Here is a 71,664-nt window from a genome sequence, read left to right on the forward strand (position 1 = left end):
CTACTTTCGACGTACGTACGCATACCCAATAAATGTGCTGCACTTCCGCATTTCTCGGCTTCGACACGGTCCACCAGAAATCCACGGGGGATCGATGTTTTGGCCACCCCTGCCGTAGACCAATCAAGTGGTTGCTTTTTTGGTATTGCTATCAATAAATGTACATGAATATATTAAGGGTCAGTAACTGTTTGTTGATCCTGGGTATTTGGAACAATATTTGGAGTTGTTTGGTTGTATAAAGATGAACCCTACCAATAGTGTTACGTGGTACTTCTGGTGGAAGGTTTTTTAGGCATTTTATGCATCTGGTTAACTACCAAATCAGCAGTGTTTAAGGAAGCAAAGAAGACAATCTGTGTACTGGTTATGTGAGTTACGCAACTCATCTACACATTGTTCCAAAGAGACCACCCTGAGTCCTACATTTTGTACATCCATACGCACTAATTGTATAGCCTCATTGATATCTGGATGCAGAGAGTCTTTAATTTAGGCAAAGGTCACACTGTTATTGGTGTTTCTGCTCGTAGGGGTTCCTCCATTTTGGAACTGCTACCCAGAGGCGAGTGCGTGATAACAACTGTGACCAGCTCCATCTTGATTTTTAGCTGGCGGATGCTGGGACTTATCTAATAAAGGTCAAGTCGGACTGTGGTGACTTCTTGTTCCCTTGGATGGCATCTCTGGGTGGTGATTTAGAGGACTTTTTGGGGTATTGGGTGTGGCTGGTAAGGTTTTTGTATTAGAAAGCAGAGCTTTCTCCTACATGTCCAGACTCATCAACGTCTTGGCCTCGCCCCCTCGACACACATGTATAATGTAAAAGCTGAGATAACCCAATGCTCCCCACTCATATGAAGTTGGTTTTTGTTAAAATAATCCTTCTGTCTTTATAAAATAATATTCCTTAATCCAAAGCTGAATCATTACTTTATTAATGTCCATTTTTATATATTAGTATATTTGCATAGTTTTTTTAATTTAATGTTAAGGGCTTCTTTGATATCTTTATTTCTCAAGCTGTAAATGAGGGGGTTACCCACGGGAATCACTGTTGTGTACAGCAGAGACAGAACTTTGCTACTGGCCGGAGAATGTTGTATCGAGGGAAACAAGTAAATAGCAATTATTGTCCCATAAAGCATGGAGACAACGGCCAAGTGAGAGCTGCAGGTGGAGAAGGCTTTTTGCCTCCCGGTATGGGACACTATCTTTAGGATTGCATGGGCAATACACATATATGATACAGAGATGAGTATAAAGGGTAGAAAAACCAAAGGGACTGATAGAAAATAAATATCAATTTGCAGTAAGAAAGTGTCCGAGCAGGAAAGTTCTAGCAGAGGAGATAAATCACAGAAGAAATGATTAATGATAGTTTGGTCACAAAACTGTAGGGTCCCTACTAGATACGCTGTAATCACTGTAATGCCAAAGCAAAGGAGCCATGATATTAGAATTAATATCTCACAAACCCTGTGGGACATTATACAAGTGTATCTCAGGGGGATGCAGATGGCCACGTATCTGTCATAGGCCATTACTGCTAGGAGCAAACACTCAAAGGCTTCTGAAACACCAAAAAAATACAATTGTGTTATACAGTTAACAAGAGGAATTGTCTTTCCTTCATTCATTACAGTTTGGAGCAGGGTGGGGACAATATTTGTGGATCCCAGTAGGTCAGATAGAGCCAACTGCTGGAGAAAGAAGTACATGGGGGAGTGGAGGTTCCGGCTGAAGGACACCAACACTATGATGAGGACATTCTCCCAAACTGTCAGAATGTAAATCAGAAGAAACAGAGAGAACAAAGGAAGCTTGAAGTTGTGGAGATTCTGAAACCCCAAGAGAACAATCTCACTGACCCACGTCTGGTTCTTCTCATTCATTGTCTGGGGACGAGAAATAAACGCACGGCACAATATAATAATAACAGTAGCAGCACTTGTGCCATTGTGTTTGCTGTGATTCCTGCTGTGATTGGTCTGTTTATAAACTGCTTTTGTATGAAAGAAAAGTGCTGGACAAATCTTTACTCATGATGAGATGTGGGTGAGAAGATGAGGATGAGGAGATGAGGATGAGGAGATGTGGATGAGATGTGGAAGAAATGAGGAGATGTGGATGAGATGAGGATGAGGAGATGTGGATGTGGGGATGTGGATGAGATGAGGATGAGGAGATGTGGATGAGATGAGGAGATGTGGATGAGAAGATGTGGATGAGATGAGGAGATGTGGATGAGATGAGGATGAGGAGATGTGGATGAGATGTGGAAGAGATGAGGATAAGGAGATGTGGATGAGATGAGGATGAGGAGATGTGGATGAGATGAGGATGAGGAGATGTGGATGAGATGAGGATGAGGAGATGTGGATGAGATGAGGATGAGGATATGTGGATAAGATGAGGATGAGGAGATGTGGATGAGATGTGGAAGAGATGAGGATAAGGAGATGTGGATGAGATGTGGAAGAGATGAGGATAAGGAGATGTGGATGAGATGTGGAAGAGATGAGGATAAGGAGATGTGGATGAGATGAGGATGAGGAGATGTGGATGAGATGAGGATGAGGAGATGTGGATGAGATGAGGATGAGGAGATGTGGATGAGATGAGGATGAGGAGATGTGGATGAGGAGATGAAGATGAGATGAGGATGAGGAGATGTGGAAGACATACATTTGGAGATACTGGATTAAACATAGAAGATACTAAACTACAAATGTATTTTCATTAAATGACATGTCATTTAAAATAAACCTTTACATACCATCAGCCCATGGGAGGTCGTCTTTATTAAAACTTGCTAATAATGAATGTGTATTCAGTATACGTTGCGGCACGGCCCTTCCTCTGGGTGAACCCCAAATACTTGTTGAATATGGAGGAACCACAAAGGAACAGAACAAGGGGACTGAAGGGTATATATCACAAGCAAATATGGTTAATATTAATGATTAACGAAAATACATTTGAAATTTAGTATCTTCTATGTTTAATCCGGTATTTCCGAATGTATGTCATCTGCATCTCCTCATCCTCATTTTGTCCACATCTCCTCATCTCATCTTCATGTCCTCATCCTCATCTTATCCACATCTCCTCATCCTCATCTCATCCGCATCTCCTCATCCTCATCTTATCCACATCTCCTCATCCTCATCTCATCTTCATCTCCTCATCCACATCTCCTCATCCTCATCTTATCCACATCTCCTCATCCTCATCTCATCCGCATCTCCTCATCCTCATCTTATCCACATCTCCTCATCCTCATCTCATCTTCATCTCCTCATCCGCATCTCCTCATCCTCATCTCATCCACATCTCATCCACATCTCCTCATCCTCATCTCATCCACATCTCCTCATCCTCATCTCATCCACATCTCCTCATCCTCATCTCATCCACATCTCCTCATCCTCATCTCATCTACATCTCCTCATCCACATCTCCTCATCCTCATCTCATCCACATCTCCTCATCCTGATCTCATCCACATCTCCTCATCTCATCCACATCCCCTCATCCTCATCTCATCCACATCTCCTCATCCTCATCTCATCCATAATGGGACAGGAGAGTTTCTTGGCAGGTACTGACATCTGTTAGAATTATTCAGACCCACCAAGCAGGAGAGAAAAGAGGACATTGCCTACAGAAGAAGACTGAATAACAAGTTGCCAGGAGAGAAGGAAGCCTGACACAGGAATAGAACCTTAACTGAGACCAGAACCTATGGCAGAAGAACACACAGGCCGTTAGATCCTCTAAAGTCTATGGGGCCGAATTAAGAAAGCTCAAGCCTTCAGCTTCTAAACTGCTTGTGAGTTCCTAAACTCTCACCTGGTTTCTTATTATCAAAATCCTCGGATTCCTGCTGATCTGGGTTTTTCTTTCTCCAAATGAATTTTTCAAATAAATAAAAATCTCAGTTTGTATGTTTTCTACATCTACATTTCACTTTATTTCTTTCCTAATTTGTGGAAATATTTTTCAGTCAGAATATAAATTAAATTTTACTACAATTTGTTTTATTGATCTCCTTGCCAGACCGTACTGTGTGTCATTATCTTACACACAAAATCCCACTACTCACCTGATTTGCACCTACCGGAACGGCCCCAGATACTGTGGAACCCTAGGAAGATGCCCCCATGAGCTTCTCCCAATGTGTAACCTGCTCTGCATTTCTCCTGCCATTTTGCTAACACAATCCCAACCATTTCTTTCCAATCAAATCACTTTACAGGAAAGATGTTCTTGGGGGAATATTCTACTGATTTGCCCCTACCAGAACCGCCCCAGATACTGTGGAACCATAGGAAGATGCCCCCATGAGCTTCTCCCAATGTGTAACCTGCTCTGCATTTCTCCTGCCATTTTGCTAACACAATCCCAACCATTTCTTTCCAATCAAATCACTTTACAGGAAAGATGTTCTTGGGGGAATATTCTACTGATTTGCCCCTACCAGAACCGCCCCAGATACTGTGGAACCATAGGAAGATGCCACCATGAGCTTCTCCCAATGTGTAACCTGCTCTGCATTTCTCCTGCCATTTTGCTAACACAATCCCAACCATTTCTTTCCAATCAAATCACTTTACAGGAAAGATGTTCTTGGGGGAATATTCTACTGATTTGCACCTACCAGAACCACCCCAGATACTGACTGGGCAGGGAAGAACAGATCTCCTTTTATTACCCGGTGCCAGTAACACCCACAGCTGGGAAACCTACTGGGGAATCTCCGGGAGACTCGGGGGGTTGGAATAATTACCAATCATTGGGGGAATCTGATAATTTATATTTATAATAATTCATTATATTTTACATTTGTTTTATTTATTTATTTTTTTCTTTTTCACCCTCTAACAGATCTGTAGGTTCCATCATAAGAAGACCAGTTCCATACTGACCAGGAGATTCAGAACCATAATGAATCCCCATGATTAGTGCTACAAAGAATCCATTGGCCTGTTGTGAGGAACACTAACTGTATATTGGCACTTGCTGGTCTGGTAGTCACATGATTTTTCTTAAATGGGGGTGGCTCCACTAGTCCAGTCAATCAGGTGCCGGAGCAGCAAACTGTAATAGTGGAGGTCCGTTCCGCACTGTGCTCCCCCTATTAGCAGAGTGTCAGGTACTCACAGTTCATTGGAACCACAATGAGGATTTGCCTCTCCTGCCCCCCCCCCCAGTGGGAAGGGCACCCAAGAGTGAGGCAGGAGCGGCCTTATGGAGGCAGAAATACTGGAACAGCAAATACTTCCAAGGGAGGCACAAAAAAGTCAGGCAAATCGTAGTCAATTGGGCCAGAGGTTCCACATGGATATTGATCAGCCTCCCATACAGATATTGATCAGCCTCCCATACGGATATTGATCAGCCACCCATACAGATATTGATCAGCCTCCCATACGGATATTGATCAGCCTCCCATACGGATATTGATCAGCCTCCCATACGGATATTGATCAGCCTCCCATACAGATATTGATCAGCCTCCCATACGGATATTGATCAGCCAACCATACGGATATTGATCAGCCTCCCATATGGATATTGATCAGCCTCCCATACGGATATTGATCAGCCTCCTATACGGATATTGATCAGCCTCCCATACAGATATTGATCAGCCTCCCATACAGATATTGATCAGCCTCCCATACGGATATTGATCAGCCTCCCATACGGATAATGATCAGCCTCCCATACGGATATTGATCAGCCTCCCATACTGATTTTGATCAGCCTCCCATACGGATATTGATCAGCCTCCCGTACAGATATTGATCAGCCTCTCATACAGATAAGGATCAACCTCCCTCAGTCAGGATCCTCTGTATAGGTTTTTATAATTAACACCTAGTTGTGAGGTGATGGAAGTCTTGCCATTAAGCTTCTGTCCCTGTTGAGTCCTTGTTAAAGGGAATTTTTGCATGAACTTCATTTCTCACTCCTTTTGTTCCCGTTGTGCTTTACAGTTGCCCATTAGTACAGTGACTCTCAGCTCATTGATACTGGTCTCACTGCTACAAACGTGCCTTGCTACTGGGAGATCCATTGAGATTGTGTTGGAGGACCATTCACCATTGTAGGTTTTTGCCCAGTTTCCCCCACATATAACCCTGTAGTTGGGGGTTTGACACACATAGAGGATAAGGGAGACCATATGCAGGAGAATGATCCCCTTATTAAATGTTCCTGACAGCAATGTGCTATAGGTGCCCGGCCTGTGGGGTAAATGTGGGGGCAGGTTTTACACCTCACTTGCTCTAAGGCTGATTGGGCCGCCCAATACATAAACTTGGAAGTTGAAAATTTTTTTCACTGGGTAGAACAGAAAGAGCGTTCACCCCACCCGTTGGTTATACGAGATGTTCAATATCAGATACTGAAATATTGTCTCCAGAAAACACAGAGGCCACACAGTATAGGGAAACTGCAGGGACTGGGGATACAGTAGAGAAGATACATGGCGATATTCACTTATTTACATTAATGGGTTTAATCAATATAAGGGCAGCATGTATGTCTTTATTTCTCAGGCTGTAAATTAGTGGGTTACTCAAAGGGATCACTATGGTGTATAACAGAGAGAGAACTTTGCTTATTGTCTGGGATTCTTTTCTGGGGGGAACCACATAAATAGAAATTATAGTCCCATAAAACATGGAGACAACGGCCAAGTGGGAGCTGCAGGTGGAGAAGGCTTTTTGCCTCCCGGTATGGGACACTATCTTTAGGATTGCATGGGCAATACACATATATGATACACTGATAACTAAAAAAGGTATAAAGATTACAGGGACTGAGACAATAAATGCTTCTAATTGCAGTAAGAACGTATCTGAGCAGGAAAGTTCTATAAGAGGAAAGAAGTCACAGAAGAAATGGTCAATGATATTTTGGTCACAGAACTCTAGGATCCCTATTAGATTCACTGTAATCACTGCAAGGCCAAAGCCAACAGCCCATGACATGAGAATGAATGTAACACAAACCCTGTGGGACATTATAGAAGTGTATCTCAGGGGGATGCAGATGGCCACGTATCTGTCATAGGCCATTACTGCTAGGAGCAAACACTGAAACGCATCAGAGCTGGAAAAAAAATACCATTGAGAGATGCAGCCAACAAGGGAGACTCTGGTGCCTCCCTTCATTACAGTTTGGAGCAGGGTGGGGACAATAATTGTGGAGCCCTGTAGGTCAGAGAGGGCCAACTGCTGGAGAAAGAAGTACATGGGGGAGTGGAGGTTCCGGCTGAAGGCCACCAACACTATGATGAGGATGTTCTCCCAAACTGTCAGAATGTAAATCAGAAGGAACAGAGAGAACAGGGGAACCTTGAAGTTGAGGAGATTCTGAAACCCCAAGAGAACAATCTCACTGACCCACGTCTGGTTCTTCTCATTCATTATCTAGAAAAAACTGCCACAAGAGTTAATCACGTAACAGGTTAACAAAGAACAATCAAATACTGGGCTGATATCAACACTGTATGTATCACAAAACATGTGGTTCCCCAGGCAGCGACTGCCCCAAACCATCAAGGGTCTCCTAGTTCCTCTGTGGGGGAGCAAGTTCTGCTGCCCAGTGACAATACATTGCTGGGTAATGTATCACACACACTGCTAATACAAGTTGCACAATGTTGGTACAAATACCCAGGATGGCACATCTGTAAGTGCTGTACAAACTCCCAAAAACACTTTCCTTGCTCAATACCAGGTTTCCACTGCTCTGGGGAAGGGAACTCCTTACAATAAGAAAGCAATGAATGCAAAGCAGTAATATCCCAGTGGCCATCTTGGATCTCTGAAGAACATGGCTGCTAAAAAGGAAGAGAATGTTATTGGCCGCCATATTGGAGGTGGCAAAGAGTAGCGATAGCTTCATGGCAGACATGTCATGTGGTAGCCGCAAATTTTTCTGTAGTTTTGCAAAATGGAACAGATTCGTTCATCACTAAACTCCTACGCAATGACCCATCAGTGCAGACTGACCTCTCAAATAAATCTGATCAGTAGGCAAAAATCTTGGAAAAAGTTATTGAGGAACACAATGAACTTCAAAAATGGCAAGGGAGGAGGCGAGAGGGGGAAGGGGCTGAACAGGATAATGTTCCTTTGGAAGCTGCCCTAAACAGTCTGTTGTTCAAACTTTTCCTTTTGATAGAGGGGTGGGAGGGGGATTCTGAGAGCAAGAGATGAAATGGAACCCAGAGCAGGAGAATGCAAGGTATGAAAGGCCTTCAGAACTGCAAGGAGCTTTTGGATTGGGTGGTGGCCATCTTGCTACTCCTGATTTGGGTGGTGGCTATCTTAGGGGTAGGAGGTGGACATGTTGGAGTTCCCAGCTTGAATGGTAGAGTGCACAGAACCCATGACAATGCATTAGTGGGACGGGCTGTCTTAGACTAACAGTGACTGACTGATTCAGTTAATCAAACTGATGGAGGGACTAGAGACAAAAAGGAAACCACTGAATGTTGAGCTAAAGCCGGCCTTCAGCCTCTACTCTCTCACAAAGATGGAGGATCAGCAATTCTATTTATCCAAAGTGAATGATCTGAATGCTGAAATGTACTCACTGAGCAGCGTAAGGGGCCAAATGTTACCACAGACAGAGGTGCACATCACCAGGAGGGGCTTTGAAACATCTACAAAAAACCCTGAAAGAACCAGTGCCATCAGCCTCCTCTTCAGCCATGGAAGCTGCACCAGAAAAAGACCATTGTTACCCTTATAAATGCTCACAATTTTATATTTGCCCAGTAGGAATTTGCTATGGCGGAATGGAAGGGAAAGAAGGGCGACCTGCCTTATAGGGAGGAAGTGACTTTCGTATTCTAACAGGAGAACTTTCCATCCTTCCTTTCATCAAAATAGTGCCCCCACAGGGCTAAACCTGGCCACAAAAAGTGCTACAGATGCTTCTCCTCGTGGTCACGTCAAATAAGTTGTGGTGATAAGTTGTGTCAAAAAAAGTTGCATACGTCAAGCCGCAAATTTTTCTGCTGTTTTGTAAATTTTTCGGAAATTCAAAATGAAACAGATTCGTTCATCACTAAACACCAAAGCAAAGACCCATCAGTGCAGACTGACCTATCAAATAAATCTGATCAGTAATGAACTTCAAAAAATGGCAAGGGAGGAGGAGAGAGGGAGAAGGGGCTGAACAGGAAAGTATTCCTTTGGAAGCTGCCCTAAACTGTCTGTTGTTTGCTTTTGATAGAGGGGTGGGAGGGGGATTTGGAGAGCAAGAGTTGCAATGGACCCAGGGCAGGAGAATGCAAGCTATGAAAGGCCTTCAGAACTGCAAGGGAGTAAAACCCGGGTAAAGAAAATATTGGTGGAGATGATCTACCTGATACTGATGAAATTGTTGAGATCCTGCCCGGTCACCAAACAGGTGTGCCCTGGCCAATCAGATGTTGGGCCGAATTGGTCTGATCAGAACTGTGGCTTTGGGGCCTATGGAGAGATGTTGGACTGCATAAAGGCACCAATGGGGTCCCCATCACATGGGATTCCCAAACAATAGCTGGAGGCTATCTGCCAGACATTTCTCCTGACAGTTTGTGCAAAACAAATGAATTTACAGTAATTACATAGATATGAAGAGGGTATATACATTTTGGAAATATATTTTTTGCATGTAGTTATATGAAGGGTAAAATGTTTTTAATTGCACATCATCGACATCTAGATCTCCGGGTAGCATTAGAATTAAAGAGACAGAAGCTTCAGATGCAGCAGGTCTGGGAATGGAAAACTTTCCAACATGAAGGTGACTTTATATTGGAAATATAAAAAATCATCTGTAATCATTCCTCGGGTTTATTTGATGCCTAAATCCTTCCCACCAATTGGTACCAATACAAAGAGGCTTTTCTATACTGATAACTGCAGGGGCTTTAATCTCCCTAAAGATCCAATATCAGGCAAATCTGCCCCTTGTATAAATGAGCCTTTCCCACCTCTACAAATAGATTGTCTCTAACCCAATCTCCCTAAATAGCGAGATCAGAACCAAAATACTGGGTGTTGTGTCTATTGTCTCCATTGGTTCTTAGTGTCCCCCCCAGAATGTTACAGATGGTGCAACCCATGGATATTCCCCCCAATATCCTGCAACTTCAGCAGAACAGTTTGGCCCTGTAATGTAGAACATCAATAAGGCGACTGTAATTACTGTATTTCTCTAATCTGTAATCTGCTCCTGTTACTCTGCCCCTGAAGGGAACCTACCGGAATGGCCTCACATAATAAATGGCCAAGGGAGGATTGAACAGACCCTTCCTCAGGAGGGAATAAGGGAGCTTGTTACACACCATCATAGACAAAACTTTGAATTAATATTAAATGTATAGATCCAATTAATAAAGATTTATCTAGGAAAATGTCAACATACAATGACTTAATTGCCTTCCCAGCATTCTCAGTGCTTGAAGTAACAGGATTGGCCCCCACCGGAATGGTCTCACCCACTGACTCACCAATGAGCTCTAAGGGCACATCTTTGTATGATCAATTCATTTTCTAACCACCATTTCTCTCAGGTAATCACTATACACTCTGTTTGTAATAAACAGATCTCTAACCCAATCCAAATATGTTATACAAATTCTCAGCCCTCATTGGCTCTCAGGCCAGAACTTCTCCTGCCATTTTGCTAACACAATCCCAACCATTTCTTTCCAATCAAATCACTTTACAGGAAAGATGTTCTTGGGGGAATATCCTACTCACCGGATCTGGAGACAGTTGGAAGAGATCCTTGGGAAGGCCCAGCAGATGTTCTCTTGTTCCTTCAACCCAAGATAGAAGAAATGTTTCCTGAAAGATAAATATAAGTAATAAACCCCCTGTTACCAAATGAAATGTCTATATTACAGGAGGGGTAATTGTGATATAACCAACAGGCACATAATGAATAAACTGTTCTTCTAACATTACACTGACCTGAGCGGCACCAGGTACTGACTGGGCAGGGAACAGCGGAACAGATCTCCTTTTATCAACCAGTAACCCCCACAGCTGGGAAACCTACTGGGGAATCTCCCAGAGACTCGGGGGTTTGGATTAATTACCAATCATTGGGGAATCTGCTAATTTGTACTTTGTAATTTTTTTTAACTCAAACTTGTTACTCTGCTAATTCTGACATTAAATAAACAGTAAATGAACGCACACACATATACGTTTAGGACCGGTGACATTATCATAAACTGTCAGTTTATCTTTTGTGTCATTTTTTGGTGCTTTTCTTTAGTGATTCACTTTTCTCCACTGGAATTAAATTTTATCATTTGATGGACAGGGAAGAACAGATCTACTTCTAGTAACCAATGGCAGTTACCCCCACGGCTGTACAACCTACTGAGAAACCTTCAGGAGACTGTGGGGTTTGGGGTAATTACCAGCCCGTTGGATACATCTCATATTTTTTTCCATTTTAATATTATTTTGGTTATTGATTTGTTGTTTTTTATTATATATTTATTATTGTAGGGACCCATTGTGTAAATATCACCTGTGACTTGGAAATCCCAAACTACTAATGTAAACCATTGTCACAGGGATATGTGTCACTGCTTCCTATTGGCTGTAATTTAGCAACTGGAAAACACATGCTTCTTCCTTTGTTAGTCGAGCAGGGTGGTTGTATCTGGGGAGCTGGGACCCCAGAAAGAGTTTGCACCAAGGAACGTGAGCCCTAAGTGCATGTTATGAACAATGTTATGGCGGTGGGAACAATGGCGGTGGGCAAACGTTGGGATTTTATATAAGGACTTCTGAGCTTTTGGGTCAACATCGAGCCAAGCACATGTCTCTTTTACTTTGGTTTAGACAATTCACTGCTAATAATGACCGTGGATGTTTTTTTCTATCCAAGGATGGTCTGAGTGTTGGGTTTGGGCACTGGGTCTATCTTTTTTTTTTGGTTGGGTTTAATTTAAGTTAACTCTGTAGCACCATCAACCTCATGTAATTATGGCTAAATGTGGCCATTTATTGAGGAAAATGTGACTATGGCCACTGCTATACAATGTACAATGTATGTTGGGCCAGGGTGGGGTCGGACTGGGCCTAGAGGCACCGGGGAAAAAACCCAGTGGGCCCGCAGCCCTGGTGGGCCCCACTGGGCCAGATCTGATCCCCGTTGGCACTTCTACTGGGAGAAGACATCCCTCCCCTCCCCTGCCACGCCTAAGGTAGGAATATTGCACATGTGCTTGGGGGGGAAGAGTGGGGTGGGAGCCCTGGTGGGCCCTGCACCCCCCAGTCTGACCCTGTGTTGGGCCACAGTGATTTGATTATTGATTTACTGAGAAGTATTTGTAATAATAATATTAATAATATTAAAAGTGACTTTAGCTTTATTGGGAAAACATGGTGGCGACCATAGTAGCACATTGTTATATGCGCAGTCGTAAGTAGTGATGAGCGAAAAATTTGCGAAATGGCGAAAATGTTGTGCGTCAAAAAAAATTGTCGCGTGGCTATTCTTTTGTTGCGCAACTATTCTTTTGTCGCGCGACTATTCTTTTGTTGCCCGAGGCCATTCTTTTGACGCGCTGCTATTCTTTTGTCGCGCAACTATTCTTTTGTCGCGTGGCTATTCTTTTGTGGTCCCCGGCTATTCTTTTGTCGCGCGGATATTCTTTTGTTGCCCGCGGCTATCCTTTTGTTGTCCGAGGCTATTCTTTTGTCATGCTGCTATTCTTTTATCGCGCAGCTATTCTTTTGTCACCTGCGGCTATTCTTTAGTCACGCGCAGCTATTCTTTTGTCACGCGCTATCTTTTGTCACCTGCGGCTATTCTTTTGTCGCATGGCTATTCTTTTGTCACCCGCGGCTATTCTTTTGTCACGCGCGGCTATTCTTTTGTCACCTGCGGCTATTCTTTTGTCGCACGGCTATTCTTTTGTCACCCGCGTCTATTCTTTTGTCGCCCACGGCTATTCTTTTGTTACGTGGCTATTCTTTTGTAGCCCGCAAATTTTTTCATTCGTTTTGTGAAACAATCTGCCAATGGCGAAACGCAGAAATTTGCTTCGAATCCATGCCTGGCAAAACATTTTGCCCATCACTGGTCGTAAGGAGATTCCTGTAAGATTTCTGTGCACTTAATAGTTTCTACCTGTACTAGTGCTCAGCTCTTAGCTGTCAGGAGGCCAAGGCCTTGTCTGATATCGCTACTTCTTAGGCTGTAAATAAGTGGGTTCATCAATGGAGTCGCTATAGTGTACAGAATAGACAAACATTTGTTTGTGGTCTGTGATTCTTTACTGGGGGAAACCATATAGATACTAATTATAGTCCCATAAAACATGGAGACCACGGCCAAGTGGGAGCTGCAGGTGGAGAAGGCTTTTTGCCTCCCGGTATGGGACACTATCTTTAGGATTGCATGGGCAATACACATATATGATACACTGATGAGGATAAAGGGAAGGGAAACCACAGGGATAGACTCTAAGATCATAATTATATGTACTAAGAAAGTATCTGAGCAGGAAAACTGTAGAAGAGGGAAAAAATCACAGAAGAAATGGTCAATAGTAATTTGGTCACAGAATTGCAGGGTAGCCATGATATTGGCAAGGGGCAGGGCAGACATGAGGCCAAGCACCCAAGATAGAACAATGAATGTAACACAAACCCTGTGGGACATTATAGAAGTGTATCTCAGGGGGATGCAGATGGCCACATATCTGTCATAGGCCATTACTGCTAGGAGCAAACACTCAAAGCCTTCTGTAGCAGAAAAAAAATAAAATTGCGTCATACAGCCAGCGAAGGGCAATGTGATTCCATCTTGCATCACAGTTAGGAGCAGAGTGGGGGCAATATTTGAGGACTCCAGTAGATCAGAGAGGGCCAGTTGCTGGAGAAAGAAGTACATGGGGGAGTGGAGGTTCCGGCTGAAGGCCACCAACACTATGATAAGGACGTTCTCCCAAACTGTCAGAATGTAAATCAGAAGGAACAGAGAGAACAGGGGAACCTTGAAGTTGTGGAGATTCTGAAATCCCAAGAGAACAATCTCACTGACCCACGTCTGGTTCTTCATGGACATTTTCTGGAGAAGAAACACACTGTGAAGAAATACTCAGACGTCAAACAGCATTTTAACTAAACTCACTTAGCAAGTGAATCATGCAAGGAATCTTTATAGCTCTCTCTTTGCTAAATGTACATAGTGAACATTTTTCTTTTTGACTTTTTGCATTATATTGATAGCTATTACCCATGCCAAATCTAACTGGTTCAATGGTAGTAAAAGCTTTATTGTGCCCTCTTATGTAGGTGACTGATAAAGTAGCTACCCTTTTATTCAGACAGCTAAATGGATCCTTCATGTAGAAGGGCCATAGTCTCCCTTTCCTGTGGTAAAATAATCTCTTCAAAGTTCAGGAACTCTTCTAAAGCATCCTGGGCTTTTTCATTTGTGAATTCCATCTGGAAAGACAGGGGGAACCAGGTAGAAGACTAGGCCTGATAGGAAAGCCAGTAGGGTAGTAAGTGAGCAACCTGAGTTCCACCAAGGAGATTACTGAGGACTAGAGTCCTGGGCCAAAGAGTAGGGATGAAGTGTAGAGACCCAGGGACTGCTGCAGCTTACCTAGCTTGCACTTGAGAGGCCAATTATTGAAAACAGTCATTTAGCAACACCCTCTCCAACATATGCAAGGGCCCCCTTCTGATGAGTCACGTGAATACATTTCTGGTGAAGTCCCCGGAGAAGTAAATACCTCCATTTAACTATCGCCTTACACTTATAAAGAAGTTTGGTGTCCAGATCTTCACACACGTTATATTGACCATTAGGCCTAGTCACATACCTACATCTGTATATTGACGTTAACATGTATCCAATGAGTTGTCCAAAATGGTAATTTGCAACTGAAATGGTATAAATATATATTAAAGATGGGGATCAGCAATCCCTTTGTATTGTGTATAATTACTCCCCTCTGGCAGACTTTTCTGGGTTTTCTTTTAAACCAACATAACTGACCAAGACCTGGTCAACTTTATACCCAGGAAATCATACAGATGGATCCACTTGTCATTGTGTGTTAAATGCGTCATGACTAGTGATGAGCGAATCTGTCCCGTTTAGCTTTGTGGAAAAATTTGCAAAAATCTGTGTAATGTGGCTACTTTTTTTACTACAATTTTTGTGTCCAAAAAAATGTCGAAATGCGAAATTTTGTAACAAATCCCTGCCTGGTGAAAAATGTTACTCATTACTAGTCATGACAGAAACTGTTATCTTATGTAAAAACTCTAGTGATTAGCGAATCTGTCCTGTTTAGCTTTGCGGAAAAATTTGTGAAATTTACTCATCATTATTAACTCATTTAATGCAATTAAACCTTTCCGAGAGCACCATTGGTCCCATGAGGCAACTCCTTAATTAGATGGACTGCTGTGATCCAAAATCCTTCACCATCTCCTTACTGAAGTGCCATAACCCTTTGAGGGACTTGCAGGACATTCAGGGATGGTGTCTTGACTTCAATTGGGACAATATCTGTCTGAGAAATAATCTGAAACTGAAATACTGTAGAACAGAATGTGAACGGAGAAACATCCCATAGATCTATCACTATTGCATTATTAGAAATTGAACCAACCAACCTTCCCTGGATACGTTCAAAAACAGCCCTTGTGCAGAATGATATGGAATGGGGGTAGATAAGGGCACGACTGGGGTGAGAGGCATAGATCTCATTCTCACACTTTTGCACTTGGAAGCTAAATAGACCCCCTTACCCAAAGTGCTACTGGCTGAATAGTGACGTTGGTATCAGCTGCATTTATTCATAATAACACTGAGACTTGCATTAATGGAAATAGTTGTAAAGTTGGAATTTTCATGAATATATAGTCAGTTGTAGTGAGGAAAAAGTTGCAAATTGTGGCTGCATCAAAAAAGTCGAAAACATTTTCACTGTGTCGTGAATTTTTTCGGCGAGGCAAAATGGGAAAGATTCACTCATCACTAATCAGTTGCCCTTAACATGGAGTCTTCTGTTTCCTGTTCTGGTGGGAATTTATTTCATAGGAGGCTTCTCCATTACTTTTTTCTTCATTTAAAAAATATATTTTTCTTTAGTTAATAAAATAAAATCTTTTTTTCCATAAACCAATTATAGTTATTATCATTATTATTACTACTACTGCTGCTACTAATTGTAATATTTTGTTTTAGTTAATAAAATAAAATCAAAATGAACCAATGATTATTATTATTATAGTTTGTCTCAGTTCATACAATTGGCTAAAATATTGTTTAATCATAACAATTATTATTATTACTATTATTCAGTATTAAACTTAACTCACTTTAAAAATGACCATGCAATACATTGCTCATATGAACAGAGGTTTGTTGGGGCCCAGGCCGCCCTGAGGTTGCCTTCCCAGTGCCACCCCCATGCTCTGGTTGAGGGGGGCAGCATTGTGCTCCAGTTTAAAGGAACAGTAACAGTAAAAAATATTATTAAAAAAATAAAAACTACACCCTCTAACTAACACCCATGTCCAGCTGAATTGTAGTTATTTACCTTGTATTTAGCAAAACAATCCCTAGTAAAACTCCTCTCCATAGTATTTGAAAAAAGGCGATATGGCGACTACCCCATAGTGTGTGCGCGTCCCCGACATATCTCCTCTTCACAAGACATCCGGCTGTAACCAGGAAGTGCAGGGATCGCTGTGCTGAAGACACGCTGGTGGGAGGAGAGGCACACCTGATAGAACGGCACGGCTTAGACGCTGAAAGGAGAGCTGGTGGGAGGAGAGGCACATTCATGGAACAGCACAGCTTGTAGGGGAGAGCGACACTGAAAGGAGAGCTGGTGGGAGGAGAGGCACATTCATGGAACGGCTGCTGAAGGGAAACGCTGCAGAGTAGCTTCCCTGGTTGCTAAGCGACGTGACGTCACGGAGGCGGGATTTTTGAAACGAAAAGCAGGAAGAAGCTGTCGGCAGCGCGCACATAGGGGAGAAGAAGCTTTCAGGCCCTGCAAGATGGCGAACACCCTATTTACTCCACAGGAAAGCGTCGGTTTGGATTTTTTACTGATGTATTATAGCAAAGCAGCATGCAGCAGAGCATTTGAAGTAAAAACTGTAAGTTGATTGATTTGGACTGGGAGGTCTAAATGGTGTTACTGGTCCTTTAATAACCAGACATTCGGCTGATTGATGCCCCTGATGATATTGTTTCATGGTACCACTCCAGACTCCATTGTTCCATTGCCTTGTGATTGGGATCTTTCTCCTAATGAGAGATCAGTTTCTCCCAAGATGCACTTTTTAGCAGTCTGACCCAAGTTCCCTTGCAGGGTCTCCCTGTACTTTTCTATTACTGCTTTTATAGTAAGAATATGCCCAACCCCTGATGAAGAGCAGCCCAAGAACATCACGCCACCATATGCCACTGTAGATGTGAGGTAGCCTTCCCAGTGCCACCCCCATGCTCTGGTTGAGGGGGGCAGCATTGTGCTCCAGTTTAATAACTAGACATTCGGCTGATTGACACCCCTGATGATATTGTTTCATGGTACCACTCCAGACTCCATTGTTCCATTGCCTTGTGATTGGGATCTTTCTCCTAATGAAAGATCAGTTTCTCCCAAGATGCACTTTTTGGCAGTCTGACCCAAGTTCCCTTGTGGGGTCTCCCTGGACTTTTCTATTACTGCTTTTATAATAAGAAGATGCCCAACCCCTGATGAAGAGCAGCCCAAGAACATCACGCCACCCTAAGCCACTGTAGATGTGAGGTGTGCACCACTGTTGGATTAGCCCCACACTACTTTGGCCACAAAGTACTATCTGTGTGTCATTTGATCACAAAACATTATTTCCATACCTCTAGGCCAATATCCTGGCACACTTATGCCTCTATGGAGTAATAAATAGTTTACAGACCAGTGTTTTACAGGACCAAGCTGACTTATATCAAAGTATGGAGGTGGTAAAATCATATTGTGGGGCTGCTTTTCACCAGCAGGGAATGGGCATCTAACCACAATAGGAGGAAGAATGGATGGGGCAATGATCCTACAGGACAATGATCCTAAACACAAGGTACAATAAAGTAACATGAGAGGCTCAAGAACATGAAGGAGAATATCTCTGCCCTGATCTCAATCCAACTGAGGATCTGTGTCCCTATTTGAGCTCCGAGTACTCCAAGGGTCCAACCAACTTGGCCAATGTGGGGAAAAATCCTTTCAAACAGTGTGCAAAACTGGTACCTACTTACCCCAAAAGCACAAAAACAGTTATTGTTGCCAAAGGCACAACTACACAATGTTAAAATGTGAGAGCTGAATACTTTTACAAAAATAATATTTCCATTTTTCCTAAATTCCAATCATTGGGGAATCGGCTAATTTGTACTTTGTAATTTCTTTTTAAATCCAAATAAACTTGTTATTGAGTTCCTTATAACACTGAATGAATGAGGAGACACATTTGCCCTTAGGACAGTCGGAAAGGACCGGTCACATAAACACAAACTGTCATTATGAAGCTGACAGTGGGAGGGTAATGCTCTTATCTTTTCTCTGTTTTTGTTTCTTTCTTTAGTTATTTTTTTTTAGTTATTTTCACTTTTAATCTGTTTGGGCAGAAAAACAGTTAATGGAGTCCATCCTGCCGGCCAATCATGTGATGGGGAAGGGTTGTTAGGGCCACTTTTATATCCACATGATTCCTGAGCAAAATGAGGGAGTAGAACGTCAATATTCCTGGTTCCTGATACCAACTAGTTACTATGGATTCTGCTTCATCCTTCTGCTTAACCCTTTCCATACTAAACCCTTTCCATTCTGAAAACCATACCATTTCTATTCTTTTAAGCAAGACCTGGGAAAGAGTTTGGTTAATATGCTTGGTTGCAATATCCTTCCTGTTTGTTACCTGTGTGTGCCATACTCTGCCTGCCCTATGCTGCCTGTGTGTGCCATACTCTGCCTTCCCTACCCTGCCTGTGTGTGCCATACTCTGCCTGCCCTATGCTGCCTGTGTGTGCCATACTCTGCCTGCCCTATGCTGCCTGTGTGTGCCATACTCTGCCTGCCCTACCCTGCCTGTGTGTGCCATACTCTGCCTTCCCTACCCTGCCTGTGTGTGCCATACTCTGCCTGCCCTATGCTGCCTGTGTGTGCCATACTCTGCCTGCCCTATGCTGCCTGTGTGTGCCATACTCTGCCTGCCCTACCCTGCCTGTGTGTGCCATACTCTGCCTGCCCTATGCTGCCTGTGTGTGCCATACTCTGCCTTCCCTACCCTGCCTGTGTGTGCCATACTCTGCTTGCCCTACCCTGCCTGTGTGTGCCATACTCTGCCTTCCCTACCCTGCCTGTGTGTGCCATACTCTGCCTGCCCTACCCTGCCTGTGTGTGCCATACTCTGCCTGCCCTACCCTGCCTGTGTGTGCCATACTCTGCCTGCCCTATGCTGCCTGTGTGTGCCATACTCTGCCTGCCCTACCCTGCCTGTGTGTGCCATACTCTGCCTGCCCTATGCTGCCTGTGTGTGCCATACTCTGCCTGCCCTATGCTGCCTGTGTGTGCCATACTCTGCCTGCCCTATGCTGCCTGTGTGTGCCATACTCTGCCTGCCCTATGCTGCCTGTGTGTGCCATACTCTGCCTTTCCTATGCTGCCTGTGTGTGCCATACTCTGCCTGCCCTATGCTGCCTGTGTGTGCCATACTCTGCCTGCCCTATGCTGCCTGTGTGTGCCATACTCTACCTGCCCTATGCTGCCTGTGTGTACCATACTCTACCTGCCCTATGCTGGCTGTGTGTGCCATACTCTACCTGCCCTATGCTGCCTGTGTGTGCCATACTCTGCCTTCCCTATGCTGCCTGTGTGTGCCATACTCTGCCTGCCCTATGCTGCCTGTGGGAGGTGAACCTGGTAGGGGTTTGTTCTGGCAGTTTGTTAGCAGTTGGAAATAGCCATTGAATGGTCCCTAAGGTGTGTAATTAAGTGCTGGGGGTTGCTGTGCTATCCACAGGGGAGGAGCCATATGGATTTAAGGGTGTGTCTTAATATAATTCTTTCACATATGAATGATGGTTGATATCCCTGCAGTGAGCACCAAACATTTGGGTTTTTGGTGCTCTACCACCATTAATGTGGGCATGGTCTTAAAAGTTCTTGTGATAAAATGAGTGTGGTTTGAAGTGGGTGCAGCTTAAAAAAGGGGAGTGGTCAAACCTGGCTTCCATTAGCGGCCCTCCACCATGTATGCTAGAGAAATTCCGGCCCTCGGCACCGTAGAAGTTATATATTAAATATATAAAAATAAAATTTGAAAACATTTTTTAAAAATAACTGTTTTTTTTAATGTTTGTGTAACACTGATCAAATTGTGAAATTACAGAACCGATCCCAATTCCTGACGTGTGTTTATCCAATGAGCATCTCTACATTCAGCCATTGATAAAAACCCCAAGATATTGCTGGAAATTTACATTGATGAACTCTAATTAAACACTAATAAATCTGCCCCTCAGCAAATCCACACAACAATTCTTTCTTTTTGTGCAGTTGTTGCCCTGACCGCACTATAATGATGTGCTTGTTGTGTATCTGAGGGGTCAGTATTATTATCATTAGCAGCCTCATCTGCCCGATCAGAAATACAGGATAACCAGTTATATTGTATGGGCACTGTCTGGCCCTTTGGCTTTAGCTTGAGCCTCAACTTTCATTCTTACACTTTGCCAAAGTATTTCAAACACAGTTCAAGGCAGTTAGGGTTGGGCCCCCGTACCAGTACCACTCTAGGGGTGTAAGGCAGTTAGGGTTGGGCCCCTGTACCAGTACCACTCTAGGGGTGTAAGGCAGTTAGGGTTGGGCCCCTGTACCAGTACCACTCTAGGGGTGTAAGGCAGTTAGGGTTGGGCCCCCGTACCAGTACCACTCTAGGGGTGTAAGGCAGTTAGGGTTGGGCCCCCGTACCAGTACCACTCTAGGGATGTAAGGCAGTTAGGGTTGGGCCCCCGTACCAGTACCACTCTAGGGGTGTAAGGCAGTTAGGGTTGGGCCCCCGTACCAGTACCACTCTAGGGGTGTAAGGCAGTTAGGGTTGGGCCCCCGTACCAGTACCACTCTAGGGGTGTAAGGCAGTTAGGGTTGGGCCCCGTACCAGTACCACTCTAGGGGTGTAAGGCAGTTAGGGTTGGGCCCCCGTACCAGTACCACTCTAGGGGTGTAAGGCAGTTAGGGTTGGGCCCCCGTACCAGTACCACTCTAGGGGTGTAAGGCAGTTAGGGTTGGGCCCCTGTACCAGTACCACTCTAGGGGTGTAAGGCAGTTAGGGTTGGGCCCCCGTACCAGTACCACTCTAGGGGTGTAAGGCAGTTAGGGTTGGGCCCCCATACCAGTACCACTCTAGGGGTGTAAGGCAGTTAGGGTTGGGCCCCTGTACCAGTACAACTCTAGGGGTGTAAGGCAGTTAGGGTTGGGCCCCTGTACCAGTACCACTCTAGGGGTGTAAGGCAGTTAGGGTTGGGCCCCTGTACCAGTACCACTCTAGGGGTGTAAGGCAGTTAGGGTTGGGCCCCCGTACCAGTACCACTCTAGGGGTGTAAGGCAGTTAGGGTTGGGCCCCTGTACCAGTACCACTCTAGGGGTGTAAGGCAGTTAGGGTTGGGCCCCCGTACCAGTACCACTCTAGGGGTGTAAGGCAGTTAGGGTTGGGCCCCCGTACCAGTACCGCTCTAGGGGTGTAAGGCAGTTAGGGTTGGGCCCCCGTACCAGTACCGATCTAGGGGTGTAAGGCAGTTAGGGTTGGGCCCCCGTACCAGTACCACTCTAGGGGTGTAAGGCAGTTAGGGTTGGGCCCCCATACCAGTACCACTCTAGGGATGTAAGGCAGTTAGGGTTGGGCCCCGTACCAGTACCACTCTAGGGGTGTAAGGCAGTTAGGGTTGGGCCCCCGTACCAGTACCACTCTAGGGGTGTAAGGCAGTTAGGGTTGGGCCCCTGTACCAGTACCACTCTAGGGGTGTAAGGCAGTTAGGGTTGGGCCCCCGTACCAGTACCACTCTAGGGGTGTAAGGCAGTTAGGGTTGGGCCCCTGTACCAGTACCACTCTAGGGGTGTAAGGCAGTTAGGGTTGGGCCCCTGTACCAGTACCACTCTAGGGGTGTAAGGCAGTTAGGGTTGGGCCCCTGTACCAGTACCACTCTAGGGATGTAAGGCAGTTAGGGTTGGGCCCCCGTACCAGTACCACTCTAGGGGTGTAAGGCAGTTAGGGTTGGGCCCCCGTACCAGTACCACTCTAGGGGTGTAAGGCAGTTAGGGTTGGGCCCCCGTACCAGTACCACTCTAGGGGTGTAAGGCAGTTAGCGTTCGGCCCCCGTACCAGTACCACTCTAGGGGTGTAAGGCAGTTAGGGTTCGGCCCCCGTACCAGTACCACTCTAGGGGTGTAAGGCAGTTAGGGTTGAGCTAGAAAGAGCAGTTCTGAGCTCCTACATAGGACTGGCAGTTTTGGATGTATCTCTCCCAGGCCACATTGCCTGTAGGGATCCAAGTGAATAGGGAATCAGGATAGATAATTCCCTGAGGGGATCCACTACGGGGTGGGGCAGAGGGGAAGTGAGATTCCTGCCAAGTCTGTACTCAGGGGAGTGTCAGTCTGTATTACACTCAGTATGAGGTGTTGCCTGTACCACTGGCCCCTGAGAAGCTGTATTGTGAGTGACCCTGTGGGGGTTCAATAAACACTTGTTATTTTGTTATTTGCAAGAACCCCTGGCGCCCTCTGTTTTCCTTTTTCTGCATAGCAGCAAGAGAGGCACAGTTGCACAACTCCCTCCCCTTCCTCTTCTACTTAGCGAAGGCCCATTTTGGGTGGGAGAGCCCAGTGTAACCCAAGTTCTACTGGTACCAGTCCGGGAAGGCAGGGAATGTTCTACTAGAGAGGCAGAAGAGACAGGACTATGTCAGGAGATTGGTCCCTATAGAAACACATGAGCTTTTTGAGTATTTGGGGCTGGATGCTGCTGAGTGCCAAGCCAAGGGATTCACCAAATCCAGGATTCCGATTCGGCCCAATCCATGTGCCTGGCGGAACTGAATTGAAATCCTTAGAATCACATTACTTTTTGTCACATAAACACAATGGTTCTCTGGGATCCTATCATGAGGGTGGCGTGCAAAGCTCCGGCACTAGTGGTAGATCCAAGTTGTTGCCAGTTTATGTTCTGGATAATCTGGTGGTTGCTTCTTACTGGGCATCTGTGTCTTGTTTCAAGCAGGAGATTCTTCTCAGGTGGAGTTTTATGTGTTGGCAGCCATATTGTAGAAGTCCATGTAGTCTTTAAGGGAATCCATGGTTGACCATGTCCTGGGGCAAGTCATTCCTATGTTGCATGTATTTGTCTCTCCTTTCCAGGGCCCATACTCATATCAGCTTCCCTGTTTCATGGCTGTGACATTGGCCTTTAGCATCTGTTGGTTTTATTCTATGTTATTTTATTCCCACCCCTTATTGTTTTGGGCTATGGCTTTGGTAGATCCCATCTGTACTGACGTGGAAGGGATACGGAAAAAACTTTCACTTACCCTTGTATCATATATCAAATGTATAACTGAGGAGGAAGTCAAGTGGTCTTGTAGGTCATGATTCATTTTGATTGGCTGGGTTATAGCTCCAACCTCCTTGTCTGGGCGGGGCAATACCTATCTGATTGACATGTTGGGATTAGAAAAATGGAATTTGTCATTTGAAGGTAAATGATATTCTCAATGTCACCGTCGTACAAGACTATGTAGGGGATTGAAACCAGAACTTATAGTAAACGTTGCGAGATATATCCTGCTAATATATAATATAAAAAGAACAAAACATCAGACAGAATGAGAACTTTATTAGAGTATAAACCTATTGTACATTTTATACTAAGATCTGATGTGTAGAAGGTAAATCAAAAAGGGTTTCATCCCCATATTTTTATAGTCAGTTATTCTATCTTTGTGCTTTTTGAGGGATTCTGTCATATCGGTACTTCTCCAACAATAAATCAATGGGTTAATCAATGGGGTCACTACAGTGTACAAGAGAGAAAGAACTTTGCTTATGGTCTGGGATTGGTTTCCAGGGGGAACCACATAAACGCTGCACAGAGTCCCATAAAACATGGAGACCACGGCCAAGTGGGAGCTGCAGGTGGAGAAGGCTTTTTGCCTCCCGGTATGGGACACTATCTTTAGGATTGCATGGGCAATACACATATATGATACACTGATGAGTATCAGGGGAAGTAAAATAACGAACACACAGAGCAAAACTGCATTCATTTTTATGAAAAAAGTATCTGAGCAGGAAAGTTCTAGAAATGGAAAGAAATCACAGAAGAAATGGTTAATGGTATTTTGGTGACATAATTGGAGGGAACCAATCATATGTATAAAAATGATTTCAGAACTTAATGAAAGCAGCCATGAAAGAACAGTAAGGTAAACACAAACCCTGTGGGACATTATAGAAGTGTATCTCAGGGGGATGCAGATGGCCACGTATCTGTCATAGGCCATTACTGCTAGAAATATGCATTCAAAAACTTCTAAAACTCCCAAAAAATACATTTGTGTTAAACACCCAACAAGAGACACTGTGGCCCCATCATGTATTACAGTTTGGAGCAGGGTGGGAACAATATTTGAGGCCTCCAGAAGGTCAGTCAGGGCCAACTGCTGGAGAAAGAAGTACATGGGGGAGTGGAGGTTCCGGCTGAAGGCCACCAACACTATGATGAGGACGTTCTCCCAAACTGTCAGAATGTAAATCAGAAGGAACAGAGAGAACAGGGGAACCTTGAAGTTGTGGAGATTCTGAAACCCCAAGAGAACAATCTCACTGACCCACGTCTGGTTCTTCTCATTCATTTTCTGGAGAAAAAATAAAAATAATGCAAGTTAATCAGCAGAATTTATATTTTAGAATGTTAGCATTTTCCAGTAACAGCAACCACTGGCATGGGCTAGTAAAGTGGGGGTGGAGAAATGTGGAGCCTAATGAGAGAGACAGTCAAGAGGGGAAGTAGGGGAAGCTGTGGAGCTTGTCCAAAGCAACAGATTTGCCTCTTTGGTTGAAAATATGTCGCAACACTTTTTGTTTTCCATTATTCTCATTGATCAGGGTTTTAGGGATTTTTGGGGAAATATCACTGCCCTGGAGCGTTAATACTGTAATGTCTGCAGGGACTGCGGCAAATAGTTTAGTTTTGAGTTTATGGGGCCAATATGCTTCATTAATACTTGCCTTCCCTTATGTCCGAAAACTCAAAATGTAGGAGTTTGCAAATATAACTTGACTTTGACTTGAGCTTCTACATGGCGAATTCTTACATTCAAATTTTTGTTTTTTTTGCACTTAAGACATTCGAGTTTACAAACCACAACTTGTAACTCATAATTCGAGCTTTTTAAGCACAAAAAACTTAAATCAAGAAAAAATCAAAAACTTCACGGTTGATAAATGTGAAATTCATGTGAAGCCAATTGCCAACCAGCAATTTCACACCCACTTTCAAATTCAGATATTTAATTAAAAAAATGATAGGGGTATTTATTCACTTTTTAATCCTTTGTTCTGAATCTTTGAAGGAAGTCCTTTGCAGATAAAATGTGAGTATGGCCAGTTATAGGACAGTGTCAGATACCAGAGGCTCCCAAGGTTTCCTTGGAAACTTTCTTCCACTTATCTTGCTGGTGGATAGGAATTAGGTTGTATGCTCCTCATAGATGCTCCTCATAGATCTAGCTCTTCAGTCTGTCAAAAATGTCAAGGATTAGTGGAAGAAGTGATCTTGTTTAAGGCTCTGTAATCAATGCAGCAATGTTCTTATGCAGGTCTAAGGCTACCACCCTTTTTCTGGACTTTCTAATAAAACTTTTGAAAAGATTTTTTTGAATGTACCCTTTTGTGACCTAAGTTCTGGGAACTGAAAAAGGAAAAGTTCTAGTTCTAGGAGGCACCATTCCAGGAACAAGGTGATGGGACAGTCATGGGGCATTTTTTCATCTCTAAATACCCAGAAAGTCCTTGTAACATTCATGCAAAAAAGTTTAATTATGAGTAACAGAGGAGACTGGAATACAATGGAGAGGAGCTGGCAGGTAATTGGTGTAACAGAAAGAAACCCAAGTGGTGAGTTGCCCTGAAGCCCAGTCAATAATAAGGTTATGCTGCCTTAACCAAGGAAGACAAAGGATGGCAGAAGTAGTGGGACATCTTATGATCAAGAAGGTAATTTTTTTCAGAATGAAGCCAACCTTCTGGCAACTGAAGAGTGATAGTGGCCTCTAGTCAAGAGTACTGGACTAACAAGTCTGCAATCCACTGCTTGAGCAGACAGTGGAACCTGAAAGGCTGTAAAGGGAAAACCCCAGGATTCTGCAGAGGAGAGGTCAATGAAATTACTAGCTACACTGGAATCCAGGAGAGCCTGGCATTAATGAGACTTGAAAATCAAAGGACAGTGAAGCAGGTATTAAGATTCTAGAAGGTAACGTATCTGGGAGTGAAAATGGTTGCCTAAGGGAGACTCACCACTCAGATGTAGGCAGGGTTTCCCTGTTGCTTAGGCTTAAAGAGCAAATCTTAAGGAGATGGCCACAATACCAGCATAAACCAGCCGTTCTTCTGCAGGTTCTTACTGAGGAGTCAAGCGAGTGACACTGAGCTGCAGAGGCTCCTCAACATGACAAAAGGGCACAAAAGAAAATTCAGACACTTTTGTTATTGTCTTTCTCTCATTCTGGTGTCTAGGTGAACCCAGCGAACACATAAACCTATCCCGACCTATCTATACACTCACATACATAAACTAGATATACTGACATCAATACTAACTGCAGCTTTTACTGCTGCAGTGGCCTTAGGTGGCCTTAGGTATTCATCCAACCCCTCTTATAGCCATTAATAGAATCTGCCCTCTCAACATCCCCCGGCAGGGCATTCTCCTACCTCCTCACTGCCCTAACCTTGTGGAACTCCCTACCCAATACCCCCAGCAGGGCATTCCCCAACCTCACTGCCCTCACCATGAAAAACCGCCTACGCTGCTTCAGATGAGAGTTATTTTCCTCTAAAGGGGGGCCTCTGGTGCACTGGTCCTTCCTCCTCAGATCATTAATATCCCACCAACTCCTCAAATAAAAAGGCAAAACACTGGCTTCCAACTAATTCTTGAAACTGATTTAAAGCCGTCGCCAGACGCATCATTTTTCCAGGAAACTTCAGCAGCCAAAGTACAAACGCTTTGAGAGAGAGTGACCCCAGGGTGATCTTCACAAGGCAGACAGAAGCAGAAAATGGTAGCATTAGAGACAAATGGACCATCATACTCCCATAGAGGGGACGCCTTCCCAAAGAGTAGAGTAATAACATCAACTTAAGATGTAAGGGACCCCGCAGAGTAAGCTCAAACTGAATCTTGCACTGGTTCAGAAGCTTGATCTGCCCCAGCAGAGGGTGAAAGAGGTTGGGAAGGCAAAGGCAGTTGAGGAGGAATCCCCTCGGAGGGCAACCAGACGGGATAAGAAATGCTACAATGCCTGTAAAAGATTCAGTTGTTGTGGCTTTTGAAGATCCAGATGTTTATGGAGAGTCTCCAAGAATCTCCTTATGCATCTTGAAGTGCCTGGGCAAGCGGCCTGAGAGAGCTCCATCATCCCAACCTAAAAAAACCTGTCAATGTCATGTAAGTCAATTGCAGATGTCCCGATTCCAACTGGAAGGTCATTCTTTGCTTAATGGTTTTAGATTTGCTCCTGTCTTTTTAACATTGTCATTTGTGTGATAATACAATTTTTTTTATTTGGATATTATGATGAATGAACAAGATTCTAGGAAACAAGTTTAGTCATGGTTTCAAAAACCACTAAAACCAACAAAATGAAAATGTTGATAAATGAGCCTCCCAATGCCATTAAGGCTTCCCATTTTGCCAGTCAAGCCTCCCGCACCAGAGAACATTAGTTCTTTCACCAGTCTGTATATAATTTACCAATTCCGTAGTCTTTGTCTATTTTCCTTTTGATCAGCTAATAATAGAGTCCATTTTACCTTTATCTGTCCCTACTTGGCTGAAGTCCTTATTAAGCCTAGCTTTCCCAATATTTGGCTTTGATTTCTATCCACCAACTGGAATCTTTCATAACCTTCTAACCATCTTCTCCCACAAAATAGCTGCACTGATCTCAAACATAGATCCAGATTAAATTCAGAAAATGTGATATTATGGATTAGCACAAGAAACATTATGGATGAGATTCAATTCTAGAAGAAAAAAAAAAAACATTTCTCCTAATTCAGTTGCAGTTTTTTCTCCATAGACTTAATAGGACTTTTTACTCGATAAACCGAGGGATAAGTTTTTCTGAATCTCATCCATAAGTTTTCACACAATAAAACTTCACAGACTTGAATCTGGCCCATAATATTTGTGCAATTCTAATATTCTACAGCCACACTAGGGAACATTTCCATGAAATAAAAGTCACACAATAAAGAGAGAAGGGAAGAGATAAAGTCCTAGAGTAAAACCGTAAACTTCTGGAACAATAAATAACGCTTGTGAGCTTCTCCCAATGTGTAACCTGCTCTGTATTTCTCCTGCCATTTTGCTAACACAATCCCAACCATTTCTTTCCAATCAAATCACTTTACAGGAAAGATGTTCTTGGGGGAATATTCTACTGATTTGCCCCTACCAGAACCGCCCCAGATACTGTGGAACCATAGGAAGATGCCCCCATGAGCTTCTCCCAATGTGTAACCTGCTCTGCATTTCTCCTGCCATTTTGCTAACACAATCCCAACCATTTCTTTCCAATCAAATCACTTTACAGGAAAGATGTTCTTGGGGGAATATTCTACTGATTTGCCCCTACCAGAACCGCCCCAGATACTGTGGAACCATAGGAAGATGCCCCCATGAGCTTCTCCCAATGTGTAACCTGCTCTGCATTTCTCCTGCCATTTTGCTAACACAATCCCAACCATTTCTTTCCAATCAAATCCCTTTACAGGAAAGATGTTCTTGGGGGAATATTCTACTGATTTGCCCCTACCAGAACCGCCCCAGATACTGTGGAACCATAGGAAGATGCCCAACCATTTCTTTCCAATCAAATCAGGAAAAGATGTTCTTGGGGGAATATCCTACTCACCGGATCTGGAGACAGTTTGAAGAGATCCTTGGGAAGGCCCAGCAGATGTTCTCTTGTCCCTTCAGCCCAAGATAGAAGAAATGTTTCCTGAAGGATAAATATAAGTAATAAACACTCTGTTACCAAATGAAATGTCTATATTACAGGAGGGGTAATTGTGATATAACCAACAGGCACATAATGAATAAACTGTTCTTCTAACATTACACTGACCTGAGCGGCACCAGGTACTGACTGGGCAGGGAAGAGCGGAACAGATCTCCTTTTATCACAGCTGGGAAACCTACTGAGAAATCTCCAGGAGACTCGGGGGTTTGGGGTAATTACCAGCCCTTGGGGGAACCTGGCAATTAGTGTTTGTATGAAGTCATTTTCTCCAGTATAATTTTGCTTCTCCTAAAATTAAAATTAAAGATTAATATGAGTATATGCATTTCCTTGTAGAGGGGACAGTTCACATAAATATAAACTTTCCGTATGGAGTTGAAGGTGGGATCGTGTAATCTCTTGTTTGGTTTTGTTGAACTTTACTGCTCAGGAAGTCAATGGGAAACGGCATCTAAGGCTTCTGGTTTCTTCCTGAGCGAAGCAACCTTAGAACATTCCTATGTTCTATTATATTTCTCTAGTGGGTCAGAGGGACATCTACCAACTGTCTCAGATATCCCCTTTCTAAGAATGTTCTACTCATATGTTTGAGGTCTTCTACTTACTGTACTTACTGTTTATATGTGGGATTGTGGCAAAGAATTTAGTAGATGCCCAGGGTGGTTGTTGTGGAGTAGAACCCTAGTATTTCTATGAGTTGGTTTCACATATATACATGTATGTCATTTCCCCTGTTTCTTATAGACTTGGACATCCAAAAAATCAATTTCTATTTGATAGAAAATGTTATTGGACTATCTGGTCCATTGAGGTCGCTTACTAATTGCCCCAGTAACATCTGCAGAAGGCTCTATACTAGTACATATAGGCATTGGCAGAAGCTGGAGCAACTTGTCAACCCGTAGGAGCCCCATTACGTTGGACATCCTCTAGAACCCAATAGGTGGCCCGGTATGGCTTACATTGTCCACAACAAGTTTTCCTGCAGATAGAGAGGCTTTGTACAACCATTGTGACCAAATGCATTTCCTTTGAGGGCAAATCACTACTCCCTATTACGTTCCATGACACTAGGTTGTATTAAATAATCCGCGTATTCTGCAGTTCCCCAGACCCGCTGGATATAAAAGACAGGCCTACCTGGGCATCTGCTGATTTTGGTAGAATTTAGGCAGGGTATATATAACTGGGGATCCCATTGATTGGCCATCTCCAAAAGGATTTCCAGTTCTCTTTGTATTTATGTGTGGGGTTCCACATTCATTTCATATAATGCAGAAGCTTTGGTGGGGGAGAAGCTCATTTTTATAATAACTATAATCAATCTGCACCCCCCCCCATTATCACTCTTATTTATAATGCCTTTGCAAGCACTAAATGACCACAGTGATTCCCTATCTGGCGCTGATGAGTTTTCCCGGCACTTATGTTGAACATGTGACCAGAATACCATATCGTTATTCAGCCTACGATTAAATGTCTTTACGTGGTGGGGGCGGTATTTAACTTTAAACCTCAATGAGTCCATCCTCCATGTTTGTGCTCGACAACTCTACAGCTTTCCCCCCCCCCCCCCCGCTGGGTTGGCTGAATCTGATTTCTGCCCATAGTGCCCTCTCAGGGTTATTAGTCTGGGGTAAAGTTATCCAACACATGACTGAATGGCAAAGGACTCCCCATAGGAATGAACCCCAGTTATTTCTGCAGAAGAGACATCTCTGATTCCGATATGATTAGGAGTGAGACTAAAAATGAAGTCCTCTTGATCCCCATCCCTGGTTGTTTCTGTGACCAGGTGTTGATGAGAGTGGTGGCTGTCCATGGCTTTTCCATAGGCCTTTGCCTAAAAAGCCGGGGACACGGAGAAACAACCCCACTGCTTTCACCCTCACACTCAGATGCCGCGCTTCACCCAAAGGAGTATCAGATCAAGGGAACGACAACTGCCCCCCCAGTGAAACAGATCGCCAGTGAGATGGATATTTTAGTTGGGGGGGGGTAGAGTAGGCAGCAGATGTCCTTCCTAAAAATTTTTCCAGAGTTGGGTTTCCCAGCAAAATCCTTATGGACCATGTTAGTTGTTTAATTACTTACAGTCTATGCTATGCACGGAACCGAAACTGGGAGTTCTACCTGCTGCATCTTCTGTTTGGGAGGTGCCATAAGAGTTGACTGGTTTCTCGCCCTCTGGCCTCTTGTGTTGGGTAAAGCAGCCCAATTACTTAGTCTAAGAGAACTGGGAAGGGCAGATTTTCAGGCTCGGATGATCCTATAGACCAGCTGTCCCCAACGTCCCTAATGCCACAACTCTTTAATACAGTTCCTCATGTTGTGGTGACCCCCAACCTTAAAATTGTTCCTAAGACCATTAGAAATATGTGTTTTCCGATGGTCTTATACGACCCGTGTGAAAGGGTCGTTCGACCCCCAAAGGTTGAGAACCGCTGCTATAGTAGATTATGTTCCAGAGTTAAGATACACAGGTACTTATGGGATTATCTGAGAAGAATCTTGTGGAAGCCCAAAACAAAGAGAAAGCTTGGAATGACCGCAAGGTCCAGCACGGAGAATCCACTGTAGGTCAGTTAGTTCCAGCCTTACGCCCACAGCTCTCCTTTATCCTTACAGAGACATTTGCTGCCTGAATAAGGCCAATGATATCATTAGCACAGACAAGCCGGATAGCAAGCAACGGGCCCTCCATGTCAATAGGCTTAAGGCCCATCACCCAAGTCCCTCTCAGTCTCTGCAGAGAAAGCAACACAGCAAAACATTGTGCAAGGGCTCCCTGAGTTTCTAAACCCAGGGTTCTACCATTCCAATGAACAACTCTACTGGCTTGGCTGATGATAAGAGCCCCCGGGCCCCGAACCCCCTGACCTTACTCCAGGTTTCAGTGATCTATTGCTTCTGCTCGCGGCCGAGTAGCTTTTAAAAGAAAAGAAAAAAAAGAACCCCCCTAAAACCTAGTGAGATTTAATTTATTCAAAAACTCAGGCTCTAGTCCAAATAAATCTGCCCCAATGAGTTGGTGCCAGCATGGTCTGTATATTTTTTACATTTTTCGAGTAGGGCACTGGATTTACGGAAAGGGCAAATAAAAATGAATGCTTGCAATAGAACAGGTGTCTCCTCTAAAACCCATCACTCCCTGCCATGTGGGCTTCAAGTTCATCCAGGGTTGTCCTCTGTCAACCATGAATGAACTTAGCCATGAACTTCATTGTTTAACTACCACCCTCCAAGGCAACGCAGTGATATGGATGTGTAGGGGACGGATAATATAGTTTGCCCTTTAGTTCAAGCCATCTCCTAAAACTTATAATTGGTTCCTTGGTTTAGAGGAGGTAGTTTTCTTGTTCTGGGTTAGAGACTCACCTGGCAGTTCAATTAAGGTCCAGGAAATGTCACTAATTGGTTCTATATAAGCTAAAGCACCTTGGTGCTCAGGGCCCTTCCCTTTATGAAATCTGGACAGAGAGGTGGGACATGATAGAGAATCAGGTGAGCCAGTGATAGGATACATTATGTAATAGATCACTCCAGGTGTCAAAAATGGCAGACCACGATTGATTGAGAACACACGGAGGGTGGAGAAGAAAACAGGAAAGAGAACGTAGAACTTTCTGTTAGACACAGACAGAACATGCAGCGACAAACTGGGTAACGTACTGGGCACAAGAAGACCAGCAAATATATCTAGATAGTAGCTCAAGAGATTCTTAACCCCTTAGAGGAATGACCCCATGAAAGAACTTGAGGCACACAATCAGTGTGGTACAAATGTCTTACCAGAGGGACATTCCAGTGGAGCTTCAGAATCAGGCTGGACTAGGGACGCTGGAGCCACCAGTTGTGCGGGGGAATAATAGGGCAGGGTGGGACCATGGAAGTCTCTTCTGCAGCCAAGAATCTGGATAAAGCCTCTGCTTTAATAGTTTTATATCGGGGTCTATAGGAGATTGAAATTAAAAGTATGCCCATGAATAATGTCCATGTAGCTTGCTGGGGATTGAATCTTTTTGCAGAAGAAATATATTTGTCTGGTAAGTGAGCCTTCTTACCAAACCATGTTGGTTTGCCTCATCCCCTGGCAGGGCATTCTCCAACCTCACTGCCCTCACTGTGAGGAACCCCCTACCCAACATCCCCAGGCAGGGCATTCTCCAACCTCACTGCCCTCACCGTGAGGAACCCCCTACCCAACATCCCCCGGCAGGGTATTCCCCAACCCCCTCACTGCCCTCACCGTGAGGAACCCCCTACCCAACATCCCCCGGCAGGGCATTCTCCAACCTCACTGCCCTCACTGTGAGGAACCCCCTACCCAACATCCCCCGGCAGGGTATTCCCCAACCCCCTCACTGCCCTCACCGTGAGGAACCCCCTACCCAACATCCCCCGACAGGGCATTCCCAAACCTCACTGCCCTCACTGTGAGGAACCCCCTACCCAACATCCCCAGGCAGGGCATTCTCCAACCTCACTGCCCTCACCGTGAGGAACCCCCTACCCAACATCCCCCGACAGGGCATTCCCAAACCTCACTGCCCTCACTGTGAGGAACCCCCTACCCAACATCCCCAGGCAGGGCATTCTCCAACCTCACTGCCCTCACCGTGAGGAACCCCCTACCCAACATCCCCCGACAGGGCATTCCCAAACCTCACTGCCCTCACCGTGAGGAACCCCCTACCCAACATCCCCCGGCAGGGCATTCCCAAACCTCACTGCCCTCACCGTGAGGAACCCCCTACCCAACATCCCCCGGCAGGGCATTCCCCAACCCCCTCACTGCCCTCACCGTGAGGAACCCCCTACCCAACATCCCCCGGCAGGGCATTCCCCAACCCCCTCACTGCCCTCACCATGAGGAACCCCCTACCCAACATCCCCCGGCAGGGCATTCCCCAACCTCCTCACTGCCCTCACCGTGAGGAACCCCCTACCCAACATCCCCCGGCAGGGCATTCCCCAACCCCCTCACTGCCCTCACCGTGAGGAACCCCCTACCCAACATCCCCCGGCAGGGCATTCCCCAACCCCCTCACTGCCCTCACCGTGAGGAACCCCCTACCCAACATTCCCCGGCAGGGCATTCCCCAACCCCCTCACTGCCCTCACCGTGAGGAACCCCCTACCCAACATTCCCCGGCAGGGCATTCCCCAACCCCCTCACTGCCCTCACCATGAGGAACCCCCTACCCAACATCCCCCGGCAGGGCATTCCCCAACCTCCTCACTGCCCTCACCGTGAGGAACCCCCTACCCAACATCCCCCGGCAGGGCATTCCCCAACCCCCTCACTGCCCTCACCATGAGGAACCCCCTACCCAACATCCCCCGGCAGGGCATTCCCCAACCCCCTCACTGCCCTCACCGTGAGGAACCCCCTACCCAACATCCCCCGGCAGGGCATTCCCCAACCCCCTCACTGCCCTCACCGTGAGGAACCCCCTACCCAACATTCCCCGGCAGGGCATTCCCCAACCCCCTCACTGCCCTCACCGTGAGGAACCCCCTACCCAACATCCCCCGGCAAGGCATTCCCCAACCCCCTCACTGCCCTCACCGTGAGGAACCCCCTACCCAACATCCCCCGGCAGGGCATTCCCCAACCCCCTCACTGCCCTCACCGTGAGGAACCCCCTACCCAACATCCCCCGGCAGGGCATTCCCCAACCCCCTCACTGTCCTCACTGTCCTCACTGTGAGGAACCCCCACCCAACATCCCCCCGGCAGGGCATTCCCCAACCCCCTCACTGCCCTCACCGTGAGGAACCCCCTACCCAACATCCCCCGGCAGGGCATTCCCCAACCTCCTCACTGCCCTCACCGTGAGGAACCCCCTACCCAACATCCCCCGGCAGGGCATTCCCCAACCCCCTCACTGCCCTCACTGTGAGGAACCCCCTACCCAACATCCCCCGGCAGGGCATTCCCCAACCCCCTCACTGCCCTCACCGTGAGGAACCCCCTACCCAACATCCCCCGGCAGGGCATTCCCCAACCCCCTCACTGCCCTCACCGTGAGGAACCCCCTACCCAACATCCCCCGGCAGGGCATTCCCCAACCCCCTCACTGCCCTCACCGTGAGGAACCCCCTACCCAACATCCCCCGGCAGGGCATTCCCCAACCCCCTCACTGCCCTCACCGTGAGGAACCCCCTACCCAACATCCGCCGGCAGGGCATTCCCCAACCCCCTCACTGCCCTCACCGTGAGGAACCCCCTACCCAACATCCCCCAACATCAAATCATTTTAAAGTATATCAGTAGTATAAAGATGTAGGCTTAAAATGTGGCTCCATGAAATAATGGGAGTAATGAGGGTATAACTGATAAAGAAAAGACAAATGTGTTAAATCAGTTCTTCTCTTCAGTGAATACAATAGAGGGGTCAGAGTTCCCAGACCCACCTGATAGGGGCACTGATGGCTCAGCCCAATCTAGTCAGTGGCTGGCACAGGATATGGTACATAAAGGGTTACTCAGAATTAATGGGAACAAGGCCCCGGGCCCAGATGGGATACACCCCCGAGTACTGAGAGAGATTAGTTCAGTCTAACCAGGCCTCTATTTCTGATTTAATCAGGCTCACTCTCATTTGGTATAGAACCTATGGATTGGGATCAGTCTGGCAATTATTGGCCAGTAAGTCTGACATCTATGGTTATTTGAAAGTTTGTTAAGGAATCACATTCAAAATTATGTTCTGAAGAATGGCATTATGGGTAGGAATCAGCATGGCTTTATGAAGGACAGGTCATGTCAGACCAATTTGATTGCTTTTTATGATGAGGTGAGTTGAGTAAGAAGCTGAACAGTGGGGGCTGGAGTAGTCGGACAGTGGGGGGGGGGGCAGTAGATGGGATCTATTTGGATTTTTCCAAAGCATTTGATACCGTTCCCCACAATCAGCTGCTTTCTAAACTAAGGGCTGTAAGTGAAGTTGTTTGTATGTGGGTAGGAAACTGGCACGGGATTGGGTACAGAGGGGGGTGTCACTGGTACAGTCTTTATGGTACAGTCTAGAAGTAGGGTTCTTTGTGAGGTCCCACTGGGCTTTGTATTGGATCCAACTTGTTCATTAATGACCCAGTGGAAGTGATCAATGTTTGCATATGATACAAAACTATGTAGCCCAATTCATTTCATCCAGGATGGGGCACCTTGCAGTGGGATCTGGGAAAACTTTGGGTGGATAAGGGGCGGATGAGGGACTGGTCCATTTGCCATATTTGAGTCAGGAAAGAATTATTTCCCCCTCTAAGGCTTTAAATTGGGTTTTTGACTTCCTCTGGATCAAAGTGCAGATAGGCGGGTTCCACTTAGACATAACAGGTTGATCTTGATGGACAAGTGTATTTTTTCAATCTATGTTACAAAGTTTATTTGTTTTTATTTTTTTAAGCATTTCTTTTAAATCTGTACTTCTCCAACAATAAATCAAGGGGTTAATCAATGGGGTCCCTACAGTGTACAGCAAAGAGAGAACTTTACTTATTGTATGTGATTGTTTTCTTGGGGGAACAACATAAACACTAATGAGAGTCCCATAAAACATGGAGACCACGGCCAAGTGGGAGCTGCAGGTGGAGAAGGCTTTTTGCCTCCCGGTATGGGACACTATCTTTAGGATTGCATGGGCAATACACATATATGATACACTGATGAGTATAAAGGGTGACAAAACCACAAATACACAGAGTAGAACTGTATCCATTTGCACTGAGAAGGTATCTGAGCAGGAAAGTTCTAGAAAAGGAAATAAATCACAGAAGAAATGGTCAACTGTATTTCGGTTACATAACTGGAGGGAACCGATCATATTTGCAAAAATCGCTTCAGAAGTAAGTGTGACGAGCCATGAAATGGAAATAACCTGTGCACAAACCCTGTGGGACATGATAGAAGTGTATCTCAGGGGGATGCAGATGGCCACATATCTGTCATAGGCCATTACTGCTAGGAGCAGACACTCAAAAACCTCAAAACTCCCCAAAAAATACATTTGTGTTATACAGCCAACAAAGGACAATGTGGTCCCATCATCAATTATGGTTTGGAGCAAGATGGGTACAATATTTGAGGACTCCAACAGATCAGTGAGGGACAGCTGCTGGAGAAAGAAGTACATGGGGGAGTGGAGGTTCCGGCTGAAGGCCACCAACACTATGATGAGGACGTTCTCCCAAACTGTCAGAATGTAAATCAGAAGGAACAGAGAGAACAGGGGAACCTTGAAGTTGTGGAGATTCTGAAACCCCAAGAGGACAATCTCAGTGACCCACGTCTGGTTCTTCTCATTCATTGTCTGGGGTAAAAATAAAAATAATGTTAAAGTTAATCAGCAGGATTTATATTTTTGAATTTTAGCATTTTCCAGTGACAGTCAGAAAAGATCAGGTTGAGAAAGTTACCCCAACATTTTTGTTTTTCATTATACCCACAGGAAGCTCACAGAGCAACCACGGGGATGGGCTAGTAAAGTGGGGGTGGAGAAATGTGGAGTCTAATGGGAGAGACAGTAAAGAGGGGAAGTAAGGGAAGGGTTGGGGGTTGCTCCACAGCTTGTCCAAAGCAACAGATTTGCCATTTTGGGTGAAGATACTGGGGGGTGGCAGCTCTGAACTGGTATGTATGGAGCAATGACAAGGTTAGAGGAGGTGGGAGATACTCACGAACAATTTTTAAAAACTAGGTTGAGAACTTCCAAGGTAATTGTCTCAGAGATACCCCCCCCCCCACTCACCCGCTATGAGCAACGTCAGGAAGGCAGTGGGAGCTCAAGGAGATAATTGCCCGGCTGAGAGAGGGGAGGGAAGATGGATTTGGGTTTCTACAGAACTGGACTGATGTTTTAATTGGCTTTGCCAGGAATGGGGGGCACCTCAATGATGATGGTGCAGCTGCTTTGGGGAGAGAATGACTAGAGGGTTGGGGGAGATTTTTAATTAGGCATGGGGGGAGGGAGCAGTAAGTAATTCTGTGGGGTAGATAGGTTAGATGGGGTAGCGAGAATAGTAAGAGAAAATAGGGGTGGGAACTTAATTGGGGGTATCGATATGGCAGGGAAGGGCCACATGTTGCGACTCATTTGCTAAAAGACATCCAACTGTTGGTTGTTTCAATATATTTCCAAGTTATTTTTTCCTGGTAGAGAATTAACAGAAATCACCGTAACCACCCCCCCCCTCCCCGCCTGAAGATGGAACCTCCCACACTCCTGTGTCCTCTGGAACAAATACTGGTAAGGAAAGCATGAGAGCGTTTATTATACTATTTATATATATATTTCCCTTTGCCCAACTTGGCCAACCTTTATTCATAATTAACACCATTCACACCCTTAATTAGCTTAATTGCTCTTCTCTGTAATTTTATTGCTGCCCCTTTTATATTTAGACTCTGTCTCCTCCAGTGTCGCCAATTTGCCATTTAGTGTTTGTTCCCCAAACCTTGACCCGTTTTCTCATTGTTGCCCCTTTTTCCCTCCGCACTGACCGCTGCCGACATACTGACCGAGCTGTAACTTGGCTCCTGCCCTGAGACTCGGCCCCTCCGACTCGCTGTCACATTGGCTTTGAAGAAAAACTCAATGATGATGAAAAACACATTTTTTAAAACAATTTTCCTGATTCCCTTCCATGATTATTAATATATCAGCCCCATAGCATTTGGCCCAATTCCGAACCAGATCCTGGATTGGGTGCTGAATCCCTCAATACGGCCGTACGGTACCTTCTGGTGGGTTTGTCCTGTTCCTCTTATAACTGCTATTCATTTATAAATATTCCATTTGTATTTCAACTTATTCAATAAATCAATAATAATGTTTCCAATAAAAATATAATTTCCATTAAACAGAAATGTAAGAAAGAAATAATGAGGAGGCACAGAGTAAAGGCATATGGTGTCCAAGAGTAAAATCACTGGTCTTGTGGAACCATAGGAAGATGCCTCCATGAGCTTCTCCCAATGTGTAACCTGCTCTGCATTTCTCCTGCCATTTTGCTAACACAATCCCAACCATTTCTTTCCAATCAAATCACTTTACAGGAAAGATGTTCTTGGGGGAATATTCTACTGATTTGCCCCTACCAGAACCGCCCCAGATACTGTGGAACCATAGGAAGATGCCCCCATGAGCTTCTCCCAATGTGTAACCTGCTCTGCATTTCTCCTGCCATTTTGCTAACACAATCCCAACCATTTCTTTCCAATCAAATCACTTTACAGGAAAGATGTTCTTGGGGGAATATTCTACTGATTTGCCCCTACCAGAACCGCCCCAGATACTGTGGAACCATAGGAAGATGCCCCCATGAGCTTCTCCCAATGTGTAACCTGCTCTGCATTTCTCCTGCCATTTTGCTAACACAATCCCAACCATTTCTTTCCAATCAAATCACTTGTTCTTGGGGGAATATTCTACTGATTTGCACCTACCAGAACCGCGCCAGATACTGACTGGGCAGGGAAGAACAGATCTCCTTTTATTACCCGGTGCCAGTAACACCCACAGCTGGGAAACCTACTGGGAAATCTCCAGGAGACGCTGATATTTTTGTTAATTGCAAACCCTTGAGGAATCTAATAATGAGTCTTTGTACAAAGTAATTTTTTATTCTAGTAAACATTTTATTTTGCTCCTTTTAACCCATCAATGGATTAATATCAGTATTTAGGGGGACAGAAAAGGGCAGTTCCTGTAAAGAAACATTTCGATATAAAGGCGACAGTGGGATTGGGATACAGTTTCCCACTTAACTTTTGTCAATTTTTTTGTTTCCGTAAATGATTCCCCTTTATCAGTTAGAATTTACTTTTAATCTGTTTGAATAATGAAAACTTTAATGGTCTGTCCTGCTGGCCAATCATGTGATGGGGAACGGTTTATACGACTTCTGCCCCCACCTGTTGTCCCCAAACTGGTTTATTTACCATCTCGAGAGAAAGAGAGAGCAGAACATTAATATCCCAGTTTCCAACACAACAAAGTTCCCCCATGAAGTTGTATAAAGTATTAAGCGGTGAGAAAAATTTGATAAAATGAAAAATAGCTATTTACTTATATTATATATAACGGGTGAATGGGGGGGGGCACCCTAAAATGCTCTGCTACCGTATATTGCTATATTCCAGCCCCGGGCAATGGACCTAGTTACCCCACCGATGTGTGCACACAGGGTTCACTCTGTCAGTAAGTTTGGGTGCCAGCTCTTAAAAGTAGTGAAACAGTTTATTGAACCATTTGGTACAATGTCCAATTTCACAGTGTCCCCATTGGATCAGGTATTCTGAGCACTAACCACTCTGTCAAATAAATCATTTTGTTATTTCATTGATTTGCCTAATTGTGTTTCATTTTTGTGATTTTATTGCAATTTTACACTTGCGTTTGTTGCATTTCATAGCGTAGCTTTGCTGATTGGTAGTTGGTGTAGAAAGGCATCTTTACCCATGTTGGATTTGTCCGAATGTGTAGTTTCCAAAAAAATATGGTTTTCAGGGATCACCCTATATTTTTGCCTCTTTTACCCCACACAAAACTGCCCGTGTGCTTATGAATTACGTAAATGTAAGCCGTGAAATTAGTTATGACAAGGTATATTTTGGGGTCTATAAGAGCCATGTGCTTTGTTAAACCTATGTATATTGGATATCAAACTGTTTGGGAGACCTCTGGGGTTCATAATTAGGGTGTTTTATATGGCTACCTAATGACCTGTGAGAGAAAATATGGTGGAAAGTGGAAGTTTTGAGGTGATTTTTAGAAGTTTTGTCAAAATCGACAATATTAGAAAAGCTTTGCGGCTTGGTACTTTGGAGTAGAAAGAAGTGGGTACCTATTTTAGATTCAGGGGAATGTGTACTTTTCAAAACTATATGGTTTTCTAGCTTTACCCCCCGTAAAATGCAGTAAATGAGTTGATTTTGCAATAGCTGAAATGACAGAAAGGATAAATTGTATAGGGTATCTTCATCTTGGGGCCCCTACATGCCACATACTTAGGTAAACCTATGCACATTGGGCATCAAACTGTTCAGTGGACCCCTGGGGTACATAATTAGGATGTTTTATCTTGGTACCTAATAGTATGTGGGAGGTAGGATTCTGCAAAATAAAAGCTTTGAGGTGAATTTTGGAAATCATCTCAAAATCGCCAATTTTAGAAAAGCTTTGCGGCTTGGTACTTTGGAGAAGAAAGACACGGGTACCCATTTTAGGTTCGGAAGAATGTCTACTTTCAAAAAATATATGGTTTTCTTAGGGTAAGCTTAGTTTTTTTTATAGCTTTACCCCCCATAAAATGCAGTTAATGTGTTGATTTTCTGTAACTGAAATGACAGAAATGGGGGTATTTTAATTTTAGGGCCCCTAAATGCCACATACTTAGGTAAACCTATGCACATTGGGCATCAAACTGTTCAGTGTACCCCTGGGGTACATAATTAGGATGTTTTATCTTGGTACCTAATAGTATGTGGGAGGTAGGATTCTGCAAAATAAAAGCTTTGAGGTGAATTTTGGAAATCATCTCAAAATCACCAATTTTAGAAAAGCTTTGCGGCTTGGTACTTTGGAGTAGAAAGACACGGGTACCCATTTTAGGTTTGGAGGAATGTGTACTTTCCAAAAATATATTGTATTCTGGGGCATACTTCATTTCTTATAGCTTTACCCTCCATAAAATGCACTAAATGTGTTGATTTTGCAGTAACTGAAATGACAGAAATGATAGACCATATGGGGGTATTTTCATTTTAGGGCCCCTACATGCCACATACTTAGGTAAACCTATGCACATTGGGTATCAAACTGTTCAGTGGACCCCTGGGGTACATATTTAGGGTGTTTTATCTTAGTACATAATGATAGTGGGAGATAAGAAGCTGTAGAGTAGAAGCTTTGAAATGATTTTCACACATTTCACAAATTTTTATAAAAACTGGTACATTTAGGAAAACATTGCAACTTGGTAGTTTTGAGTAGAAAGACAGTTTTACCTATTCTGGATTTGCCAGAATCTTTTCTTTCCAAAAATGTATAGTTTTCTAGGGTAAACCTACTCCAAGTGGAATATTTGGCCTTGAAATCTAAAGTATGCAGCTTTCTGAAGCAGGGCTTTGGGAGGTTAGTAGGTGCTGCTGGGAGTTTTTGACCTATACAAGTGGGAAATCCCTATACAACTATACATATTTGGTATTGGCGCATTCAAGATACATTGAACTTTCTTTTTATGAATTACAAAGTAATTCATGTTTCTGATATATGTGTTTATATTATGGAAAATATTATTGTTCTTCAATTTTTAGACATTTAGAAATCTATATCTTGTTACAGAAGTGGAATTACACAAAAATTCTAGCGTATTTTGAAATCTTAGGTTGTCCCAAAAAAACAATATATTATTTTCCCAGGTAAACTAAAAGTTCCCTCTAGGAAAGGCCCCTAAAGTGAAAGAGCACAAAATGTTCAAAAACAGTCTGGGACCAAATTGACTGGCAGTTAAAGGGTTAAGTAGCTTTGCCTTCTCCAAAGTTGACTTTCTTTTGTGAATGGCAACTGCTTTCATACAAAAGGCATTTAATACCAATTCACTACACTCAGGGGGGTAGGTTTTCCCTAGCAACACTAGAGGGCGATGACATTTACATTGTTACATCTCTGGCTTTCTGAATTTTTACAGATTACTTGGTTCCATTTAAAACTCTTTGCATGATTTTTCTGATATCTTTACTTCTCAGGCTGTAGATAAGTGGGTTAACCAATGGGGTCACTACTGTGTATAACAGAGAGAGAACTTTACTTGTGGTCTGTGATTCTTTCCTTGGAGGAGCCATGTAAAGAGCAATGAGAGTCCCATAAAACATGGAGACCACGGCCAAGTGGGAGCTGCAGGTGGAGAAGGCTTTTTGCCTCCCGGTATGGGACACTATCTTTAGGATTGCATGGGCAATACACATATATGATACACTGATGAGTATAAAGGGGAACAAAACCAAAGGAATGGACTCTAAGATGATATTTATATACACTAAGAAAGTATCTGAGCAGGAAAGTTCAAGGAGAGGGAAGAAATCACAGAAGAAATGATTTATAGTATTTTGGTTGCAGAACTGTAGGGAAGCCACTGTACTGGCAAGACCCAAAGCAAACATGAAGCTTAGTAGCCATGATATGAGAATGAATGTAACACAAACCCTGTGGGACATTATAGAAGTGTATCTCAGGGGGATGCAGATGGCCACATATCTGTCATAGGCCATTACTGCTAGGAGCAAACACTCAAAGTCTTCAGGGACAGCAAAAGAAGAAAATTGCATCATACAACCAATAAAGGGCAATGTGACTTTCTCATAAATTACAGTTTGGAGCAAGATAGGTAAAATAATTGCGGACTCTAGAAGGTCACATGCAGACAGCTGCTGGAGAAAGAAGTACATGGGGGAGTGGAGGTTCCGGCTGAAGGCCACCAACACTATGATGAGGACGTTCTCCCAAACTGTCAGAATGTAAATCAGAAGGAACAGAGAGAACACGGGAACCTTGAAGTTGTGGAGATTCTGAAATCCCAAGAGAACAATCTCGCTGACCCACGTCTGGTTCTTCATGCCCATTGCCTGGGAGATAAAATGCATTATAAAGAAGTACTGAACTCAAACAGTGGACTTTTAGAATGGAGTCATTGCAATCCTCAACTCCCAGTACTTACTAACTAAAGTCATCATTGGGGTTCTAGGTAGCTCTATACTCTGGAACTGATACCATTTGACTCCCCCACTATTATTCTTTTTCTCAATTTCTCTCAATATCAATATTTATCAGTTGGGGCACTTCTCTGGGCTTAACTTCTCTCCAGCCTTTGAATTCAATCAGAACCAGTTAATATTAACATGCACCAAATTCAGGAAATTTAATATTTAGCCAAGTCCTTATGGGACCACTAACTAACAATTCAGATTTTTTTTAGCACCAAAACAGTTGCAAAAAAGAAAAGTTGCAAATTTTAGAGATTTACTATGTGTCAAAATGGCAAAAAATCTGAATCCAACAATTTGCCTTTTAGAACTTTCCAAGATCATGTAGAAGTCCGACTTTTTCAACTTTTCTGCAACTTTTGCCAAACAGACTTTTTCAGTTTAGACTTTTTGTAGAAATGAGTTCAGATTCGAATTTTAAAATTTAAAAAATGAGAAAAGTTGGAGTTTTAGTAAATCTGCCCCTTATGTCTCTAGTTCAGCTAAATGTAAATCTATTATATCCTGTGAGTGCTGAGTTCATCTTGACTTATATATATATATATCTGTCTGTTAACTTCCTCCTAACGATATCTATAGACACCACTATCGAGAAGAGAAGAGAGGAGACTCTACTTGCTAGTAGTGAGCTCTGCTTATTATTGGCCCAGGGAACTGGGAATTCTATTGGTTACCCTCGGCCATTTGCCCAGTATCCTTGGTTTAGTGTTATGGGGCATAAATATCTGCATTACATGAGCAATACCACTTATCACTTGTATGTATTAGTAACAGAGCCTACCAGTGAGGGAACGTGGGATGTGGACAGGTTCCAGGGATGGTTCAGTGAAGTGTTGGCCATCGAGTTGATTGTTGACTGAAGAAGAACATCCTCTAGTGCCTGAGAGCTGGGGGTTTATAAAAGAATTATCTACACAAGGATTGAGTTGATTTCAATCATCAGTTTATGCCTGAGTTCTCTTCCCAACATCTTTTTTTTACCCTCATTATTATGCAGGTAATAAAGAGACTCCTCCCCCAACTGCAGCAGCCTGTGCCCCCAAAGAGCCCTGCTCCTCATATCTGATCTCAGGAAGGTACAACTGTGCAGGGTGAATGGCCAAACATGGCGGCCTCCATATTCTTATGCACATGAAGGCAGGTCCGTGAAGCAAGGGTGGTACTGGGGGCACTGGTTGCTGGGGTTGCAGAGGGTGAGTGGGCCTGCTAACTAAACAAACAAACTTCTATTAAATATAACAAATAATTGTCTATCACAATAAAAGATCATTAAAATACCAATATACTGTTAATTGCCCTGCAAAAACGTAGGGTAACGTCCTCAAAAATAAACAAAATGGATGTAAATATGTGAAATACCCCATAAAAACACAATTAAGCAACTGAATTTCAAAATAATAAAGTCAGTTGTGGTTCAACCCAATACCTTGTGGTCATGGCTACAGTTCTCAGTAAAGTCCCGTACTGGTCCCAGGTGGGAGAGATATCTGCCCAGGGCACCACATGTAATGGTTCTTCACCAGTCTGACCTGCACCCAAACTGAACCTGCAATGGTTTCCCAATCTCAATACGAACCTGTCCGACCAACAGGTAAACCACCAGGTCCCACAGGTTTAAGGTCAACCCAACCCCTACTAACTCATACATGTATATACCGTGTCTTTCCTATGATTGGGGAGGTTCATAGTAAGTGTGTAGCCCAACCCCAATTCTGTTGTAAAATTTTATTTCTTATTGTTATAACATTTTTTTAAATAAATAAGTGTAATCTTGTGGCACAGATAATAACATAAAGAAAGAATTACAGGAAAAAATCAATGCAAGTTTATTCCCTTCATGCGATCATTCAGAGACTTCAACCTCAAAATAAAAGGTCTATAGCAGAGTCTTGTCATATCAGGAGAGATGAATTTAGTAATATATACTATATATATGTATGTATACAACACAATATCAACCAACACAACTCCAACCATTTCTTTCTAATTTAGAGTTAAGATGTTCTTAGAATATTCTACTCACCTGATTTTGAGACATTTTGAAAAGGTCCTTCAGTGATGCCCTCTTCTCAAAATATAATTATTAAAAACAAGTAAGTATGAAATCTCCAAAAGGCACATAATAAAAAGAGAAGGGAAGATATGAAGTCCCAGAACTGCCCCAGATACTGTGGAACCATAGGAAGATGCCCCCATGAGCTTCTCCCAATGTGTAACCTGCTCTGCATTTCTCCTGCCATTTTGCTAACACAATCCCAACCATTTCTTTCCAATCAAATCACTTTACAGGAAAGATGTTCTTGGGGGAATATTCTACTGATTTGCCCCTACCAGAACCGCCCCAGATACTGTGGAACCATAGGAAGATGCCCCCATGAGCTTCTCCCAATGTGTAACCTGCTCTGCATTTCTCCTGCCATTTTGCTAACACAATCCCAACCATTTCTTTCCAATCAAATCACTTTACAGGAAAGATGTTCTTGGGGGAATATCCTACTCACCTGATGTGGAGACAGTTGGAAGAGATCCTTGGGAAGGCCCAGCAGATGTTCTCTTGTCACCTTCAACCCAAGATAGAAGAAATGTTTTCTGAAAGATAAATATAAGTAATAAACCCCCTGTTACCAAATGAAATGTCTATATTACAGGAGGGGTAATTGTGATATAACCAACAGGCACATAATGAATAAACTGTTCTTCTAACATTACACTGACCTGAGCGGCACCAGGTACTGACTGGGCAGGGAAGAGCGGAACAGATCTCCTTTTATCAACCAGTAACCCCCACAGCTGGGAAACCTACTGGGGAATCTCCAGGAGACGCTGATATTTTTGTTAATTGCAAACCCTTGAGGAATCTAATAATGAGTCTTTGTACAAAGTAATTTTTTATTCTAGTAAACATTTTATTTTGCTCCTTTTAACCCATCAATGGATTAATATCAGTATTTAGGGGGACAGAAAAGGGCAGTTCCTGTAAAGAAACATTTCGATATAAAGCCGACAGTGAGATTGGGATACAGTTTCCCACTTAACTTTTGTCAATTTTTTTGTTTCCGTAAATGATTCCCCTTTATCAGTTAGAATTTACTTTTAATCTGTTTGAATAATGAAAATGTTAATGGTCTGTCCTGCTGGCCAATCATGTGATGGGGAACGGTTTATACGACTTCTGCCCCCACCTGTTGTCCCCAAACTGGTTTATTTACCATCTCGAGAGAAAGAGAGAGCAGAACATTAATATCCCAGTTTTCAACACAACAAAGTTCCCCCATGAAGTTGTATAAAGTATTAAGCGGTGAGAAAAATTTGATAAAATGAAAAATAGCTATTTACTTATATTATATGTAACGGGTGAATGGGGGGGGCACCCTAAAATGCTCTGCTACCGTATATTGCTACATTCCAGCCCCGGGCAATGGGCCTAGTTACCCCACCGATGTGTGCACACAGGATTCACTCTGTCAGTAAGTTTGGGTGCCAGCTCTTAAAAGTAGTGAAACAGTTTATTGAACCATTTGGTACAATGTCCAATTTCACAGTGTCCCCATTGGATCAGGTATTCTGAGCACTAACCACTCTGTCAAATAAATCATTTTGTTATTTCATTGATTTGCCTAATTGTGTTTCATTTTTGTGATTTTATTGCAATTTTACACTTGCGTTTGTTGCATTTCATAGCGTAGCTTTGCTGATTGGTAGTTGGTGTAGAAAGGCATCTTTACCCATGTTGGATTTGTCCGAATGTGTAGTTTCCAAAAAAATATGGTTTTCAGAGATCACCCTATATTTTTGCCTCTTTTACCCCACACAAAACTGCCCGTGTGCTTATGAATTACGTAATTGTAAGCCGTGAAATTAGTTATGACAAGGTATATTTTGGGGTCTGTAAGAGCCATGTGCTTTGTTAAACCTATGTATATTGGATATCAAACTGTTTGGGAGACCTCTGGGGTTCATAATTAGGGTGTTTTATATGGCTACCTATCGACAATATTAGAAAAGCTTTGCGGCTTTGTACTTTGGAGTAGAAAGAAGTGGGTACCTATTTTAGATTCAGGGGAATGTGTACTTTTCAAAACTATATGGTTTTCTAGCTTTACCCCCCGTAAAATGCAGTAAATGAGTTGATTTTGCAATAGCTGAAATGACAGAAAGGATAAATTGTATAGGGTTATTTTCATTTTAGGGCCCCTACATGCCACATACTTAGGTAAACCTATGCACATTGGGTATCAAACTGTTCAGTGGACCCCTGGGGTACATATTTAGGGTGTTTTATCTTAGTACCTAATGATAGTGGGAGATAAGAAGCTGTAGAGTAGAAGCTTTGAAATGATTTTCACACATTTCACAAATTTTTATAAAAACTGGTACATTTAGGAAAACATTGCAACTTGGTAGTTTTGAGTAGAAAGACAGTTTTACCTATTCTGGATTTGCCAGAATCTTTTCTTTCCAAAAATGTATAGTTTTCTAGGGTAAACCTACTCCAAGTGGAATATTTGGCCTTGAAATCTAAAGTATGCAGCTTTCTGGAGCAGGGCTTTGGGAGGTTAGTAGGTGCTGCTGGGAGTTTTTGACCTATACAAGTGGGAAATCTCCATACAACTATATATATTTGGTATTGGCGCATTCAAGATACATTGAACTTTCTTTTTATGAATTATAAAGTAATTCATGTTTCTGATATATGTGTTTATATTATGGAAAATATTATTGTTCTTCAATTTTTAGACATTTAGAAATCTATATCTTGTTACAGAAGTGGAATTACACAAAAATTCTAGCGTATTTTGAAATCTTAGGTTGTCCCATAAAAATTATATATTATTTTCCCAGGTAAACTAAAAGTCCCCTCTAGGAAAGGCCCCTAAAGTGAAAGAGCACAAAATGTTCAAAAACAGTCTGGGACCAAATTGACTGGCAGTTAAAGGGTTAAGTAGCTTTGCCTTCTCCAAAGTTGACTTTCTTTTGTGAATGGCAACTGCTTTCATACAAAAGGCATTTAATACCAATTCACTACACTCAGGGGGGTAGGTTTTCCCTAGCAACACTAGAGGGCGATGACATTTACAGGGTTAGATCTCTGGCTTTCTGAATTTTTACAGATTATTTGGTTCCATTTAAAACTCTTTGCATGATTTTTCTGATATCTTTACTTCTCAGGCTGTAGATAAGTGGGTTAACCAATGGGGTCACTACTGTGTATAACAGAGAGAGAACTTTACTTGTGGTCTGTGATTCTTTCCTTGGAGGAGCCATGTAAAGAGCAATTATAGTCCCATAAAACATGGAGACCACGGCCAAGTGGGAGCTGCAGGTGGAGAAGGCTTTTTGCCTCCCGGTATGGGACACTATCTTTAGGATTGCATGGGCAATACACATATATGATACACTGATGAGTATAAAGGGGAAGAAAACCAAAGGAATGGACTCTAAGATGATATTTATATACACTAAGAAAGTATCTGAGCAGGAAAGTTCAAGGAGAGGGAAGAAATCACAGAAGAAATGATTTATAGTATTTTGGTTGCAGAACTGTAGGGAAGCCACTGTACTGGCAAGACCCAAAGCAAACATGAAGCTTAGTAGCCATGATATGAGAATGAATGTAACACAAACCCTGTGGGACATTATAGAAGTGTATCTCAGGGGGATGCAGATGGCCACGTATCTGTCATAGGCCATTACTGCTAGGAGCAAACACTCAAAGGCTTCTGGGACAGCAAAAAAAGAAAATTGCATCATACAACCAATAAAGGGCAATGTGACTTTCTCATAAATTACAGTTTGGAGCAAGATAGGTAAAATAATTGCGGACTCTAGAAGGTCACATGCAGACAGCTGCTGGAGAAAGAAGTACATGGGGGAGTGGAGGTTCCGGCTGAAGGCCACCAACACTATGATGAGGACGTTCTCCCAAACTGTCAGAATGTAAATCAGAAGGAACAGAGAGAACAGGGGAACCTTGAAGTTGTGAAGATTCTGAAATCCCAAGAGAACAATCTCGCTGACCCACGTCTGGTTCTTCATGCCCATTGCCTGGGAGATAAAATGCATTATAAAGAAGTACTGAACTCAAACAGTGGACTTTTAGAATGGAGTCATTGCCAACCTGGACTCACAGTACTTACTAACTAAAGTCATCATTGGGGTTCTAGGTAGCTCTATACTCTGGAACTGATACCATTCCCCCCCCCCCCACTATTATTCTTTTTCTCAATTTTGCTCAATATCAATATTTATCAGTTGGGGCACTTCTCTGGGCTTAACTGCTCTCCAGCCTTTGAATTCAATCAGAACCAGTTAATCTTAACATGCACCAAATTCAGGAAATTTAATATTTAGCCAAGTCCTTATGGGACCATTAACTAACAATTCAGATTTTTTTATCACCAAAACAGTTGCAAAAATGAAAAGTTGCCAATTTTAGAGATTTACTATGTGTCAAAATGGCTAAAAATCTGAATCCAACAATTTGCCTTTTAGAACTTTCCAAGATCATGTAGAAGTCCGACTTTTTCAACTTTTCTGCAACTTTTTGCCAAACAGACTTTTTGTAGAAATTAGTTCAGATTCGAATTTTAAAATGAAAAAAGTTGGAGTTTTAGTAAATCTTCCCCATAAGTCTCTAGTTCAACTAAATGTAAATCTATTATGTCCTGTGAGTGCTGAGTTCATCTTGACTTATATATATATATAGATAAAGTCCAGAAAAAGACCAGCTACACCAAGAATTTTAGTTAAAAATGAGTGTGTATTTAGTACATATAAATACAGCCGGCTGTATTTTTCCACTCAAATTCCCAGTGTTGCTGGTCTTTTTGTGAAGTTTATGTTTTTTACCATGTACCTGGGTAATAATGTTTTTTTTATCTGCCCCATGGGCAAATATATTGTACAGCAAAATACCTACCGATACCAAGGGGCAGTGTAAATACAAGAATGAGCTGAATGGCTGGTAATCAACATTTCTGTCTACTAACTTTCTTCTAACGATATCTACTAGAGACACCACCATCGAGATCTTATTGTGAGAAGAGAGGAGACTCTACTTGCTAGTAGTGAGCTCTGCTTATTATTGGCCCAGGGAACTGGGAATTCTATTGGTTACCCTCGGCCATTTGCCCAGTATCCTTGGTTTAGTGTTATGGGGCATAAATATCTGCATTACATGAGCAATACCACTTATCACTTGTATGTATTAGTAACAGAGCCTACCAGTGAGGGAACGTGGGATGTGGACAGGTTCCAGGGATGGTTCAGTGAAGTGTTGGCCATCAAGCTGATTGTTGACTGAAGAAGAACATCCTCTAGTGCCTGAGAGCTGGGTGTTTATAAAAGAATTAACTACACAAGGATTGAGTTGATTTCAATCATCAGTTTATGCCTGAGTTCTCTCCTCAACATCTTTTTTTTACCCTCATTATTATGCAGGTTATAAAGAGACTCCTCCCCCAACTGCAGCAGCCTGTGTCCCCAAAGAGCCCTGCTCCTCATATCTGATCTCAGGAAGGTACAACTGTGCAGTGTGAATGGCCAAAAATGGCGGCCTCCATATTCTTATTCACAGGTCCGTGAAGCAAGGGTGGTACTGGGGGCACTGCATGTAAATATGTGAAATACCCCATAACAAACACAACTAAACAATTACATTTTAATGTTCATAACTCCAGTGTGTCCTCCTGCTTTGTGAGAAGCCTGCAATAAAGTGGTTGCGGTTCAACCCAATACCTTGTGGTCATGGCTACAGTTCTCCAGGTTCTTCCAACCTGAACCTGCAATGGTTTCCCAATCACAATACGAACCTGTCCGACCAACAGGTAACCCTCCAGGTCCCACAGGTTTCAGGTCAAACCAACCCCTTACTAACTCATACATGTATATACCGTGTCTTTCCTATGATTGGGGAGGTTCATAGTAAGTGTGTAGCCCAACCCCAATTCTGTTGTAAAATTTTATTTCTTATTGTTATAACATTTTTTTAAATAAATAAGTGTAATCTTGTGGCACAGATAATAACATAAAGAAAGAATTACAGGAAAAATTCAACACAATAATGAAATCATTGAATGAAAACTTATAGAATTTCTCCAATATCCTTGGAGCCAACAACCTCTAGAAATGGAATGTTCAGGAAACAGACATTAAATCAAGTTTATTCCCTTCATTTGACCATTCAGAGACTTCAACCTCAAAATAAAAAAGAAAATGTATTTTTCGGGATTCATTTTCAAAGCAAATATAACTGACCTGGAACAGACCAATTGGAAACCTATTGTATTTATAACTAAGCTTATATAACCAGCCCATAGCAACAGAACTGCAGCTTTATGGATTTAAACCTAACGTTCTACACAATCTAGCAGTGAATTCCATAAAACATATAACTGTCTGTGTTGGGAAAGCCAAGATTAAGAACAATTGACGGTTTGACACATCAATGAAACGTTTTGCCAAGCGGATACAATGGGAGTTATGGGCAGAGCAACTCTATATAATGGTTTATCCTGTCTGCAAAGCAATCTCACATTTACATCATGAAGTTCAAGAAGCACAAAATAGATCTGTTAGGACCTTTGGGGATGACAATATAGTTTTCTGGGATATCAGATATTCTCTACAGACACAAACTTTAGCTGTTTTACCAAACTCAATATTTAGGTCTTGTCATATCAGGAGAGAGGAATTTAGTGAAATATACAGCCCAATATCAACCAACACAACTCCAACCGTTTCTTTCTAATTTTAAGATGTTGTTGGAATATTCTACTCACCTGATTTTGAGACATTTTGAAAAGGTCAAGGTCCTTCAGTAGTGCCCTCTTCTCTCCCTTATTAAAAACAAATAAGTATAAAATTTCCAAAAGGCACATAATAAACAGAGAAGAAAAGATATGAAGTCCCAGAACCGCCCCAGATACTGTGGAACCATAGGAAGATGCCCCCATGAGCTTCTCCCAATGTGTAACCTGCTCTGCATTTCTCCTGCCATTTTGCTAACACAATCCCAACCATTTCTTTCCAATCAAATCACTTTACAGGAAAGATGTTCTTGGGGGAATATTCTACTGATTTGCCCCTACCAGAACCGCCCCAGATACTGTGGAACCATAGGAAGATGCCCCCATGAGCTTCTCCCAATGTGTAACCTGCTCTGCATTTCTCCTGCCATTTTGCTAACACAATCCCAACCATTTCTTTCCAATCAAATCACTTTACAGGAAAGATGTTCTTGGGGGAATATTCTACTGATTTGCCCCTACCAGAACCGCCCCAGATACTGTGGAACCATAGGAAGATGCCCCCATGAGCTTCTCCCAATGTGTAACCTGCTCTGCATTTCTCCTGCCATTTTGCTAACACAATCCCAACCATTTCTTTCCAATCAAATCACTTTACAGGAAAGATGTTCTTGGGGGAATATTCTACTGATTTGCACCTACCAGAACCGCCCCAGATACTGACTGGGCAGGGAAGAACAGATCTCCTTTTATTACCCGGTGCCAGTAACACCCACAGCTGGGAAACCTACTGGGGAATCTCCAGGAGACTCGGGGGTTTGGGGTAATTACCAGCCCTTGGGTAAATCTGATAATTAGTCTTTGTACAAAGTATATTTTTTGATTCAAATAAACATTTTAACAATGGATTAATATAAATATTTATGGATATGGAAAAGGGTATTTCACCCAAACCTATAATTTCATTATGAAATTGACAGTTTGATTGTGATGCAATTTGTCAACTTATCTATTGTCTCATTTTTTGTTTTCTTAAACTATTCACCTTTCTTCCCTTGACTTTGAAAAGAGTTAATGGTGTCTGTCCTGCTGGCCAATCATGTGTTGGGGAATGGTTCATAAGACTTCTGCATCCACAGGTTGTCAAACTGGTTTCTTTAACATCTAGAGAGAAAGACTGAGTAGAAGATTAATCTGCCAGTTTCCCAGTTACTAGGAATCCTGCTGGATCCCTATGGTGGGACGGCCGGGTTCCGACAGTATTTCAGGCTGCCCATGATTCTCCTACACTCAGTAACTGCCAGAAACTGGGTCAGTTTTAGCCAATCTTCTTGGGCCAATTCCTTGACTGCTCATGTGATATTATACAACCCTTTACTATGTTATACCCAATGGCAGTCAATGAACTGTTTAGGGCCATTTCCGCTTTGCTGTTCATGACCCAATTAGAAGATGTAGATGCTGTTTTCTCCTGATTTAACTCATTCTGGTTCAGCCCATTTTAGCTGCCTGATGACTGGCACATAATTCAAGTAGATGAGTAAAACAAAAAGGCAAAATGAAATGATGCCAATATGAGAATCCTGGTTCCTGTAGGGTCGCAGTGTAAAACAAGTGACCAACGTGGAAATTAAAATTGCTATAAAAGTCAGCATCTCAGTAAAATCAAGATTTGCCCCAAAACAGATTTTTTTCTTTGAAACATAAGCTTAAACTTTTCCTCTTCATTTACTTCTACAGTCCCCCAACAATCAGCAAAATATGTCACTCTGATATAAAAACTAAACTTGGATGGACATGGATTCCATCACGACTGCAAGAAATGTCACCCCAAGCAGCTATAAAGTTGAATTAAATAGAGTTACAAACCATTTTAACAAAGAACAAAGTGTGACCAAAAGCCCTTCTACTGGCCTCCATTTTACCCAAAGCTAACTGGCTGGTACACACCCAATCCAAGATGGCTCTTCCTCTTTGTTCTACTTTCCTGCCAAAGGGTTTCAAACAAGGGAGCAACCAGGATTCCCACCAGAGGAACTGGGCAAGCCCCTCCAAACTAAATTCTGCCCCCCCCCATGATGCATCAGGGCCCCTGCCAATTGGACCTGTTAGGGTGGGGTTGAACAGAAACCAGGGCCAGACTTCCAGCCAATCAATCCTAGGGGTGTGGGAAAGGGCAGAGCCACCAGATGCAGGGTAGAAACACCAGAGAAGAGGGGTGGAGAGGGGGCCTTTGTCCATCTGGGGTGCAACCTACTGTAGGTGCGGCAGGAAGATTCCCTCCAACTGTTTGGATCTCCCTAATTCCCAGAAGGACTTTTTATCCCTGAACTCTTCAAGCTCAAGGTATTGTTCTTCTGTAGATTTATCCAAAGACATTGTCCCTTTATTCTTGGAATTAACTAAGAAACAAAAGATAAATAATAAAAATAAAAAGCTTCTTGTTGTTCCTACACCTGGAATAATTAATTCCGCCAAGACTTGGCGTTAGTTGCCCCATATGGGCTGGGTGTGCCTGCCCTCGGGCAGATTTTATTTACCAGTTGATTCCATCTATTTATTGTAGGTGGGTTCTATTTTCTTTAGCGCATGGGAATGAATGCTTTGGGAAAGAGAAGGCTTTTAGTAGTGTCTATGGCCTCATATTTATAAAAAATGAATATAAAAAATAAAAGAATTATTGATAATTATTGATAAAAAAGAACTATATGTGCATTAAGTTGCCTATTTCCGTGTTACACCTCCAACACACATTGGTTGGTATGAGCTTTAATTCATGGAGTAACATGGGCGTTCCATTCCTCCTTGCCAGTAGGTTATAGGAATATTCTTGGAATCCATTACTTATTGAACATTTACCAATTATATTGTTCCTCCATAGGGGTTCCTCCCCAGTCTTTCCCCCAAGATTCAGTGCATGAAGGGAGCCGTGAATATTTCCAATCTCTTACAAGAACCTCAAGAATCTCTTCAATATCTATAGAGCACAGATTTCCACAATCTCTTTATTGCCTTTCAATGCACAGGAAGCGGCTCACTAGTCTATATCTCCATTCGTCCTTTGATGCCCACTGGTCTTTATTCTTTATTGCTACAGGTATTGGCTCAGTGCCTGATGGAAGATGAGGTTGGAAATGACAAAAGCCATATTGTAACCAGGATCTAATTTACCAGGTAAGAATTCTGTGTGTTGCCCCGAGGGTGCTAAAGGCGAGGGGTTCTATGGTTCTAGATTATACAGAGAGTTTAACTTGTGCCGTGTCTCCAAACAACTGCTTATTATTATATGTGAATGGGCTTCAGGGGGATATTTTCCTTTTAGTTCCATATTAAAGCCCCAAGTAAACCTTTTACCCACTGGTCGTCTAGGTGTCTCCATCGGCCTCGGGAGGAGGTTTAGACAAACTCCTACGATAAGATGTGTAATTGGTAATATGTTTCCGGGTCAGACATTCCCAGTCTTCCCCCAAGTTATAGTCTATATAAAGCTTCTCTTTCTCTATTTCTCCGTTGGTCGCAGATTTATGTATTTATAATTGAGTAATAGGCTTTTTTATTGAGTATTGGTGGGGTGTTATACAAGTACAGGTATAGGACCTGTTATCCAGAATGCTTGGGACCTGTGGCTTTCCAGATAAGGGATCTTTCCTTAATATGGATCTCTTAAGTCTACTAAAAAATTATTTAAACATCATTTAAACCCAATAGGATCGTTCTTCCTCCAATAAGGGGTAATTATATCTTAGTTGGGATCAAGTACAGGTACTGTTTTATTATTACAGAGAAAAGGGAATCATTTAACCATTAAATAAACCCAATAGGGCTGTTCTGCCCCCAATAAGGGGTAATTATATCTTAGTTGGGATCAAGTACAGGTACTGTTTTATTATTACAGAGAAAAGGGAATCATTTAACCATTAAATAAACCCAATAGGGCTGTTCTGCCCCCAATAAGGGGTAATTATATCTTAGTTGGGATCAAGTACAGGTACTGTTTTATTATTACAGAGAAAAGGGAATCATTTAACCATGAAATAAACCCAATAGGGCTGTTCTGCCCCAATAAGGGGTAATTATATCTTAGTTGGGATCAAGTACAGGTACTGTTTTATTATTACAGAGAAAAGGGAATCATTTAACCATTAAATAAACCCAATAGGGCTGTTCTGCCCCAATAAGGGGTAATTATATCTTAGTTGGGATCAAGTACAGGTACTGTTTTATTATTACAGAGAAAAGGGAATCATTTAACCATTAAATAAACCCAATAGGGCTGTTCTGCCCCCAATAAGGGGTAATTATATCTTAGTTGGGATCAAGTACAAGTACTGTTTTATTATTACAGAGAAAAGGGAATCATTTAACCATGAAATAAACCCAATAGGGCTGTTCTGCCCCAATAAGGGGTAATTATATCTTAGTTGGGATCAAGTACAGGTACTGTTTTATTATTACAGAGAAAAGGGAATCATTTAACCATTAAATAAACCCAATAGGGCTGTTCTGCCCCAATAAGGGGTAATTATATCTTAGTTGGGATCAAGTACAGGTACTGTTTTATTATTACAGAGAAAAGGGAATCATTTAACCATGAAATAAACCCAATAGGGCTGTTCTGCCCCAATAAGGGGTAATTATATCTTAGTTGGGATCAAGTACAGGTACTGTTTTATTATTACAAAGAAAAAGGAAATTGTTTTTAAAAATTAGAATTATTTGCTTATAAAGGAGTCTATGGGAGATAACCTTTTTGTAATTCGGAACTTTCTGGATAACAGGTTTCCAGATAAGGGATCCTATACCTGTATATACATTTTGGCAATACAGATATTTTCATGGTTCATTTTCCCATTCCAGGTCATTCTTTTTATCAAGTCTTTAATAGTTCTGTAACTTCTATCAGCAGAGGGAAATAGTTCAACGTTAATTTGTGTTGCTCAGTCGTAATTTTGACTCCTAGGTAAGTGACAGAAGTACTTTGCCATTTGAATATAAAATTGCTTAGTAGGGTGTCACGTAGGTTAGATGGAGTCCCTGTTGGTAAAACTGCGGATTTCTCCATATTAATTTTGCAACTGGAGCAAACTAGACCAATCGTCTGGATTTGAGACAGTTGACCACTCCCTCCTGCTGCAAATTCTGCATTTGATTGGTCTCCATAATCGGCTGCACCCTGACTCTCTTCTTCCCTTACTGACTGCTCCTTCACTGTCTCTTATTCTAACAGAACCTCCCCCAGTTCCATTTAATATAGGGGTACCGCATGGTTCTGTACTTGGCCCGTAGTTATGCTCCCCCATACACTTTGTCTTTGGGAGATTTTATCCACTCACTTGGCTTTATACCCCTCCTGTAGGCTGATGATATACAAATATTCTTTTCAACCCCTTCATTTCAACCCCTTCAACAGCCAAAACTGAGACTCAGATCTCTAACTGCCCCTCGTCACTTGGATGAACAAACCCCACCTCAAACTGAACCCAACAGTGGCCCAATCATCCTTCCCCCTAAGCCTGGTCCTACTCCCGCCCCCTTTCCTATCTCTATTGGTGTCATTCCAATTGGCAGGCATCAGCAGAATGGGCTTGGCTTTACAAATTTAATACCAACAGCCACCCAGTACCTTTGACAAAGCTTTTTTATGAACAAAATGTGTTGAGTTTACCTCTAAAGGGGGTATTTTAGATTTAACTGGAGTAGTGGAACTAACTGTACTTAGTGGTGGTGGATGTGATTCAGTGTGAGCGTCTGTACAACACAGAGCAATACATGTGAGCGCAAGAGAGACACCAGGGGGAATAGAGTGCTACTGGGGTCCGGTTTTGCCTTCCCATAGTGAGGCAGGGGTAGAGGTGAGGCCAAGCCCAACCCAATGCTACATTGCCAAACATTCATATACTAATGCTTATATATTAGTTAACCCAATGCAGTCACATCTACATCAGTATTCAGACCTCCTGCTGGTCGTGATTGTAGTAGAAACCCAGAAGGTCTCTCCCTGTCTCATTGTTTTATTACCCTCTCTCCTCCTTTATATGTTCCGGTACTAAATATCCCGTGCCTGTCGGGTCAGTACTGACGGGTTATAGTAATGTTTATAGACACTGTGGTCCATTTTCTTCTTATAGATGATGTTTAGATGTTCTGCAACCCTAATGATTAATGAGTTCCTTCAGATAAATGAGGTGGTGGGGCAAGTAAACCCATTTATCACATACATATATATTCATACATCTCTCTGGTTGGGGCAAACCCAGGTCAGGTAGGGGGAGTTGGCTGGAATGACACATTTTGCACCTTTCTATAACATTTCAAGGTGCCTCTAACGGGGGAAAATCAAAGTTTTTTCTTACACATTGATCAAATCCTCTGACTTTCATGTTATTTTTATATCCCTGCTGGCCAGTCATGTCCGAAATTAGGGCCTGTCCTTGCCTATGAAAGGAATTCTTCTGTGGCCCAACATAACGGTTTATTGGCAAGAAGGCTGCAGTGACTTCATTGGTGTAATAAAAGTCTTAAAATGCAGTTTATATGATGCAACCATAACAATTTCACATCCATTCACTCACATACTCTTTATTGACTTTGCCTTTAGCTTTAGGACTGAGCCTACCGGGCTCCCTTCATGCCAAGACAGTGTATCAGAAAGGCCAGATGAACTGGCTGGAAGGAGCCTACGTGCTGTGTAACCTCGAGCCGCCATATTAATTGCTTGAACACTGGAGGCTTGGGAGAAAAAAAAAGATTTAATATTAAAAATCAAAGACAGATTTCAAGGAGCAGTCAGAGGCAAAGTCAGAAGGAATGAGAAGCTCTAGAAGCTTCATTATCTGAGATGTCTTCTCTGGAACCTCCCTGCAAGTTTCTCTTGGCCGAGCAGCTCTAAAGGCTTGGGGTACCAGTTTAGAGAGAGGACAGCACAGAGAGGGTGCACACTTGTTCCTCCCAACTCCTCTTGAGTCTGGGCAGGGTCAGTGCCACCTGGTAAATTTGCCCACCCTTTGGAACAGTCAGAATGTATACCACACTCCTCAGGATGAATACCTCTAGCCTTCAGGGTCCCACAGCAACCTTGGATCAGGTTAGGTACTGCCTCTCTCCTATGTCTTAACCGTGGCCCTATGCTGAGACAACAGTGCCTGTATGGAAGGTACTTCCTGCTACTTTCCTTGGTGGAGCCAAAACTGCTCTTGCTTCCTTCCCTCTCTATCTCACTCTCCTAGAGACCTCATTCACGGGGGTCGAGTGTAGATGGGTACTCTAGGGTAGGAATTGCTTTACTGGGGCCCTGTTGATCCCAGGCCCACCTGAGACACAGAGGCAGCCAAAGAGGAAGCCTCACCCCTTTGCCAAACACTATATAGGAGTGCAAAGGGTTGAGAACCTATAAACCAATAAGGTATCTCTGAACTGATACATGGGCCTTTGCCCAGTAACAGCACAGACTAAGGAAGTTGTAGGATTTAAAGCCATAGGGGCAAGTTAACCCTATGGATCCCTACATAGGTATGATGGGAAACTTTGTAATTGATATATTGATTTTATCTACCAAAACTCAATTTACTGTTTATGTTACAGAAATACTTGAGAAACATCATAATTTCTACCTTTCTAGCTTTATTCAATTAACTTTGAGGTTTTTAAGGGCAATATTTAGGTCTTTATTTCTCAAGCTGTAAATCAGTGGGTTAACCAATGGGGTCCCTACAGTGTATAACAGAGAGAGAACTTTACTTATGGTCTGTAAATCTTTTCTTGGGGGAACCACATAAATAGCAATTATAGTCCCATAAAACATGGAGACCACGGCCAAGTGGGAGCTGCAGGTGGAGAAGGCTTTTTGCCTCCCGGTATGGGACACTATCTTTAGGATTGCATGGGCAATACACATATATGATACAATTATGACTACAACTGGGAAAACAATTATGGGGACAAATAGAAAGAATGCTTCTATTTGCAGTGAGAATGTGTCTGAGCAGGAAAGTTCTACAAGAGGGAAAACATCACAGAAAAAGTGATTAATGGTATTTTGGTCACAGACCTCTAGTGTCCCTGTGAGTTTCACTGTGATCACTGAGATGCCAAAGCCAAGAGCCCATGGAATGACAACTAATTTAGTACAAACCCTGTGGGTCATGATAGAAGTGTATCTCAGGGGGATGCAGATGGCCACGTATCTGTCATAGGCCATTACTGCTAGGAGCAAACACTCAAAAATTCCTGAACAACCCCAAAAATAGAGTTGTGTTAAACAGCCATAAAAAGACATTGTAGCTCCATTATTTATTACAGTTTGGAGCAGGGTGGGACCAATATCTGAGGACCCCAGTAGGTCAGTGAGGGACAGCTGCTGGAGAAAGAAGTACATGGGGGAGTGGAGGTTCCGGCTGAAGGCCACCAACACTATGATGAGGACGTTCTCCCAAACTGTCAGAATGTAAATCAGAAGGAACAGAGAGAACAGGGGAACCTTGAAGTTGTGGAGATTCTGAAATCCCAAGAGAACAATCTCACTGACCCACGTCTGGTTCTTCTCATTCATTGTCTGGAGAATATGCCCAAATGGGAGGTGAAAGGAATTCAGTGCCTAGTTGGGCTGTTATAGGTGAAGAGCTCTGTTAAAACAAGTCACCCTAAACCCAGCAGATGTACGAGTCTGCATTATGACTCTAAGTTGGAATACAACATTGTTTTCATAACCTCAAAGCTTCAGTTCTTTGGGAGAGATTATAAATACTTACAGTTACAGGTCTGTGAGATAACGTTAAGGTGATTTCAGGCTTGAATAAAAATGTAGCTGTTTTGTTCAAAAATAACAATGTCCCACCTGAGGGTGAGATGTTCCCTTTGTAGTGACAGCGATCACAAAGGGGGTAACTGTAAGGATGTGACTATCAGGATATTAAGTGAAATCTGTGTGGATTCTTGGGCTTGCCCTGAAGCTTTCCATAATATCAGGGAGAGTTGCCCTAATTTGGAGAAGATGATGGCTGAGGACATGTTGGAGGAGATTAGGGAAACACCTCATGAATGGTAGCCCCCAGCCCAAGGCTCATATTGCCAGCAGTTTGTAAGCCAGCCGTCATTGGCTGCTGAACCATCCAGTCCTTTCTCTTTTTTGAAGTTTGAAGGCCCAACTTTCAAAAACTAGTTCTGTCACTCCAAAGAACCTTCAACAATCCTCTGCCTCTTTGATAGTCATGAGTGGGTGGGAGTCAGTAAAAGGAAGAGAAATCCTGAGAAGCAACTGCTTAAAACATCTAAGCCTTCCTACTAGGGCAAATTGGCCTGTCAAATAAATTTTATCTCTTGAACAGTCAAAAATCTCGAGGGGATACATTGGAAAAACATGATGAGCTTCAAAAATGGCAATGGAGGGGTAGAAAGAGGGAAAACAGGCTGAGCAGGATGGTATTCCTATGGAAGTGATGCAGGTTAATCTCTTGCTGTAGAATCTGATAGTTGGGCAGAAGATGATTCTGGGAGCAGTAAGGGTGGGTAGGAAATGGACACAGGGCAGGAGAATGGAAGCCGTAAAGGCCTTCAGGTAACACCCAGAAACATAGTGGAGGAGGTAATTACCCCAATGGCACAGATGAAATTGTATCTATTCAGGATGATGATCCTATTCCTTCAGAAATTCAGATTAAAAGGTATTGGGCCCCGGAGTCTCATCCCAGTCAGAAGCGTAGGAAAAAGACAAAGAGGTGAAGGAGAAGATCCAAAAATAAATCTTAATCAAGCGAATACAGAATTGGCATCAGGAGGGAGTGGTCAACTGTAGCAAATAGTAATAACTGTAAGAAATTGCTATCTTGGGTCTGACATTATTTCCTTCTATATATGTATGTATTCAGGGCACTGTGTTTTATACATTAATATCTGTCTAGCAAAGAAGCTTTCTTAGCAATATTATTATTAATATGATATCAAATCTTACCTGTGAATAGATATTCTTATTGATGGGGACCCATAATTATACTTAGCTCTCAACATAAGTCCCACCCTGACTGGGCAGTGAAGGCTTAGAAATAACCTCCCTGTTTGTCATCACTTCTCTCCGGCCGCATCTGCGCTGCTTGCCCTCTGGCCTACAGGGAGTGACTGATGGGCGGTGTCACACAACGTATGACGTATGAGCCGCTAGCACAATCAGGGAAATACCACACGTGCCACAGGGGTTGTTTCACAGGGGTTTATTACAACCAAACGTAGATAAACAGGGAAAGGGCAATACGCATGGAAGGTCCACAAGTCCCAATCACATCAATCCTCCTACAGGGAGTCTTCAGGGCAACCCCCCTCTGCACAGTCTCCAGGGAACAAAGGCCGAGTCTCCCAGCCCAACCCCCAATACACAAAGGTGTCCCACCCAGACAGTCACAATTACCTGGGTAGCCTCCCCAGGCAGTTCCAATGGGAATAAGCAAAGTTCCTTTTTGGGTAGTTCCACAGAAACACACTACCTTGGTTCCAGGGGCAAACAGTCCTTCCACAGGGGTTAGGGTAATCCAGTTGGAGGGAATCTTCCTGCCTGAGCTAGGATGGATCCCAAGGAACTGCAGGGGAGGGTGTCCTGCCGTAGCGAGGTTACACCCAGATCAACAAAAAGCTCCTTCTCCACCCACAACCTCTGGGTTTTCTACCCTGCTGCTGGTACCTCCCCTCTTTTCCACACCCCCTAGGATTGATTGGTTAGGAGGCTGACCCTGCTTCTGCTTAACCCAACCCTAGCAGCTCCAATTGGCAGGGTCCCCTGCAGCATCATTAGGGGAGGGGTTTAACCTAGGAGGGACATGCCCAGCTCCTCTGGAGGGGACTTCTGGGAGCTTCTTTGTTTAAAACCCTTTCGGCGGGAAAACAGAACAATGGGCTGCCACCATCTTGGCTAGATCATGCACTGGCTAAACATGGGGCCAGTATAAGGGTTTTTGGTCACACTTCTCCCCCCTGGCGCAGGTGGTTTCCCTGGGGCTCCCCTTTATTAGGGAGGGCCTCAGGAACCACCGCTGGTCGGTTAGTCCTCCTGGCGTGAGAGTCCATCTGCATTGTGATGCTCTTTTCCCTTTCGGTGTTGAATGGTGAAGTTATACTGTTGAAGCAGGAGGCTCCATCTTAGAAGTTTCCCATTGTCTCCTGAGACCCTCTGTAACCAACTGAGGGGGTTGTGATCTGTCACAACAGTGAATTCTCTGCCATACAGATAGGGCTGCAGTTTTTGTAAAGCCCATACAATTGCCAGGCACTCCTTTTCAATGGTGGCATAGGCAGCCTCTCGGGGTAACAGTTTCCTGCTCAGGTAGGCAACGGGGTGCTCCTCACCATAGGTATTAACTTGGGAAAGTACTGCTCCAAGGCCAAAATTGGAAGCATCAGTCTGCAAAATGAAGCGCCGGGAGAAATCTGGGGCCGCCAGCACAGGGGAACTAGCCAGAGCTTGCTTTAGAGCGTTCATGGCTGACTCACATTCTGGGGTCCACACAATGGTTCGAGAACGTTGGCGACTTGTCAGGTCTGTCAAGGGTTTGGCAACAGTACTATAGTTAGGGATAAATTTCCGATAATAACCTGAAGTTCCTAAGAAGGCTAATACCTGTTTTTGAGTTTTGGGTATAGGCCACTGACAAATTGCCTCAACTTTAGCAGGATCAGGGCGAAGCTGTCCACCCCCAACTCTATGTCCCAAGTATTGTACCTCGGCCATGGCTAAGTGGCACTTTTCTGGCTTAAGGGTAAGCCCAGCATCCTGAATTTGAGCAAAAACTCGCTGGAGGTGCTGGAGATGCTCCTCCCAAGTCTGGCTAAAGACAGCTATGTCATCCAGATAGGCCTGAGCAAAGTCCTGCATTCCCTCCAGCAGCCTGTTCACCAGGCGTTGGAAAGTTGCGGGCGCGTTTCTCATACCAAAGGGCATTACCGTAAATTGATATAAACCAAAGGGGGTGAGGAAGGCTGACTTTTCCTGGGCACTAGGGGCAAGGGGAATCTGCCAGGGTAGTCAAATATTTTGCATTTCCCAGCCGGTCTAAGAGCTCATCTACCCTGGGCATTGGGTAAGCATCAGTGGTGGTCACATCATTAAGTCGTCTATAGTCCACACAGAATCGGGTACTACCATCTTTCTTGGGCACCAGCACCACTGGTGAAGCCCATGGGCTATGGGAGGGAGTAATAACCCCAAAGGCCAACATCTCATCTATCTGACTTTTCATCTCTGGCCGAACTGCTTCGGCCACTCGGTAAGCAGGGCTACGTATAGGTAACTGAGTTCCTGTATCAACTTTATGTTCAGCCCAGTGGGTGCGCCCTGGGTTCGCCGAAAACATGGGAGAATAGGAACGTAAAATTTTACGAAGTTGGTCTTGTTGAGATAGGTGAAGGTGGTCACTTATGGTAACTGCATCTATTCCCCTGGCTGAAGTGGCCTCCTCAATAAGGTTGGGGATTGGAGGATCATCAGTACCTTCAACTGGTGCACTGCATATGGCACTAACAATGTCCTCTCTGATGTGATAAGGCTTCATCATATTTATGTGGACAGTCTTATAGTGAGATGGGTCCTCAGGGGGAGTTACCACATAGGTTGTATCATGAAGCTTATGAGTGACCACATAGGGTCCTTCCCATGCAGCCTGGAGCTTGTCATGACATGTGGGTACTAGGAGAAGCACCTTGTCTCCTTCCATAAACCTGCGTTCCCTGGCCTTGCGGTCATACCACACTTTCTGTCTTTGCTGAGCTGCGGAGAGGTGATCATGTGCCAGGCTGGTCATTTGTTCCAGACGCTGGCGGAACTTTAATACATAGGGGATTATGGGGACCTCTTGTGATTGTGGGGCCCCTTCCCAATATTCACATAGTAAATCTAAGGGGCCTCGGACCCTTCGACCATACAACAGTTCAAAGGGAGAGAATCCTGTGGACCCTTGGGGAACTTCTCGATAGGCAAATAGCAAATGGGGCAAATAACGCTCCCAGTCCTTCTCGCCAGATTCCACAAATGTCCGTAACATGGTCTTTAGTGTCCCATTAAATCTCTCACAAAGACCATTTGTTTGGGGGTGGTATGGGGATGAGTGGATCGCCCGGACCCCACAACGCTGCCACAGGCATTGCAGTAGTTGGGATGTGAACTGGGGTCCCTGGTCTGACAATATTTCACTAGGAAAGCCCACCCGGCTGAAAATCTGGATAAGGGCATCAGCCACTGTGGGGGCATCAATTTTACGCAATGCTACAGCTTCTGGGTACCGGGTGGCATAATCCATTACAGTGAGGATATACTGTTTTCCAGAACGGCTTGGCCGGCTAAGGGGCCCAATAAGATCAACTGCCACCCGTTGGAAGGGCTCACTGATGATGGGCAAGGGGCAGAGGGGAAACTTGGGCTTATCATTGGCCCTGCCAGTCCTCTGACAGCTGTCACATGTGCGGCAGTACCTCGTCACCTCCTGTGAGATGCCAGGCCAGTAAAAATTTTGGGTCAATCGGTGTCGAGTACGGGTAACCCCCTGGTGTCCAGCTAAAGGGATCTCATGGGCCATGTGAAGAAGCTGAGCCCGGTAACTCAGGGGTACTATAAGTTGTCGGGAACACTTCCATGGCTGGTTGGGGTTCCCCTTCACAATCCTATAGAGTAGCCCCCGCTCCCAAACAATCTGTTCCCCTCGCTCATTTGGGGGTTTCCCTGCCTTAATTCGTATACATTCTAAGGTAGGGTCAGTGTGCTGAGCTTCCCTAAAGGTAGTGGGGTGGAGCAAGTCAGGGGTAGGGGGACTGTCACAGTCAGCTGCAGGTTCTCTTACCCCTTGTGGCGCATCCATGGAGACAGCGTTGGCTTCATTAGTATCTCGGGAGAGACTGCATTCAATATGGCCCACATCATTGCCCAGGAGGATCTCAGCAGGCAGTTGTCGCAGTATGCCAACTCGATGAGTAAACGGTCCGTGTCCTAGATCCAAGGTGACCTGGGCTATGGGAATATCCTGTTTGTGCCCCCCAGCCAGAACAATGCGGGCAGTTTTGCCAGGAATCACTGCATCTGCAGAGACAATATGGGGCTCCACTAGGGTAATAAATGATCCTGAGTCTAAGAACCCCTCCACCTGCCTACCATTGATCCTGACAGGAAGTACATGTTTTCTGGGCTGTCCACTGTTGTCCCAGCCCATCCCCAAGACAACATATTCCTCTATTACATCCTCTCTTGGCCTGGGAGGGGCAACCGCTGGGTCTGTGGTAAGCTGCCGTACTGTCTGGATAACCTGCTGACGAATATTGGGTCCTGGTGAAGAGACAGCAGCGACCTGCCGAGGTGCAGAGAGCCTCCCTGTGGGCCCTGGCGGGGCAGGACGTAGATTTAAAGGGCAGGCTGGAGATAAATGGGCCAGAGATCCACAACGGAAACAGGTCCGGGGTGTGGCTGCGCGAGTAGGTGCTGAGAGGGTGCGATTAGGTAAATGGTTTAACCGCGGAGGCTGGGGGCGGTCCAGACCACGGGTGTTGACCATAGTACCTGAAGCAAGGGTAAGGGGGCGGGCCTGGGAGCGGTTCTCAATATACTCATCCGCTAGCTGGGTGGCCTCATCTAGGGTGCCTGGCTTGCGGTCACTTACCCACTCCCGTACCTCAGTGGGGCATCGTTCAAGGAATTGTTCCTTAAGGATAAGCTGGCATAAGTCTTCCAGAGTGTGGGTCTTGTTGCCGCGTATCCAGTGGCGAAATGCCCTTTGTAGTTTCCCACCAAAGTTCTGGTAGGTATCTTGAGGGATTTTAACCAGGCTACGGAATGTTCTCCGGTAGGAATCCGGCGTAATGGAATAGCTGGCTAAAAGTATCCGCCGTACCTCCCCATAATTCGCCCTCTGAGGATAAGGGATTTCCTGATAAACTTCATTAGCTTTGCCTGTGAGCTTACCCGCCAGGATAAGCACCCACTCCTCCTGAGGGACTCGGTGGTCCTCACACAAACCTTCAAAGGAGCGAAGGAAACCGTCTATGCTCTGCTTAGATTCATCAAATGTGGGGAAAGCAGCATGAGTCAATTTCACCACTCGCCGCTGAGCATTGGGTGACCCCACAGCAGGCCCAGAGCTCAAGGGCCCAGGCTGATTGGCCTGCAAAGTTAGGCGCCATACCTCTAGCCGTTCTGCTGGGGACAGGCCTGGGCCAATAGCAGCTAAGTGTTTATGGAACATAGTGAGAGTGCTGTCCTCACCTCCCCCCGCTGCATCTTGATGCAAGTTACACATCTCTTCTCCCTTCTCAGGAGTCTCCGGGTCCCCCTGGGTGTCGCCTTCTTGGGTAGGCTGAGCATGGGGAGTGAGTAGCTCCATCAGCTCGTGTCTCCGCTTCCCCTCTGGGTCAATACCCCACCGGTGGCAGAGCCGTTGCAGCGTGGGGAGCTGGAGCTCAGAGAGCTCATGAGCTGTAAGGTCCAAGTAGTTCCCTGATGTGCTAGCATCCATATCCGCACCACTGCCACCAGAAATGTCACACAACGTATGACGTATGAGCCGCTAGCACAATCAGGGAAATACCACACGTTCCACAGGGGTTGTTTCACAGGGGTTTATTACAACCAAACGTAGATAAACAGGGAAAGGGCAATACGCATGGAAGGTCCACAAGTCCCAATCACATCAATCCTCCTACAGGGAGTCTTCAGGGCAACCCCCCTCTGCACAGTCTCCAGGGAACAAAGGCCGAGTCTCCCAGCCCAACCCCCAATACACAAAGGTGTCCCACCCAGACAGTCACAATTACCTGGGTAGCCTCCCCAGGCAGTTCCAATGGGAATAAACAAAGTTCCTTTTTGGGTAGTTCCACAGAAACACACTACCTTGGTTCCAGGGGCAAACAGTCCTTCCACAGGGGTTAGGGTAATCCAGTTGGAGGGAATCTTCCTGCCTGAGCTAGGATGGATCCCAAGGAACTGCAGGGGAGGGTGTCCTGCCGTAGCGAGGTTACACCCAGATCAACAAAAAGCTCCTTCTCCACCCACAACCTCTGGGTTTTCTACCCTGCTGCTGGTACCTCCCCTCTTTTCCACACCCCCTAGGATTGATTGGTTAGGAGGCTGACCCTGCTTCTGCTTAACCCAACCCTAGCAGCTCCAATTGGCAGGGTCCCCTGCAGCATCATTAGGGGAGGGGTTTAACCTAGGAGGGACATGCCCAGCTCCTCTGGAGGGGACTTCTGGGAGCTTCTTTGTTTAAAACCCTTTCGGCGGGAAAACAGAACAATGGGCTGCCACCATCTTGGCTAGATCATGCACTGGCTAAACATGGGGCCAGTATAAGGGTTTTTGGTCACAGGCGGAAAGCGGCAGGAGAAACAGCCCAGCAAGCAGCGCAGAGGCAGCCAGAGAGAAGTTGATGGGAACAGTGCAAATTGAGCCAATCCTGGCTGTGCCCACTGGGTACTAATGTGCCAAGTGCTCTGCACCCACATCTGAAATATCCAGGGGACCCCCTTGTGTGCAGAGAGTTGGTTAAAGACATTCTCTCATAAACCCGCTGTGGGATTGTCCCATCCACAAATGTCTGTAAAGCATCATTTTCCACCCAAGGGACTTCCATTTGTTCCTGTACTATTGGGAGCTGCAACATTTAATCCAAAGATTTATTGTTACCCCAAGAATATTTGTTCAATCAGATTAATGATAAATGTTGATAAACAGGCTTGCCCTGTAGCTTGAGATATGGTTAACCCTTTCACTGCCAGCCATTTTGGTCAAAGCGGAACTTGAATGCCAAACAGTTTTTGAACATTTTGCACTGTTTCACTTTAGGGGCCCTTCCTCGGGGGGACTTTTAGTTTACCCAGGAAACCAATATATTGTTTTTTTCAGGACAACCTAAGCTTTCAAAAAATAGTGGCATTTTTGTGCAATTCCAATTCTGTAACAAGATATAGGCTTCTAAAAATCGAAAAAATGAAAAAAAAAATAAAATCATATTTTCTATAATATAAACACACATACACCAGAAACAAAAATTACTTTATGCATGAAAATACAACTGATTTGGAAAGTCCCATGTCTCCTGAACGTGCCAATACCAAATATATATAGTTTTATGGGGATTTCTCACTTGTATAGGTCAAAAACTCCCGGCAGGACACTACCAAATTCCCAAAACACTGCTCCAGAAAGCTGCATACTTTAGATTTCAAGGCCAAAACTTCCACTAACAGAAGGTTTATCCCAGAAAAATATACATTTTTGGAAAGAACAGATTGTGGGGAATCCAGAATAGGTAGAACTGTCTGTCTGCTCCAAACTATCAAGTCGCAATGCTTTCCTAAACCTATTGGTTTTTATCAAAATTTGGGAAATTTTTAAAAAATCGCTTCAAAGCTTCCAGTCTATAGTATCTTATCTCCTACAGGTCATAAAGTAACCAGATAAAACACCCCAAATATGAACGCCAGGGGTCCCCTGAACAGTTTGATGCCCAATATGCATAGGTTTAGCTAAGTATGTGGCATGTAGGGGCCCCAATGTGAATATACCCCATATGTACTGTCATTTCTGTCATTTCAGCTCCTGCAAAATCAACACATTTACATCATTATATGTGGGATAAAGCTACAAAAAAGTATGCTCACCCCAGAAAGTCATATATTTTTAGAAAGTACACATTCCCCCGAATCTAAAATGGGTACCCATGTCTTTCTACTCCAAAGTACGAAGCCGCAAAGCTTTCCTAAGTTTGCCAATTTTTATGACATTTCCAAAAATCACCTAAAAACTTTCACTATGAGCATCTTATTTTCTACAGGTCTTTAGGTAGCCATATAAACCCCCTAAATATAAACCCCAGGGGCTACTGAACAGTTTGATGCCCATTGTACATAGGTTTATCAAAGCACATGGCACTTAGAGCCAAAATATACCTTGTGCCACTAATTACACGGCTTACCTTTACCTAATTCATAAACACACGGGCAGTTTTATGAGGGGTAGAAGCTTCAGAAATGTAGGGTGACCCCTGAAAACCATATATTTTTGGAAAGTACACATTTTGACAAATCCAACATGGGTAAAGAGTCCTTTCTACACCAAAGTACCAATCTGCAAAGCTTTCCTAAAGTTAATAGTTTTTATGACTTTTCTGAAAATGTCTAAAATTGTTCAGTTTGCCACATTTATCTCACAACATTCATAATTAATATATTTTTTTACAAAAAATATGAATTCAACTGTATCATGTTGCAGCAGGAATATCCTACTCAGCTGAAGAAAAGATGTTCTTGGGGGAATATCCTACTCACCTGATCTGGAGACAGTTGGAAGAGATCCTTGGGAAGGCCCAGCAGATGTTCTCTTGTCACCTTCAACCCAAGACAGAAGAAATATTTCCTGAAGGATAAATATAAGTAATAAACCCCCTGTTACCAAATGAAATGTCTATATTACAGGATGTGTAATTGTGATATAACCAACAGGCACATAATGAATAAACTGTTCTTCTAACATTACACTGACCTGAGCGGCACCAGGTACTGACTGGGCAGGGAAGAGCGGAACAGATCTCCGTTTATCAACCAGTAACCCCCACAGCTGGGAAACCTACTGGGGAATCTCCCGGAGACTCAGGGGTTTGGGGTAATTACCAATCATTGGGGAATCGGCTAATTTGTACTTTGTAATTTCTTTTTAAATCCAAATAAACTTGTTATTGAGTTCCTTATAACACTGAATGAATGAGGAGACACATTTGCCCTTAGGACAGTCGGAAAGGACCGGTCACATAAACACAAACTGTCATTAT

At 43.7% G+C, this 71,664-nt stretch overlaps 8 protein-coding genes across 8 annotated transcripts in view; all 8 read right to left on the reverse strand.

Moving 5' to 3' along the window:
- LOC100492749 (olfactory receptor 1468-like) overlaps nt 1–2,011 on the reverse strand; it is a 2,402-nt gene extending 391 nt beyond the window's left edge. The window contains exon 1 of the mRNA XM_012953944.2: nt 1–2,011. This exon is cut by the window's left edge and continues 391 nt beyond it. Within this exon, the coding sequence (XP_012809398.1) occupies nt 951–1,895 (945 nt within the window). The 5' untranslated portion in view covers nt 1,896–2,011 and the 3' untranslated portion in view covers nt 1–950.
- A 2,876-nt stretch (nt 2,012–4,887) lies between these two features.
- On the reverse strand, nt 4,888–8,104 carry LOC108646269 (olfactory receptor 11L1-like). Its single transcript, XM_031898189.1, has one exon. The coding sequence runs from the start codon at nt 7,440–7,442 to the stop codon at nt 6,507–6,509; it is 936 nt and encodes a 311-aa protein (XP_031754049.1). The 5' UTR covers nt 7,443–8,104; the 3' UTR covers nt 4,888–6,506.
- Nucleotides 8,105–13,133: 5,029 nt separating this feature from the next.
- LOC100493246 (olfactory receptor 1468-like) lies at nt 13,134–14,112 on the reverse strand. The gene has a single exon (XM_012953930.2). It carries the CDS (start codon nt 14,110–14,112, stop codon nt 13,186–13,188), a length of 927 nt encoding a protein of 308 aa, XP_012809384.1. The 3' UTR covers nt 13,134–13,185.
- Nucleotides 14,113–23,979: 9,867 nt separating this feature from the next.
- Nucleotides 23,980–24,966, reverse strand: LOC100493416 (olfactory receptor 5G3-like). The gene has a single exon (XM_012953931.1). It carries the CDS (start codon nt 24,964–24,966, stop codon nt 23,980–23,982), a length of 987 nt encoding a protein of 328 aa, XP_012809385.1.
- An 11,772-nt stretch (nt 24,967–36,738) lies between these two features.
- On the reverse strand, nt 36,739–37,680 carry LOC100493571 (olfactory receptor 11L1-like). Its single transcript, XM_012953932.1, has one exon. It carries the CDS (start codon nt 37,678–37,680, stop codon nt 36,739–36,741), a length of 942 nt encoding a protein of 313 aa, XP_012809386.1.
- A 5,384-nt stretch (nt 37,681–43,064) lies between these two features.
- Nucleotides 43,065–43,994, reverse strand: LOC105945565 (olfactory receptor 1496-like). Its single transcript, XM_012953933.2, has one exon. The coding sequence runs from the start codon at nt 43,992–43,994 to the stop codon at nt 43,065–43,067; it is 930 nt and encodes a 309-aa protein (XP_012809387.2).
- A 5,253-nt stretch (nt 43,995–49,247) lies between these two features.
- Nucleotides 49,248–50,177, reverse strand: LOC105945566 (olfactory receptor 1496-like). The gene has a single exon (XM_012953934.2). The coding sequence runs from the start codon at nt 50,175–50,177 to the stop codon at nt 49,248–49,250; it is 930 nt and encodes a 309-aa protein (XP_012809388.2).
- A 10,329-nt stretch (nt 50,178–60,506) lies between these two features.
- Nucleotides 60,507–61,430, reverse strand: LOC105945570 (olfactory receptor 11L1-like). The gene has a single exon (XM_012953941.2). It carries the CDS (start codon nt 61,428–61,430, stop codon nt 60,507–60,509), a length of 924 nt encoding a protein of 307 aa, XP_012809395.1.
- Nucleotides 61,431–71,664: the final 10,234 nt, after the last annotated feature.

The sequence above is a fragment of the Xenopus tropicalis genome, chromosome 3, assembly GCF_000004195.4.
Source record: "Xenopus tropicalis strain Nigerian chromosome 3, UCB_Xtro_10.0, whole genome shotgun sequence".
NCBI lineage: Eukaryota > Metazoa > Chordata > Amphibia > Anura > Pipidae > Xenopus > Xenopus tropicalis.

Bases quoted from the DNA above. Each gene is read 5' to 3' on its own strand.
- LOC100493571 (XM_012953932.1), bottom strand. From the start codon at position 37,680: ATGAATGAGAAGAACCAGACGTGGGTCACTGAGATTGTCCTCTTGGGG.
- LOC100493416 (XM_012953931.1), bottom strand. From the start codon at position 24,966: ATGAATGAGAAGAACCAGACGTGGGTCAGTGAGATTGTTCTCTTGGGG.
- LOC105945566 (XM_012953934.2), bottom strand. From the start codon at position 50,177: ATGGGCATGAAGAACCAGACGTGGGTCAGCGAGATTGTTCTCTTGGGA.
- LOC105945570 (XM_012953941.2), bottom strand. From the start codon at position 61,430: ATGAATGAGAAGAACCAGACGTGGGTCAGTGAGATTGTTCTCTTGGGA.
- LOC108646269 (XM_031898189.1), bottom strand. From the start codon at position 7,442: ATGAATGAGAAGAACCAGACGTGGGTCAGTGAGATTGTTCTCTTGGGG.
- LOC100493246 (XM_012953930.2), bottom strand. From the start codon at position 14,112: ATGTCCATGAAGAACCAGACGTGGGTCAGTGAGATTGTTCTCTTGGGA.
- LOC105945565 (XM_012953933.2), bottom strand. From the start codon at position 43,994: ATGGGCATGAAGAACCAGACGTGGGTCAGCGAGATTGTTCTCTTGGGA.